Source organism: Lissotriton vulgaris, chromosome 2_1 (genome assembly GCF_964263255.1).
Source record: "Lissotriton vulgaris chromosome 2_1, aLisVul1.2, whole genome shotgun sequence".
Taxonomy (NCBI): domain Eukaryota; kingdom Metazoa; phylum Chordata; class Amphibia; order Caudata; family Salamandridae; genus Lissotriton; species Lissotriton vulgaris.
In genome coordinates, this window is record NC_141687.1 from 433390469 (window position 1) to 433462557 (window position 72089).

Genomic DNA, 72089 nt, shown 5'->3' on the forward strand with positions numbered 1-72089 from the left:
TATAAAACATCTTTTATAATGTCCCTGCTTATAGTTACAAGGCACCCTGCCCCTGGGGCACCGAAGGGAGACCTTAGTGGTGATGTATTTGTAAAAATAGGGTAGATTAGTACTTTGAAAGCACCTTTACATCTAAAGTCGAATTTGCAAATAAATTCAAGATAAAGGCAGCCTGAAAGGCAGTGCTACCTTTAAAATCACAAAGAAAAACCAAAGGGGATGATGGACGGAGCGTTGACAATACAAACACTCACACCCAGTCAACTGACCTGGGTTTAATCCAACACCGTTCTTTAGCTCACTCCGCCACCCCAGTTCAGACATGGCCATATGCAAATCAGTCTGACCCTGTGCCTCATGGGAACAGTCCAGCCCGAACCTCAAAGCCATGTCTTCCCTGGACCGGAATCAAGCTTCCCAGGACCGGTTTCTGGCATTACAGCCGTCTTCAGCCGGGCTTGCTTGAATCCAGTGGCAAAGTGAGCAAGAGACTCACGTCTGAGCATACCCTGCCAACTTAGGGCGAACAAAGAAATCCCATGCTCTCCACACTCTGGAGTCAAGCTATCCTGGCTGAAGATGGCTGAGAGCCAGAAACCGGTCCTAGTATGCTTGATTCCTGTCCAGGAAAGACATGGTTCGGCAGTTCGGGCTGGACTATTCCCAAGAGGCACAGGGTCAAGGCTGATTTGCATATGGCCATGTCTGAACTGGGGTGGTGTGGAGTGCAAAAAAATGATGGATTTAGGCCCAGATCTCTGTACTGGGGTGAATGTAAGACATTGTTCTGCATTCTGTCCATCAACTATTGTTTTGCATTTGTCACCTCGAGTGGGATGGGTATGCTCAGACATGAGTCCCATGCTCTCCACACCACTGGAGTCAAGCTATCCTGGCTGAAGACGGCTGATAGCCAGACACCGGTCCTAGAGTGCTTGATTCCGGTCCAGGAGAGACATGGCTTGGCAGTACCGGCTGGACTGTTTCCATGAGGCACAGGGTCAATGCTGATTTGCATATGGCCATGTCTGAACTGTGGTGGTGTGGAGTGCAAAAAAACGATGGATTTAGGCCCAGATCTCTGTACTGGGGTGAATGTAAAACATTGTTCTGCATTCTGTCCATCAACTATTGTTTTGCATTTCTCACCTCGAGTGGGATGGGTATGCTCAGACGTGAGTCCCATGCTCTCCACACCACTGGAGTCAAGCTATCCTGGCTGAAGACGGCTGATAGCCAGACACCGGTCCTAGGATGCTTGATTCCGGTCCAGGAAAGACATGGCTTGGCTGTTCGGGCTGGACTGTTCCCATGAGGCACAGGGTCAAGGTTGATTTGCATATGGCCATGTCTGAACTGGGGTGGTGTGGAGTGCAAAAAAACGATGGATTTAGGCCCAGATCTCTGTACTTGGGTGAACGTAAGACATTGTTCTGCATTCTGTCCATCAACTGTTGTTTTGCATGTGTCACCCCGAGTGGGATGGGTATGCTCAGACGTGAGTCCCATGCTCTCCACACCACTGGAGTCAAGCTATCCTGGCTGAAGACGGCTGATAGCCAGAAACCAGTCCTAGGATGCTTGATTCCGGTCCAGGAAAGACATGGCTTGGCAGTACCGGCTGGACTGTTCCCATGAGGCACAGGGTCAATGCTGATTTGCATATAGCCATGTCTGAACTGGGGTGGTGTGGAGTGCAAAAAAACGATGGATTTAGGCCCAGATCCCTGTACTGGGGTGAATGTAAGACATTGTTCTGCATTCTGTCCATCAACTGTTGTTTTGCATTTGTCACCCCGAGTGGGATGGGTATGCTCAGACGTGAGTTCCATGCTCTCCACACCACTGGAGTCAAAATATCCTGGCTGATAGCCAGAAACCGGTCCTAGATTGCTTGATTCCGGTCCAGGAAAGACATGGCTTGGCAGTTAGGGCTGGACTGTTCCCATGAGGCACAGGGTCAAGGCCTATTTTGCATATGGCTATGTCTGAACTGGGGTGGTATGGAGTGCAAAAAAATGATGGATTGAGGCCCAGATCTCTGTACTGGGGTGAATGTAAGACATTGTTCTGCATTCTGTCCATCAACTGTTGTTTTACCTTTAAAATCACAGCAGGCACCACAGTAGTGAACACTTAAGTGCATTAAGTCAAACTGGGCCTCTAAATTTACATGCCCATTTATATACTAGTGTCAGTACCAATTATAATTATACCTAATTTGCATATCCTTAAATTCAGAGCACTGGCCCTGGGCCTGGTAAGCACAGCACAGTGCGCAGTCAGAATCAGTTACCACCAGTACCAAGCAAAAAGGGGTGATAATTGCAAAACGGATGATTTACTCAGACGTTTCACACTCATTTGTTTCTATTGGTTAATCTGCTAACTTATTGTATGTATGTATTGGCATTTATATAGCGCACTACTTACCCGTAGGGTCCCAAGGCGCTTCGACCGCTGCGAAACCCTTCCTGGCTTCCCTGAGAGATGGTCCCTTAATGGGTATCTCCAGGGTGAGACCAGGCATCCCCGGCGGTCTGGTGGGGCCGTTAGTGAAGATGAGGCAAGCTAATGCCCAGAGTTGCCGAGTGTGATCGCTGATCAGAGTGGGCACCGAGGCGACAGAATTATCGAGTCCGCTGACCCTGGTCCAGAAACCTGCCACGCAGGGAATCGAACCCTGGTCCCAGGCCGTCCTCTGCTCTCAGGTCTGCCGCCTCTAACCAGTGAGCCACACTACTTCACTTATTAGATTTACTGCTTTTTTGTCCGGAAATTCAAAACGTGAGCACACATAGAAGGATGCAATGAAAATAAATACTAGCCCTTTGTCAAAGGTTTCTACTTTGCAATTTTTGATGTTTATGCCGTATACATCACTACTTACAACACAAAGTTTATTTAATTTTATTATTATTTGAAGGTGTAGCCTTTCCTCTTACTATGTGCTCTGCAAAATGCAGCACACACACAAAGAGGAAGTAACAAGGAGTAATAAAGATATTTATCCTAGTTAGACCACTTCTGGTGGGGTGAATCTTTTTTGGCGCATTCTCAGGTTTACATGGTTTTGTAAATCTGGGAATGCTTAAAAAATTGGGTTCACGTGGGAACACTCATACAACACCAATAGAATGCCTACTCAGGGAAGAGTAATGCCACACATTGATTTGCTGTCCATAACACATGAATTTTGAAGGCCAAAAAATCAGACTTAAGATTTGAAACATTAACAGGTTTTGCATCACAAGATGAAATAATACAATTATATAATGAAATGCATTCAAATATATGTATATCTTCTATGCACTAACTTCTATAGAGAAGAATCAATCAATATCAATTTCCGAATTTTGTAAACTGAATTTGAGATGGCAGAGACAGAGTAACTGTGAAACCAATATATTTCATTTATGTTTTATTTTCTTTCTGATAAAAAAGTGTTTACAGCAAAATGATATGAATTATTTTTAGAAAAATCCCATTCTTCTAAAGGAGCCAATCTTAGGGCTCATGGCACCCCAGTCGTTGAATCGCTTGTACTCCCCAGTCCTCAGGTAATATTGACGTCCTCTATAGTTGGGCTCCTCATAGAAGATCCAATGACCATCCTGCACATTACAGGAGTGGATGTCATTGAAGCGGAACCTGTCAAATACATTTGGGCAGTCATCTGTGAAGTCCATCATCTGGCCTCCAAAGTCACCTCTCTCATATAGTCTGATCCTGAAGGTGCCCCGGTACTATGAGAGAAAAAAATAGATATAAAGGAAAATGTAGACATTTGTTCTATTTATTCAATTGAAAGACAAATACATGTTTAGGAAAATGTACTTTCATCGCTATAAATTCACAGTTGTGTTTTTCTTCACAAACAAATACGCACTGCCAAAGACTATCAAAAGTGCCAACAAATGAAAGCATTTTCTATTTGATGAAATATCATTACTTATAATGTGTATATGTAGTGAAAGAATATAGGCAAAGCTACAGATATTATTCAACTCTTCCATTATGGTGCAATTGCAGATATGGGTATAGTAAATGAGCATGCAACTACATGTTTGCATTGAATGTCTAAGTATAACTCTATGTTTCCTTACTTATCATTAAAAAGTGATGAAAGTATATTAATATATTAGTAACCCCCTCCCTATGACCCCATGGTGTCACCATGGGTTGCATAGGAACCCCCTTATTGCCGGAATACTCTACCAGCAAACAACAAAAAAACAATTCTAACCTCGCCATTCTCGTCCCTACCACAAATGTAGCCTACTCATATAACAGACTTTTTGGAATGAACAAACCAGAATAGTTCAGTAAATCCAGTATAAACCAAGCAAGATATACAGTGCCACTCATACTGCCAAACAATTATTCAACAGAGAATTTAAAGATATGTTGGGGATATACAACAAAAATAACACATACTTTCTTTAGGCTAGCTGAAAATGTTGCTTCTGTGTCAAATTAATTGATTTGCAATGACAACTGTCTAATTAGATTAAAGCAACCGAGGCAAAACCCTGAGGATCAAAATTGATCTGTCAACATATAAAAGTACATCCAAAGTACCCTAAGTTGAAACCTTGGCTTAATGTATTAATGTATTCGACCTCCCTAAACAGCAGCAAGCCCAAAGGCAAGTAAGGGATAAGCTAACAGATACTCTAAATCTGCTTCAGTCTGCAGTCACTCTACTTCATCCTCCTTAGGACTCTATGGTCTCTTAACATTCTTCGTGAACCCGGGCTTTCGGGCAGTAGCTCTTGTTGTTGCTGTGAAGAGGGAGACAGAGTTGTTGAGCATGTGGTACTTGATTGTTCTAGGCAAGGAAGCTACTAGAATAAGGTGTGTTAGGTTCTAAAGGCAATTGTTTTTCCCGGTTCTTATCCCAGATCTACCAAACACTAGAACAAAATTAGATTCCGAGAGTCATTACCATCAATCACGCTTCAGATGACGCTTGTTGAACATCCACCGATCCTCCATTCATCTATTGGTGGAGGAATGCAGTATGCCAAATAGACTGGAGGCCAAACTAACCAACAACAACCTATTACTGGTGCCCAATAAACAAATGTGTGCACCACTAGTTAATTTAATTAAACACAGACAAAAAAGCAAGAGAAGAAGAAAAGAAGATCACATCTAGGAGATATAGTCAGAAGCCCTCTTGATAGAGGGAGATAACTATTGCCGAAGTCAGCAACCATCAAAACTGTTTCACTTTCTTCACTAGTAACACACACTACAACCTTTAGCAACTTCTTTTTACTTGTTTTCAACTTTTGCAATGTCTGTACCTCCATGACTGTCTCTATTTTCTTTAGTATCTCCTTCCATCTTGTAAGTGATCGAATGCAATGCCATATAATCGTAATCCGAAAATGATTGACCAAATGCATAGTCTCATACCTATCCCAAAACCATATCCATCCCAAATCAATTCACCACACCCATGCACCCATATCTCTAATACAATAATATTGTTCAACGACATCTTCAAGCCTTTGCTCCTAAATTCACCACACCCATGCACCCATATCTCTAATACAATAATATTGTTCAACGACATCTTCAAGCCTTTGCTCCTACTTTTCTCTGGTGTGAAGTGTTATGTGATAAATGATTTAGTTATGTAAGAATCACCAAATATAACTTTATCACGTTTTGGTTTCTCATTTGTGTATTTGACATTTAGGTTAGATAACAATTAGATGTTAACAACTTTGTGATTAGCAATTCTGTATTAAGCTTTGATTGTGTTTATTGCTTTCTCCTTAGATTGGATAGCTATAGAAACTTGTTTTGTTGGTCACTGAATATGTCTACTATCACTACATTGTTGACACTAACTGAAGATTTGAAACAATACAATTTGACCTTCAAAGTTCACAAGTGTTCAATGAACATGGAAGTGCTTCTTAACTTGAACCAAGCCCACTGGTTGTTATGAATTGGACTTTATGGGCCTCATTTATGAGGTTTTGACACAGGGCAGCATCACAAGGAAACTTGTCGCGCTGCACTGCTCTGCATCAAAAGAAAAGGGAGGAAATGCACTGTATCTTTGAGATACGGCGCATTCCTCTCCTTTTCCCCTGTGCTGTTGCACATGGGCTGCCATGTGCCACATAAGGCCACCCTACAGGGCCTTGTAAATATGACCCCCTTTCACGCATTACTCTGTGTGAAAGGGGCATTTAATGGATGATGCTGTGGGATGGAATCTGCCGCATTCCCAGATTTATAAGGTTTTGTAAACTTGGGAATGCATCAGATCCACACACCTCCCCAGGGGAGAATGATGGGGAGGCGTGACAAGGAGAAATACTTTTATTTCTCCTTGTTTATCCTTTTTCTGCAACATACATAGAAAGAGGAAAACACCTCTTGTGATTGTTTTTGTGCAGGAATGTGTCCTTTCTTTTGACGCAGCGCAGCAAGATTCCTTGCCGTGCTGCTGTGCGCCAAAACCTTATTAATGAGGCCTATTGTATCTCACATTTCATGCAGAGTGATGCTTTACTGTTTTCTAGTTCTTGCAGCGTTCTTATAAAATATAAGTACAAGATGTAATCATCAGAATTTTGTGAAGGGTTAGCTAAAGACCCTTATCTCTTTGAAGTACTTCAGCGGATGCAACAGTAACTTGTTTTCTTATACAGTAATGAAACAAGTGGTCTGTGACTGCATTAGAGAAGAATACATTATAATTTATCATGTGTGTGTAGCTTAAATAAATCAAACACTGGTAAACAAAATACCAAAAATAAATGCAACAGCATACCCTGGGGTCTAAGATAGCATTGTTCCAAACGTACAGTCAATGTAAAATACAAAAGCGCCGAAGAATTGTTTAAGTTCAGTATATTTGATTTCATATACTTGAAACAGATCAAAATTAATTTGACATAAGGAAGGTACAAGGTCAAGTTCAAATGCCTGGGGTGGATGTGAGAGAATACTATTCTTTAGTATCATTAAAGTGATACCGCAAATATAAGGAGGTGCACATATATCACTTTAATGATACTAAAGAATTGTATTCTCTGTCATCCACCCTGAGCCTTTGAACTTGACCTCTGTTGTTTTTACAGCTATCACTGTATATATGTGCACCTCCTTATATTTGACGTTGCTTTAATTATATTAAAGAATTGTATTCTCTGCCATCCACCCCGGGCATTTGAACTTGACCTCTGGGCTTGTTCTGTGTCTTTTACAGCTTTCACTGTATGGTTGTGCACCTTCTTACAATTGCCAGTATTGCTTTACTGATTCTATAGAATTGTATTCTCTGGGATCCACCCTGGGCCTTTGAAATTGACCTCTGGGTTCCCTTGAGCTCTGAGCTCCTCACTCCGTTTTTCTCTCAAGGTAAAATTTTGAATTCAGTGCCAAAAGAACATGCGTTATTTTGGCAGCTTTTAACCTTTATTAATTTTCGTTTATCCCCTTAACCTGCAGGTCTTGACAGATAAATTCAATTGTCTTATGACCATGTCATAACTAATGTACGGTTTTAAATACCGGTGAGGACTTCACTAGGCGGGCCCTCATGAGTGGATTTCAGCTCACTACTATTGGATGAGTGCAATATTAGAGTAACCACATACCTTGCACCACATTGCAGATATATATGCATACTAATTTTAGATTTGGTTTTCCACAGAAAACCCTGACAGAGCCATTAAGTACTCAAACTCCAGTGTTGTACCTGAGATGCTTGTGTGGAACCAGGGTTAGGTCAGTACTATATCGTGACTTAATTCTTTCTCGAGTCCGTTAGTAGGTGCCAATTAACACAGAGTTGATCTTTCACCTCTAGGTTGCCCCCGCCCCCCTTCCTCCTGAAGAGGACTCACAGAGGAGGTTTAAGTCACCCTCTATGCACAAGCCGAGTCAAAACGTTGACGCACCCCACCCACTAATGGCCTGTATCACATCCCATCCCCTTCCCTTGATGTTGCATTTATGCATTTACAAAAAGTATATACAAAATGTTATACATGATTTGTTTGGTACAGGCCTTTCTGTACGGGTCTCTTTACCAGTCGACTGCCAAAGCTGTAAAAATGTATAAACTCTGAATATTTGTGACTATTCACTTTTCCCTACCCATCACGAGCACACCCATTCTTTTCTCTTCCTTTGAGCAACCTTTGTACCTTCCATTTGTCAAATGAATTTTGATTTGTTTCAAGTATATGAAAATTAAATATACTGAACTTAAACAATTCTTTAGCTCCTTTGTCTTTTACATTGACTGTGCGTTTGGAAAAATGCTATATTCGACAGCAGGGTATGTTGTTGCATTTATTTTTGGTATTTTTTACCAGTGTTTGACTTATTTAAGCAACACACACATGATAAATTATAATGTATTCTTCTCTAAGGCAGTCACGGACCACTTGTTTCATTACTGCATTGTACCCAGGTCTTGTGACTTTTATTGGGTTACCCTATTAATTTGTAATTGTTTTCTTATACAGCACTTTTGAGATTTGGGCCATCAAGAATTACGGATACGGCCAGAATCTCGGTATGGAATCCTGAAATTTTAATTTAAACTCTTCAAAATTGGAAATAACTGTGAGGAACTAGAATTATGGGCCGGACGTCTACAGTGTATTTCCGATTCTGGGAAGTTTTAACATCCATTTATCACCTGCTTTGAGCAGGTAGTAGATAACTGTAGGAGTCCTGTGGGTCCTAGCGGGGGTGGTCAGGAGGGGAAGGGAGGGAATAGATAGATGTTACCCGCTAGGGTGAGCTTTACATGCTCCCCTGTGCCTTCGTTGGGTGTAGGATGGGACTGGGCAGACGTGTCTCGTCTGCAATGCTTCATTTTAGCTTATCGATTTTACATTCTGGATTTTTCAGCTGATATAATTGTGCAAAGTGGAATTCCAGCAGCTCCACACAACCCAAAGGAGCCCTAGTCTTTATTTCAGCAGCGATGACATGCAAGTTTAATAGGCTTAAATCATATTCACAAACGTAACACTTTCAAATAAATTACAATTTGTTACAAAAAACTATTTGTGGAATAAAAAAAATGGGACCTACTTCTGGGATTCTACGGCAGGACCTGATAGAGTCATTGTAACCCATCCATTGCTGATAATTGGGGTACTCCCCCCTTCTCAGGTAATACTGGTGCCCCTTGTAGTTGGGGTTCTCGTACAGCATCCAGTTTCCATTTTCCACCCGAAGAGAGTTGCAGCGGCTAATAAAGGAGTGCAAGTCAGCACAATCGGAGCTGCAGTTATAGGAATGACCGTCATAGTTTCGCTCCTCATAGAATGTAATCTGTAATAAGAACAGGTTTTAAAATTAGTCTTCTATACCGTACTGTAATATGATGTGTCAAGTGATTAGTCAGTCTCAGAATACAAACTTTTGTGGAAAAGTAGTTTTCATAAATGTGAGCAACCAGGACTTTTTGCAGTTTTCCCCCACTTTTTGCCCCCATGTACGACTACTAGATGACTCTGATTGTACTCTGGGCTCCGCTAACCAGACCCATGGCCTGGGCTCTGTTTAAAAGTACATGCTAATTACATGTATTACAATTAGTACTGACAACCTGCCTGTAGGCCCCTAATATATGGTAGGACATGTAGGTTTAGAGGCCCAGCAGATTTAATGCGCTTAAGTGCGCACTGCTGTGTTGCCTGCTGTCTATTTATTAGCAAGCCTGATTTGCAAGCTGCTTTTAAAATTAAATTATAAATTCAACTTTGGCATTCAATGTTGTTCCAAATTCTCACACTAGCTAACAGTGACATATAGGTCAACCCTAGGTGACGCCAAGGGTAGGGTGCCATGTGAAAAAAGCAGGGGCATTGTCAAGATGTTTTATTTGACCTGGTGAGGGAAAAACTGCCAATTCCATGTTTTCGAATTGCAGCACATTGGCTCTATAGGCTAACATAGGAATACTTTAGTAAAGTATAACTATGTATAGGAGTGAGCTAATATATACTTCAAAGTATTAAAATGATAGTAAGAATAAATCCAACAACTTGCCAATGATATATTTATCAAAACTGTCACAGAATTCTTTTTACAGAACTTTCTTTTCTGATGAACCAAAATCCAACCTTCCAACAGGCCCTCCTGACTTTGGCAGGCTGAACCAAACTGCTCTGGTGAGGTGTGAAGTGGCCTATATAGAGACAAAGGACATCTAGTGGGAGGAGATATGCAGCTGCAGAGCAAATGGCAGGATGGGAGTGGAGTAGCCAAACCAGTCTTCAGATAGGAAATTACAGTTGAGCAGGATACAGGCTCACCCCCACATCCTGCACCCCCAGCCAGACAGAAGCAGAGGGATGGAAGGGGAGTGTTAGGGAAAATGTAGCACACTAGTGGGTTGGCTTAGCCAGTTGTTAACCTCCAGGAGAGAGTTTTTCCATTTTGGATTTTAAAGGAATAGTGTTTTCTGGGACAAGAATATGCCACACTTTGGAGGAAAGTGTCATACCTGAGGGTGGCACCCTGCTTGTCACCCAAGAACACTAGATAAATATGGAAGAGTTGCCCAGCAACTCAGATCCCTGCCTTGAAACTACCAGAAGAAGAAGATCTGCACTGCTGGACCCTTGGACTGCACAAGATAGGACTGCAGTCATAAGTAGGGCACCTGTTGCACACTTTGGTCTTCAGCCCAAAAAGGATTTTGCCTTGCTCTGAAAGCTAAAAGTGTGGATTTCCTAAAAGCAACAGGTTAAAAGAGCTTCACCCGCATCATCGCAACCAAGAAGGTCCCAAATGGACAGCGTTCAGGGGACTTTTAAGGATTTGGCCAGGTGCATTGTGGGTCTTGTGGTCCCATATTCCCAAGGAGAAACTCAGAGATTATGGAACCTCAGAGTGGCGTTTTGGCTCCTCAAAGACCCAAAAGAAACACCTGGAGAAGAAGGACTGCCCTGCTGTAACCTTGGACGGCACACAAGAGGATTGAACTCATAAGGACCGCACCTGCTGCACTCACATGGCTTCACACCAAAAGGACTTTTCTTCTCTTAAAGGATAAGGAGTCGACTCCCTGATCAGCAACAGGTAGAAAAGTGCTGGAAGGGGTAATTGCAACATCCACAATGAGGAAAGCTCCAGCTGACTAGCTTCACCTGGATTTTAATTGGATTGACCATGTGCATTGTGGAAGTTGTAGTACCAGACCCCAAGAAGCAAACCAGACCTTCTGAACCATTTGCTGATTCTGTAGACCATTTACCTGCATCAATAAACACTTCTGGAAGTAAGTGGAAAAGTGTAACATCGTGGGTGTCCTGAAATCTTGACTATGTCTAGCCCAGCTTGATCTTTTTTAACCCTTTGAGCGCTATTTGCTTCTTAGCCCTATTTTTACTTTCAATCTTTAGAAATTCATATCGCCAGTTCCCTACATTGGACTTTTGTCAGTTTGGTGACATTTTAATCCTAAACATGTCTCCTATGTTTATAAATTGTTGTTGGGTTTTTAGTGTGTGTTGTGTCTTACTTATTTAATGTATTGGTGTTTTAAATGTGGAATACACTTGTCTCCTAAGTTAAGCCTGCCTTCTCGCCGCCAGCTACCGAGAGTTGAGCAAGAGGATAATTTACTGAGACCTTGACTGGACTTTATATTGTGATTGTGCCCTTGTTACAAGTAGTAGTTACCTACCTACGCCTACTAATAAACCACCTTCCAACAGAAAAGTTACTAATCAATAACCTATCTGCTGACATCATTCTGTACAGGTGTCACAAAGCAAATTACATCTAAGTGGAGTCTATTTATGTGAACCCTAACCTGTGTTTAATTATTATTTGTTAATTTATGTGTACTACAAAAAAAGCCACAAGCATACTCAAGCACTTAACTTACTAGAATAAAGCGAGAGGGGCAGTACTTATAAATTAAGACATGCTAACTTCTACAGGTGTAACACAGACCCCTGCATCCCCTCCAGCGCTGTGGGGACCCCAAGGTCCTCATGAGGCTACCATGCAGCCCATGGCTAATTAATATCTTTCAGATATGGGAGACTCAGGGTCCCTCATCACATTTTGAGAGGGAGGGGGAGATCATTTGCATTATGCCATTGCAGACTTGTATGCTGATGTTACAATCCCACATGGTGCCCCTGGAGCAAACCACACCAAACAGACATACAAAAATAATCCCCATAATACCTCCTGCATCTTTGTGCAACAGTGTGAAGGGGGATCTCCGAAATTCCTTAATGCCAGTGGGTGCTGAGGCTAAGTTGTGGTCGTTGGAATCATGTCACACTGTGTGCACATGCAGCCCCTGGCGAAAAGGGTCCTGTGAGGTTTACTTTTCCTTTTTTTTTTTTTTGAGATATTTGATGTCATACATAAGAGAGGCATATACAAATTCATTACATCCTTATTCCAATTAAACATTAAGAAGAAATTCATGATACAGATTAATAACAATTCAGTAATAAATAAATATATGTTGTCTAAAACTGTGCTATTAAATATTCCGACCGTAGTTCAATAAACAGTGCAAATCAAGATACATATTATTAAAAAAGGGCCATGCTCAGCCATTCAGACTTCTCCACCTAGCAAGTGGTGCCCAGATATTTCGTCCTAATTCCCTATATTTTTTTACCTTTTAGCTCATAAAGGCAAGATTCGATATTATGCATACCTAGCAGCCTTGCTATACACATTTGAAAGGAGGGGGGGAGGAATATTTCCACCCTGCTGAAATAAGAATACGTAGTACAGCAGTAGATATAAAAACCAAAGCTTCAGTAGTACTTCCTAACTGCAGTTTCTGATCTACCCCTAATAACATTAGTGAAGGGGATAGTCAGTCAGTCAGTCAGTCAAAATATCTTTATTCGGCTCTTTAAAAGCCATACAAAGAAGCAACCAATAAAATACATTACATACAAGATTTACCAAAAAATGCACATGATACAAAAGTCAGATACTGTTTTAAGAATTATTAAAAAGACAATTTAAGAGAAAAAATGTAATTAACATTAAAAATTATTCTTGGCTAGGGGCTTTCGCCCTGGAGGCAGCTGTCAGGAATTTGGCAACGCAATAGGTAATATGAGGGTTAGGTAGTAGTTGTAAGTAGAGCAAAGCCGGTCTCACCTGTGTGAAGCCGGCCTCCTTAAGAATTGGTAACAGGAATTTTTTCCTAGGCTCTAAATACAGACTACAAAACATAACAAAATGCATTGTGTCCTGTGGTGAAAACTGGTCACAACTACAGGGCGGGGCTAAATCTAATTTCTGCCAACTGGTAAAAGAACCTAAATAGTAGTGCAGCAGGTTAAATCTGAATTTAGTTAAAAGAAACCTATGGAAAGGATGTGTAACATAACTAAGGTAAGGTGCAAGTGAAGGTGAAGTAAGCAGCAGGCAATGATCCCTCACTGCCGGCTTTGCTAGTTCGCGCTCTTCACGGTGCATTTCTTTCCTTCCCATAAAAGACTTTCTAACTAGATCAATGTCTTGGATCCTGATGGACTCCGGGGAGGTAAAGAGCTCCGGGCGGCCTAGATCAGAGAAAACATTTGCTAGATAGGCCAGCCAAGGAATTTTGTTGGATTTATCTAAGGCCAAGACATCGGTCAAGATCTTGTGATTTAATGGAAGTTCATCGTTCAGCCATATTTTTAGCCAGAGAATCAAAGGGGCCAGGCTTAATTTATCTGAAAGAAATTCAAGACCAACTTCTTTATGTACGGAGTACGTTGGGGTGGACTGAGGTACGGAGAGCAGGGCTCTGATGAATCCGTTCTCCGCTCTCTGTATAGGCTCCACATTTGCGTACCCCCACAGTGCTGAGCCATATAATGCGATGGCCACAGATTTACTATTATAGATTTTTAGGATGGCTTCCATAGGCCTTGCTCCTAGCCTACCAGCAAAGCTCAATATTGCTGAGGCTGATCGTGTGACCGCCAATCTCTTGGCTCTAACCTGTGGGCCCCATGTCCCTTTCTGGTCGAACAAAATACCTAAATAGGGAAATGTGGGTACCCTACTAACCAAATCCCCCCTACAGGTGAATGTTTTAGTTCTCTTCCTGCGGCACTCTGTGCCCACCACCATGGTGTGTGACTTGGCGACGTTTATTCTAAGGTCTAGATGGTCCATAAACGTGCCAAAAGCATTCAATAGGCGCTGGAGGCCAACTCCCGTGCGGGCGATTAGCACGGCGTCATCGGCGTATAGGAGTGCCGGTATCTTGGTTACTCCTACACACGGGACGTCGGCATCCTGCCCCTCAAGGTGCGCACCCAGGCCATTGATATAGATGGTGAACAGTAAGGGGGCCAAAATGCAGCCCTGCCGCACCCCCCTTAGAGATCTAAAGAGAGCAGTGCACCTGCCCTCGTTGGTCACGCGTATGCTAGAGAAGAGTTCCTGATGCAGGGAGGACATAAAGGTAACTAATGCTTCATCTATGCCAATCTCCAACAGAATGGACCACAATTTAGTCCTATTGACTAAGTCGAAAGCGGAGGAGAGGTCCATGAATGCAAGATACAAGGACCCCTCCTTAGCTACAGTATATTTGGAGATGAGCAGATGTAGATTAATGCATTGTTCAATAGTGCCTTTTTTTTCCCTAAATCCATATTGGATTTCAGATAGCCCACCACAACCCTCAACATTCTCCCTTAACCTAGATAAAAGAACTCTCCCTAAGATTTTTACCGAGGAATCTAAGAGGGATATGGGCCTATAGCAGCCTGGGTCATCCCGCTGGCCTTTTTTAAAAATAGGAACAATGGTGGAAATATTCCATGATGCAGGTGCAGGATTATCATTCACTGCGTTAAACACATTTGTCAGGACTTCGGCCCACAATTTTGGGGAGTACATGAAGAAATCAGCAGGCACACCGTCCGGACCAGGAGCCTTGTGCTTGGTGGTGGACATAATGGCTTTCTCCACCTCTACTTGGTTAAAGATAATGGGGCAGGTGGCTGGTCTTATCAACGGGGCGTCTGTGGTAGCGTCAACAGAATCCCCATAGACATTTTTAAAATGGCATAACCATTTATCATCAGGAATTACGCAGTCCATGATATCATTATCATTATCTGAGAAAAAGGGCTGTTTAATAATCTCCCAGAATTTTTTGCTGTTCTTCAGGACTGCTGCCGAAAGGAGGTCTTCCCAGGCTTCTCGTTTAATGGTGTCCTTTCGTTTTTTTACTGCTAATTTATAAATTTTCCTGAGTTTTGAGATCTCATCGTTTACCCTAGGAACTCTTTTGAGGGCTGCCAGTAATGATCTATGGGCTTTTGAGCAAGCTGAATCAAACCAGCGCTTGTTTCCTGGGGTTACGTTTTTAGTTTTTGCCAAAAGGTCCTGTGACACCTGCTCACATATGGCCTCAAACGCCTCTACGGTTTCTTTGCCCTGTGCGCTAAGATTTTTACAGACCTCAACCTGCCCCTTAATCCTTGGGAAGTTCTCTGCGTAAAATTTATCTGGGACCACCTTAGCCCATTTCAAGCGTCTTCCTTGGCCAGTTGTCTTTAATGGGTGGGTGGTTACTTTCAGCAGGGAAGGTCCTATGTTGCCTCCCCAAGCCACTTCTAGCTCAACAGGGTTATGGTCACTTGAATGAAATTGTGTGGTGCGATATGTATTAACCCGTATAAGAATGCTTAGGGATACAAATATATAATCAATAATAGTGCCATATGAAATACCAGTGAAAGTTGGCTGTCTAGTGTCACCATCAGGTTCATAAAGGTCGAAACTGACAAGAAAGTCCTCCAATTCCTCCCCCTCAGGGGAGTGTTCGAAGTGGGGTCCCTCAGGCCCATCATCCCCATCAGGATTGTTTTCCCTGCAATTTAGGTTACACGGATGGATGTTAAAATCACCTAATAAAATATAATCCATATCGAGCGTATTATTTTGACTGACCTTATTTAAAATCTTATCCAAATTAATAATATTGCGGCCTCTGTGGTCACTGTTCCCTGAATTATAGAAATTTACAAAAATCGTCCTTTTGGTGTTTTTAGTCACTCTTTCGACCACCAGGATGTTAGGGGAGTCAGTGTCGATCTGCCTAAAACTACCTATTAAGTCTAAAGAAAACAGAAATAGGAGGCCTCCCTTGGCCCTCCCCATGCGGCTATGAACAGCGGCTTTGGTGAAACTAATGAACCCATCCCACCATAGGTTGTCGGAAGTATCCCACGTTTCCTGGAGGGCAATAATATGGTGGCCTAGGACAAAGCTTGACCAGGATTTATCCTCACGTTTACCATTTAACCCCGCAACATTCCAGCTCATTATCCTGCAGGAGTCCCAGGAAGTCTCAGTTAATGGGGCCGGAGCTGATGCCACGTCCAGTTGTTGAACCGTGGTATCTGTTCCCTGGTTCGTGGCCTCTGTAAGTCAATCACAGTCATTTAGACCGGACAGGACCCCATATCTGTTCCCCATTCCCGCTCCCCAGTCAAATGGATTGGGTACCTGGCCCCAACTATTTGCTGCTAGATTCCACGGTGGCTGCGGGGTGTTTGGTCGCATTGGAAAGTGTTCGTTCCCTTGCCTGAAGTGAAGGGGATAGAACAATCCTACATTCTAGCAGCCCCTCCAAGAAATTTCCAATTTACCTTAATATCAAAGATAGATGGTCACACCGATGGAACATATGAATTAAGTCAGCTGGGCCCTTGTCGCATCTAGGGCACTTATCGTTCTCCACCAGACCCCAGGCATGCAGCTTCGCCGGAGTATGATACAAATTAAACAGCGCTTTGTAGTGCTGAGCCCATAGGTTAGAGGATCGAAAAAGTCTCTTGTCTAGTGCTTGATCTAAATCCGCATCTGGATCGCCTAGCTTCACCGCAATTGCAGATTCAGTTTTTTCCAAATCGTCCTGGATGCCCACCATTAAATGGTTATAGACTAGTTTGATTTTATTGCCCCCATTCCATAAATAATCCATTAGGGGGATACGATTCATTATTGTGATCCTCGGCCTAAATGCCATCACTGTTTGAACCAATTGTCTATAAAGAAACCAATGATTAGAAGGGATCCCAAACTTTTGCTGAATCGCTTCAAACCAAAGTACCTCCCCTCCTGCCATAATGTCCCCTAAGGTCCTTATTCCATGTTCTTTCCAAAACAGGCAGTTCCTATCCGTACCCAAAAAGGGGAACACACTAGAGTTCCAGAGGAGATGGTGGGCATTGATCTTAGGGATTTCCAGCATTTTTGGATAGCTTTTCATGTCCCCCAAACCCCGTCCAGAATCTTATACCGGGCCTTCTTATAGTATCTTCGGTCTACCTCACTCACTAGTAAACCAATAGCCTTCTTCCCTAGTAAAAGCTCAAAATTGGATGGAGGATCCTGCCTATCTCCCCGAACCTCTTGCGGGCTTGGGACCGATTGAAACAGTATTGACATATCAGCCAAGAGGCAGGACAGATGGTATAAACAAAGATTTGGTAGGGCCATGCCCCCCCTTTCGAACGGGAGCAACATAAGCTTCATGGAGCGCCTGGTCTTCCCATATTGCCGGATAAACTTGTTAAAGATTGATTCCAAATTTTTTATTAGTTTTTCATCCAGCAAAAATGGGATAGCTCGAAACCGGTATAAGACCTTGGGGAATATTGACATTTTAAGGACATTAACCCTCCCTACCAAAGAGAGATGTAATACATCCAGCCTTTTTAATTCTGTTTCAATCGATCCCATGAGGGGGCAGTAGTTATCGATAATGATCTTGTCGACTGAGGCATTCATTCTTACCCCCAAATAAACTGCCGAATTTTTTTATCTGCTGTCTGATTTAGGGATATTCTGAGTGCAAATAATCTGCGTTTTCCCTTTATTTAGAAGATACCCAGACCTACTTTCAAAATCCTTCGCCAGCTCTACAAGTACCTCCATCGCCTGCTGTGGATCGGTGGTAAAGACCGCTAGATCGTCAGCATATGCTAGCAGTTTATTTGTAAACCCATTCAGCAGCACAGGATTAATCTGTGAGCATCCCAGGATTTTTTAGATCAGGGGGTCTATATATAGTGAAAAGAGGATCGGGGAGCAGGGGCATCCCTGGCGAGTTCCTCTCTTGATCACAATTTTATCCGAACTATCTCCCATTACTGACACCCTTGCCACCGGATCTTTATACATTGCTCTAAGAGCTTTGATGGTCGTAGGGCCAAAACCCCTACCTTCAAGGATCCCCCACAAGTACTCCCAGACCACGCGGCCGAATGCTTTCTCCGCGTCGAGGAGGACCATGGCCATCTCTCCCCCCCTGGCTGCATGGATATCAAACAGAGTTATGGCTCGTCGAGTATGGTCGGTCGTGCCTCGACCCGGCACGAACCCATGCTGCCAGGGAGAGACGAGACCGCCAATGATCCTCCCCAGCCTTTTGGCCCAGATTTTCGAGTATAGCTTGGTATCCGCATTAAAAAGCGAGATGGGGCGGTAGGAGCCTGGGTTCTCCTTAGGTTTGCCCTTCTTGTGAAAGATGATGATATTAGCTGCTTTGCATCACCACTGCTTCTTGTACTGTGAAGGAATCCTGGAAATAGTTCCAGGGCTCTTAGAAAATCCAGGAAGCACCTGGGCCTTGGAGAGGTCAAGTCAGAGTGCTGCTGTAAGCTCTAGGTTAGCAGGCACCACTACCATCATCGCCATGGACATACTTCCATCTGATTGTTGGTAACCTTGCTTCTACCTTATTGTGTATACACTGGTTTAACAGGAAGAATTACTTCAGGTCTACCAGTGTAGCCTGACTGCTTCAGTTTAAACTGGAAGTCCAACCTGTCAAAATAACCCTTTTGGACAGGGAAAAAAACTCTCTTTTAAGAATTAATGTTACACTAGGTAAGCCTTGTAGTCCATAATCAACGGTGCAGATTATTTAAAAAAGTGGGTCATAAAGAATGTATTGTTACTGTGTCTCTTCAGTGACAAGCTCCCAAAAGCAATTTTTTCTGTGGAAGGTTCTGGCTATCCTGTAAGAAAAACTAGACTACAGATTAAAATATTAATTTTGTTATTTTGGACTGACTAGAACATTTATTCATCCACTATTTTTAATATTTATTAAAAGCCCAATTTAATGGCAAGGTTTGATCTTTAATAAATATTTATAAATATTAGATTTAAGAAGGTTATGTTTTCTCGACCTGTCGCACCTGTAGGTTGATTTAAATGAGCTCTTCAGCAGCTGCCCAGCTATTGCTTGCCCTTAATAATGTGTGAAAACTGTTGCAGAGCAGAGACAATGACCTGGGTATAGGGGGGGGGGGACTTTCCTCTGACAGGAACACCAGTTAGAGTGGATCCAGGAACTTCATTAACTAGCATAGGGGCCTATCATTTCACAAATAAATGTAAGGTGAGATCTGGAAAAGGTAATCCGTTGTTCTTCCTACCAGTCTGGTGCTAAACCCAGTGGGAGGGGAGCTACCCCAGAGCTGTTTTTTTCAGTGACCACAGAGGAATAGATTGCTCATTTCCTTGGCCACACCTCTATGTGGGTACACAGGCTCTGCACAAGGAGGAGGGGCTACTCCATTTTTAGACCTGGTGTTAGCCAAGACCTTTTGATTTTACAAATATTATATGTAAATATCCTTACTTAAACAGGCTTTCAGACACTTCTCTTCATCCGTTGGTCTGTTGTCCTGTCACTCACATTTTGCTTTCACCCACTACAGCATACAGCATGGGTCAATGGGCCAGCCTACTTCAGCAACTGGTTAACTTCACTTCGAGTAAATACATTTTGTTCTCTCACAATGAACACATCCACACATAAGGTAATTTTCTTCATTGCCAGTTTCTTTTTTTGTTTTTACTTTAATTTAGTGCGGCCTTTGTTTTTAGAGCCAGAGATGAAAACAGGCCACATTCTATCATTATCAGTTCCTGTCTCCTGCTAATGTTGTTGTAATTTCCTTTTGGAAAGTCCTTTGTTTATGGCATTTCTCGGAATAACAGATTGTGTCAATTTGAAACTGTTCAGTGTTATCCTTTTCTTACTATGCATGCAGCACACAAGCCAAAAGCTTCAATATTATATATGTGAATTCATAAGCTTACAATATTTGATAACACATTTACTCTGGACTGAATTTCACCAAAGATTCTTTAATAAACTTTGCCCATGAATAATATTATGCTTTATTGTGTTTAATTAGCAGCAGTTAAATTTTTCCTCTTTACTTCCTTTTTTATTTGTTCGTTTATTTCCTTGTTTTTTATTTTTTCTCTCTTACATTCTTTTTTCTTTCTTTCTCTCCATCGTTCTTTTTCCCTTTATCCTTCCTTCCTTCTTTCATTTTATCCTTTGTTCTCGCTTTACTTTTTTCATTCCTTCTTTATTTCTTACTTTTTTCTCACACTTAGCTTCTCCCTGCTTATTTGTTTGTTTCTTTTTTTGTTCGTTTATTTGTTTGTTTGTTTGTTTCTTTCTTTCTTACTTTCTTTCCTTCTGTCATCAGTCATGCTGTGTGCCTTGTGCACCCCCAATTGTTGCTGACTGGTACTGGTGGTAACTGACTGACTGTCCCTGGGATCTAACTAACCAGGCCCAGGGCCAGTGCTATGTTAAAAACAGAGTGAAAACTCACACATTTATTAGGGTACACTATGTGTATGATAATCCTATAATTGGCATTACCTACCCGATAATAGGGTAGGGGATCAAAACTATCTTTCAGTTCCTAGTATATAATAAGGCATGGCATTTTAGAGGCCAGCAGCCTTGATTGCACTTGCATGCGTGCACTGCTGAGAGCCTGAGGTCATTTTAAAAGCAGCACTGTGGTGCAGCACTGCTTTTAAATGAAAATTCTCTTAAATGTAAATTGTGCCCAAACTCAACTTTGGTGGTAGGGGCACTTAAACAGTGATAAACTACAATATGTTGGCCTTTTAAGTACCCCCTGGGTCTACCTTAGGTGTCTCAGGGTGGGTGACCATGTAATTATAAGGAGGACCCTTATAAAAGATGGTTTATATGCCCTGGGGATAGAGACATTGCACATTTCACTTTCCCCATTGTTATAAAGGGGGCCCCAAAATTGACTTTCTGGTGGTAGGAACACTGTGGAGTAAGGATCTACACTATTTGTGCATATTCAGGACCCTTATGGTCTCCGCAAGGTGTCCTATGGGTAGTGGGCCATGTAACTATAAGCAAGGGCCTTATTATAATGTTCTATTTGCCTTGATGATGAAGGCATTGCATATTCCAATTTCTCCATTGTCGATGCCTAACCATCTAGGATAACATGGCAATAGTTTATGAATACAAAAATGTTGATAGGAATAACATAAATATCATTCAAGGACTTAAAAGAATGGTATTGATAAATACAACAGTATGACATTGTTGAATTTATGCTAAAGTTTGCAAAAAATAAGTTATACGACTTTATTTTCTGTAAGATGAAATTCAGCCTTCTTGTGGATTGGCCAGAGTTAACAGGATTAGCCAGGCTGCTATAATGAAGTGATAAGTGGCTCATCCAGGGAGAGGCTATCTTTTCGAGAGAGTTCAGCTACACAGGAATTCCAGAGCAGGCGGGAGGGGTGACAAAGCATGAAGCTTCAAAGGAGGACAGGCAGGAATTGACAGGTCCATCTACCCCCATCCCCTATCACCAAGTCAGATAGCAGGCCTAAGGCAGTAATCTTTAGATGTTAGGGGGAGGATAGCTATGGACATTAGTCTTACCTTTGGTTGGTTTAACTAGTTCTTACTCCTCTGCTGAGATTAAGCCATACTGGATTTTGGAGGAATAGAGCTTTCCGGAAGAAGAATATGCCACAATTTGGAGTGAGTGGTCATGATCTGGGGTGTTGCCGTGTACCTCATGGAACAGGAATGCTGTCCTGCTAGACCAAAAAGAACACTGAATAAATATGTGAGAGAAGCAAAGCCTCTCAGTTCTGCTGCTTGAAACTAAGAGAAAAATCAGTTTTGCCAAGCTGGAAATTTCATTTGGACCATCATGTTCTGCATTCTGATTGGCTGTGCCTGCTGCATTATCTGGAACTACAGCCCTGTGGATTTCCCTTGCTTCAAAAGGACTAAAGAGTAGCTAAAGCTTAACAGAGCTCACATGGAACATCATCACCAAGATCCCCCTACCTAGAGTGCATCCAATGGATTTGTAAGGGTTTTATCCAGATGCATTGTGGGAATTGCGGTCCCAAACTTTCAAGGACCATCTTGGAGCTTCCAGACCCCCCCTTAGATTGTCTTTTGGACACTTTGGACCCTCAAACGGAACTTTAAGAAAAAGCTCTAAAACTTTGGAGAAGATTGGAGCCACTTTGGAAAAAAGCTCCATAGGGGGACTGATTCAACTGTGAGAGCCAAGCTGGCCACCTTCAACTGCAAGATGGCCGAACCTGCTGGTTCATCCAGCTAAAAACTTCTGGAGGTCCGACTTCCACAGTATGACCGAGAGCTCCCTGAATGGCAAGCCAGCGAACCCTCACCGAATCAGAACTGGTGAAGCGCATTGAAGGACCTCAGAAGAAAAAGCTCTAGAAAATGATCTAAGTTCAAAGGTAACATTTTGAAAGAGGCCTACTGCGAGTGGTACACGAGCAGGGCTCCATCGCTTTTGGCCTGAAAATGTTACTTTGTCCTGGTTAAGCACGACCAGATGTTCCAGAGTGGCACTATAGGTTTCTAAGTACTATAAAATGATAATTCTTTCAAAATTCATATCTCTGGTTCCATACATTGGATTGTTGTTGTTTTGTTGTCATTTTAAAGATATAAAGCTTTCCTATTCTTACAAGTTGGTGTTAGATTGTTATTGTGTGTTGTGTCTTAATTATTTACTAAATTGATGTTTTTGAATGCTTTACATACCTGTCTCCTAAGTTAAGCCTGCCTGCTCATAGCCAGGCTACCCAGGGTTGGCATGGGAATAATTTACTGAGACCTATTCTGAGCCCTAGACTGTGATAGTGGCCTGTTTGCCAGTTGATGATACATAATTACCACTACTAATAACCCACTTTCCAACACTTACTTGTTTTCTTTGTTTCTTTCCTTTTTCCTATTTTCTTTGCAAATGTTTTCACTCATTCCTTTTTTCCTTCTTGCATGTCTTCTTTCCTGCTTTCCTTCCTTCATTGCCAAACTAACTACTGGCTGACAGTGGAAGACCTATTGGTTTTGCCAATTCTTGTTGATGTTGGTAGTAAGATGCACTGTGGCAATGTTTACAGTAGGGCAAACAAGAAATTCTGCAATTTTTACCCATTGTTTAGGGAAGAGTAAAGAGTCACCTCCACCCACTAGCTGGCGCCAACCATAAATGTATTACTTCATGGCACCACCCTCAGAACACTCTCTGGACCTGTGGAAGAAATGTAGAAGAGCTACACCTGATGTTTGAGAACCATGAAAAGAGAAATATGAATATATATATATATATATAGATATATATATATATAGACAAACCTCCAGAGGTTTGACCACGGCGGAGACGAAGTAGCCTCGGCTGTCATCATACTATGGTTCAACCACATTTAAATCGGTCGGGAAGACCATGATCTTAGTGAAGAGGTGACTCCATGGCCATTGAGATGGAGTTCCTTCTCTGCAAATAAATCAGGCCCTTAGTCCCATTGTGAAATTGCCTCTAGGTCACAGTCTTCCATGACCTAAGACTATTATTGGCGCTTTGTGCTTTTTACTGCTATTTATCCTTAATCTTCTAAAGTTCATACCTCTGGTTCCTCTTTTTGGATTTGTGCCGTTTTGTGTTGTTACTTTATGTTTCTAAATTGGAGTGGAATTTTTACTGTGTTGTGCTTTTGACTTTTAACTCTTTTTGTATTCTTAAGTGATGCACACAATCTCTTTAAGTTAAGTCTGACTGCTCTGTGCCATAGCTACAAGGGGGTGCACTCAGTTTAAATTCCTGAAATGTTTGACTGGACCTAACAGGTTACTGACTTTATTACTGGTGGTGGACCTCCATCCACCCGAATTAACTATCCCCTTTCTTACATCAGCTGATTTGAGAAGAAAGTAAATAGATGAGCGAGTGCTTCGTGAATTTAGAAATAGGAGTAGTGCCAACGTTACTTAAAGAAAGCTTTAAGGAAAGGCAGACTTCCCCAGATGTTCATATTATTTGAATGTAACCTTTACATTGCACTGCTGATATCTGTTCTCTCTTTGAATCCGAAATGTGTACCTTCATTCATGGGACTGAGTATTTCTTATTGTCATAGCCATTGGAAGTTACTGCTTAAGACACTGAACTCCAAACTCTGCTCTGGTAGGAAAGCTCTGAAAATAAGTTTAGTTTTTCAATGTTCTTATTTACAACCCCTTTGCGCCACCCGTACATCACTTTCTTTCATATTAAATGTGGCTCACCGGCAGCGCAACAGGCTTGCAAATAAGCCTCACAGTTTTTAATCCGGTGCCTGCACAGAAGTTGAAGTTCAAGGTAAGAGTTTTATATAGCACTCGATCACCATGCGGTTTCTTGGCGCTGGGGATGGACAGCTCCAAGGGAGACAGGAGGGGCTGCTTAGTATGAAAAGGCGTGAGAGAAGAGGAAAGCTTTTAGGGCTTTACGAAATCCAAGTAGATAGGGATAGACCTGATAGAAAAAGGAAGCGCATTCCAGAAAGGGGGGGCAAGGGTAGAGAACCTCATGCCCCCAAGTTTTTTCCTCCTGAAGCGAGGGACACTTAAGAGAAGCTGAGAGGAAAAACGCAGATCTCTGTTGGGGACATAGGCTTTAATTTTGGAGTTGATAAAAGCTGGCGCAGTGCCAGCCAAGGCCAGAAAAATCATGCAACCCATCTTTAATAGGGATCGTTCGGAGATGCGCAGCCAATGAAGAGTTTTTAACAGAGGGGTAACATGATGGGACTTGGGAAGTCTGTAAATCAGGCGGGCCGCCTGGTTTTGAATTAGTTTTAGGCGCCCAAGTTTGTAACCAGGGACACTCACATACAGGCCATTGCCATAATCAAGAAGAGACAAGATCATGGCAAGGAGAATAAGTTTGAGAGCTGTAAAAGAAAAGAAACAGGAGATTTTGCGTATGGTTCGGAGTGTCAAAAAGCATGATGAAACCACAGTGCTAATCTGGGGGCGCATTGTGAGGTCCTTGCTGACTTTGATCCCCAGAGTTTTTACAGAAGCAGAGGGTGAAGGGGAGGGACCAAGGGAAGGGGGCCAGAAAGCAGAGGTCCAGGGACTGGAAGCGCCGCCCGTAAGTACCAGCTCGGTCTTATCGGGGTTTAGCTTTAGATGGTTGCCATTCATCCAGTCGCTGATAAAAGTCATGATAGTTTGAAAATTAAGGATCGAGTCCGAAAGAGGGGAAAGGTTAAAGATAAGCTGGAGGTCATCAGCATAATTAAATACCGTGACCTCCATTTTTTGCAAAGCAGATATAAGAGGATAGATGTAGAGGTTGAAAAGAAGAGGGGAGAGAGAGGAGCCCTGGGGGACCCCACAAGGGACAGAGCGGGTGGGAACGGAGAAGCCCGCCAGCTGTACGGCCTGGGTGCGATTCCCCAAGAATGAAGTGAGCCAGGCCAGAGCGGATCCCCGAATGCCGGCACCCCCGACATGGTCAAGAAGGATGGAATGATCGACCGTGTCGAAGGCGGCGGACAGATCGCGGAGAACCAGAGCCTGAGGGGAGTTGATATCAGCACTCCTTCTGAACTCATCCAGGACGGACAGGACAACAGACTCCGTAGAATGTGATGGGTGAAAGCCTACTTGGCGGGGAGCTAGGAAGTGGTTCTCCTCGATAAAGGCACTGAGGCAGGTGGTAACGTGGCTCTCCAAAATCTTTCCCAGGAAAGGGAGTAAAGAAATGGGGCGAAAGTTGGAGAGAGAAGTAGAATCAGAGCCTGGATTTTTCAAAATAGGAATTACTTTAGCTGATTTGAACAGGTCAGGGACAATTCCCTGGATGAGAGAGTTATTGAGGAGAGTTAAAGGGGGCTCAGGACAAGCGGAAAAAATCTCTCTCAAAATGTGGGCGGGGCAGCTGTCGAAGGGGGACCCTGATTTGACCCTTTTAAGCAGGATGGAAAAAGCTTCCTTGGAAATCATGGTAAATTGGTCTAGAAAAAAAGAATTAAGCAGGGGTTGGGGACATAAGAAAGAAGGGGAAGGTGGGGGAATGTTGAGCTTGATGGATGCAATTTTCTCAATGAAGTATTCATTAAGGGAATTGCAAAGAAGTTGTGAGGGGACTGGCTTGGGGGTAACTCTATCAGAAGTGGCTAACTCGTGGGCAATAGTAACAATTTCCTTGGGTTTGTTTGCCGCAAGGAGGATCTTGGAAGAAAAATGTTCAGATTTTGCACAGGTATAGAACCATCTTCTGCAGAGGCCTCTTAAGGTTTGATGGAGTCAGTGAGCTGGAGGTGATGTTCCAGCATCCCCAGCTGCCATGGTATGTTATGTTTCTATCATTTGCAAAGCCAAAAGTGACTCACTCACACGCTAGGCAGACAGAAGAAGAGAAAGTAGCAACTTAGCAGAAGTTTTCAGCTTTTTTTGGAAGCCTAAAAAATCAGAACATTAGCGAATATGGTGTGGAAGACTGTTCCAGTAGTTGGGGCCAGAGAGGAAAAGGAGAGACCCTGTGCCTAATACAGTGAGGTCTTAAGAAGGCTTTGTCCAGTGGGATGATATTAAGAGAGCCTAGCCCAGTTGTAGGGCGGGCCATCCTTCATAAGAAATTTATGAATGAGACATAGATATTTGAACAGTGAACGTTTCCTCGCTAGAAACCAGTGCACAACTCTCAGAGTAGGAGCAGAAGTGGTACCAGCAGGAATTCTACAGACTAGGCAGGCCATGGTGTTTTGAACCACCAGAAGTTTGGAGAGAAGAGTCTCATTGACTCCAACAAGAAGAGCACTGCCATAATCCAGTTGGCTGGTGCTAACAGCCTGGCCCAGATTTCTCCTAAAGCACATAGGGCGCCATGAGAATACCTTTTTAGTAGTCATAATGTGTTGAAGCAGGTTCCACAGACAAAGGTGACTTGTTCTTTTATGGATGAACTATTGTCCACCAGGATGCCCAGGATTTTTACAACTCTCTTACGGCACAGAGCAGTCCCTAACTCTGTAGGCAATCAGTCATCTGACAAACGTGTCTCTGTGGCCTCATTACACATGCAGTCTATGAACTAACTTTACTCCTTCCCAAAGAGATTATCAATTGGGTGTCTTCAGCATATGATATAATATCAAAGCTGCATGCATGAACAGTCTCGGCAAGCGGGACAAAAAAATATTAAAAAAGGTAGGGATCAGGGAAGACCCCTATGGTAATTCTTTATCTATGGTCATAGATCTAGAATTAAAAGGATGGAGCGTGACCACTTGAGTTCTGTCAGCCAGGAAATCTTTAACCTAATCCAGATCCTTCACCCAAAGGTCAATCACATACTGTCTTTGGGTAAGAATAGATTGTGAGACCTTATTGAAGGTCGCTGACAGATCAAGTTAGACAAGCATGGCTGGAATACCTTCCTTCAACAGTAATCAGGTGAAATCCATTACTGATATTAGGACAGGATCTATCCTTCCCCAACATATCCTGCACCTGATCTTGGAAAATGGCCTCAAAGTGATTCAACTGAGTTATTACACGGAGCTACCTATAGCTTTAGGAAAGCTCTTATAGATCCTAAAGATCTTGTCCTCAAAATGTTTGGCAAGTGCATCACATAATTCTTGAGTATTGCTAGCTTGCAGACTGCCAGTTTGGTAAGTTTGTTAAAAACTTTAAATACATATTTAGTGGAGTTGCCTGCCTGATCTTTCCATCTAATAATGTTGGATTTACGAGCTTCCCTAATCTTCCTATGATTAGTATGAAGGGCATGTTTGTAGGGCCCTCTATCAGGGGAGAATTTTGTTCTGCGCCATCTCCAGCCTTTCACTGGTGGGTGTATCAATTTTTAACTCAGCTGAATACCTTGGAGCTTGCAATTTGGAAGATCTATTCTTAGCACCTTTAATAGGGGCCACTACATCCAAAACTGTGATAAGGGAATTGTGATAGCTAGAAACTGCATTTTCACATTATAAGAATTGTGCATGATCATGGGAAAGGAAGCGGAATGTAAGTTGAGGGATTAACTTGTCTCCAGGGTCGAACTGCATCCCTCCCAGCCTTTGTAGTATTTCTGGCCTTTCGGTTTCTAGGAGCTGAGAGCTAGTGAAAGGAAGATCCAGGTTGTGGCCTACAAAATGAGTTGGTCCAACAAACCTCTGTTGCAGCCATAGCAGGTCCAAGTAACAAAGGAGTCAGCAGACATAAGGGTTCAATAAATTTTTGCCACGAGAAATAAAGTCACCCAGTACCATGAAATTATCCTTTGCCAGCGGGTAGGGTGCAAGGTAATCAACTAGCTCAACTAGCATGTGACTGAAATCTCTCCTGGGGCCTGGTGGGTGATAAACCAAAGCTCCTCTTCAAATATCTCCTAAGGGAGGCTCTAGCTTGAATATACGCATCTCAACCCAATCGACAAGAAGCCTGTCAATGAGAGAAATCTTTAGTTTGTCAGAAAAGGCGATCGCTACACCCCCTCCCACTTTATGTTTTCTATCCAGCCTGATCAACTTATATTGGCAGGAAAAGCACTGCCGGATAAAGCCTGAGGATAGAGCCATATATCTGTAATGAATCAGATGTCTGGGTTAAGGGTTAAGGGAGGACATAAGATTCCATAAATTTAGAGTTTGCTTGTTGATGAATCTGGAGTTGCAGCATAACCCTCTGATTGTTGTAGGCTGAGCCCCTGTGGGGTTAAGTGAAATAGCCTTCACCAGTTCCTGCTTGTTTCCTGAACACTTATTTTCCTCCAAGGCATGTTAGTACAACTTTGAATTTTAACTTTTGCAATTAGCTGTAGTTTTAATTTGCTGTATTTGTTGCAATGATTTAAACTAACCAAGATTGACTTGACTTGATAAACGTTTTGCCAATATTCTCCCATTGGACTAAAATCTACTTAAATTTTATTTTCCAATTAGTTAGGTCCAGTGGTAGGTAGTCTGCATGATCCGGGCTTTGCAATCCACTCCTCTATGATTCAATTTTTATATTTTTAAGTGCACTAATGCCCTGAGGAGTCTTGGCGCTGCTTTCTGACTTGGGGAGGATAGGTTCACTTTAATGATTAAAAGAGCCACGTTTTGAGAGACTTCCAGAAGGAAAGTAAATCTGGGCAGTTATTCAATTTCATAGGGAGGGAATTCCACAACTTTGCCATGCCTGTAAAGAAGCTTCTACCACCCCAGGATGCACGTTTCATCCTGGGCAGCACTAGAAGCAGATCTAAGTGCGCTAGATGGAATTTACCAGATAAATAAGTTGGACCAATATTATGCTGTGCTTTGTAAGCGATGCACAGAGATTTAAAATAAACTCTTTTTTTAAAGGCCAGCCAGTGCAGCTTAACCAGGGAACTGATCACAGATCGAATAACAAAAGCCTAGTTGATGCATGCAGAGGACTGTGTATTGATCTCAAGAACAGGTCTGGGCCTGCAGACCCTCCTCAACAGATTTAATGAATTTATAAATGAGTTGGGCCTGCAGACCAATACCGCTATGTCACAGGTCATGGTGGTGGGGAAAGCCAATCGCAAAAGGAGACCCTGTTTAATTAAAAATGAAAAACTAGGGGGGAGTGGCTTAGCGCCCGGCGCGGACGGAAGCTCTGATGTGAGCGCTCCGTGCCGAACGGGAGATTCGTCCGTCTCTTCCACATGTAGTCGCACTCCGGGAGAAGATTCCTAAACCCGAGCATGAAGGACGTGTGCTAGCACTGTTTTCAGGGCGCATTTTGGCATTTTCCCCTCATTTTCATCGAGTTGCAGTGCGGCCGCAGCTCCCTGATGGCCGCGTCCGCCGTTTTGTTTACACTTCGCGCGTCTGACGCGCTGCTTGTTCCCGAGCCTGCTGACTTTATGGGATGTCCTGCGCCTCCACACTTGCTCATGGTGAGCTAATTGTGTTCTCCTTCTGCTCTGACTGCCCTTAATTTGCCTGTTCTTGCTCTCACAAGCTTAATTTATGAATAATGCAATTTTGGCGGCCATTTTGTATTTAGTGAGCTTTCTCCTCACACAGCTCACCTACGGAAGGAATCTGTGTTTCCCCACTGTCAGGCAGGAATCTGTGTTTCCCCACTGTCAGGCCTAACTTACCTCTTCTGCACTTCCTTGATTTGGGGATTACTTCGCTTCTTCAGTTTTTTACGCCAATTGCGCATTTGCTTGAATGGGCATTCACCTCAGTCATTTTTCACCTACCTGAATGCTGTGCTTCTCCTACTGGACTTCACGTTCTTTAAAATATGTCACCTTTTTACCTTTCGCCATTATGTTTAACCTGCGCTTTCTTTTCTTACATGATGGCTTTTTGACTTAGGCATATGGACTTTCCTTTGTGACTTTCTGTGGCTCATGGTCGCTACTATTTGCATTTGAAGCACGCAATACCCAGGCTGCTGGGTTTTCCTCTGCTTTCTATTCAGTGGTGGCTCCTATCATATGGAAAAAGGGACAATTGGTCTTGTTTCTAAAACTCCACGGCGTATTTTCATCAAAAACTCGAAAGTCTTCTCTGCATTGGCGCGCTTGGAAGCTTCCCAGGCAATTGCTATTCAAATGTCGCAGTCCAGTGCAGAGCGCCCTGTTCAACCTTCAGAGAAAATCACAACAAAACGTCTTAAAAAGGATCCTCCATCACCGACGGGCTCCACCTCAGCTGTATCTATGGAGCTACTGTTGGAGGAGATACTCGCACTCCGACCTTTCATGGAGGAAACTATTCCAAGCTGCAGATCCTAACTGATAATTGGTCACAGATGGATACAAAAGTGACGACTGTGGAACGCACCATTTCTTCCCTCCAGGAATCATCCTCCAAGGTGACGCACATGCAGTCGCAGATTTCCTCTCTCCAGAAGCAGGTTGAGGAGCTTGAAAATCGTAATCGACGCAACAACCTTTGAATCTACGGCTTGGCGGAGAATTTTGAGGGGAATGACCCTGTTGCTTTCTTCAAATCTTTTCTGCCTAAACTTCTACATTTACCTGAAGGTACCGCGCTCAACATTCAGTGAGCGCACAGGCTTGGCCGTATATCTTCCTCTGCTTCTGCTTCTCCAAAACCAAGAGGTGTCATTTTGTATTTCCTGGAATACACCGATCTTCTTAAGGTCCTCTCAGCAGCCCGTGCTTCCCCTCGCCTCACGTGGACAGGATCTACCCTCTTCTTCGTGCAGGATTACGCCAAAGCTACAGCCAGTCAGTCGTCGCAAAGCTTTCCTGGAAATGCGACCGGAGCTTCGCTCTTTTGGTGCTAGATATGGCCTTTTCCATCCTTGTCTTTTCAGAGTCACCTATAATAACAAAACGACGACCTACGAAGATCCTGTTCATCTCCGGAGCTTTCTAAATTCATGTCAAACGCCGGATATGGACCTCTCCAGCTCCTCTTCAGCTTTTCCTCCATGACTCTCACAACTTGTTGTGGTGCATTAATCTGTCAGCACATCCAGTGCCGACTTTATCTTTGCTCGTGTTTGTTCTGTTGATATACCCCTTCCTTATGTAATCCTTCTTGCTTCTATCTGCTCCCACATGGTTCCATATTTTGTTCATATGTTTTTACGTACTTGTTTCACGTTTCATTCTTATTATGGCATTTCCTGTTGTCTTCTTTTCCTCGTGTTATTTCTATTATTCCCTCTTCTCCCCCACAGGTTTTACAGTTCACTGTATGTCTCCCCTTCGGTCTGACGGTTCGATTACATCGGTTGTCCTGCCTCCTCCAGTTGGCGCTCCCCCATCAGTTTTTTCTCCTCGTCTCTTCTCCCTTTTGACCATCCCTCCCCAGTTCCGTCCTCCGTAAGTATGTTTTCCTTCCTCCCCTCGCTGTTTGATACTTCCTTCATATCTTGACTCCTCTGTTCAAAGGTGTCTTTTTTCTCTTGTTATCATCAATTTCCTTGTTTTTGCCTTTATCATATCTATTTTTTATCATTTGTATTCTTCTACTTTATTTCCTTACTCAACTGGCTTTCATCATCACTTTTTTCTTCTATATTTGGATTCTCTATTTATGCTCTTTCCTTTTCTACTTCTCTTTCCTTCTCCTACCTGTTCTTCTAATTGCTACTTTTTACTCGTTCTTGGCCTGGCTTTTCTTTCTCCTAATTCCTTTTTATTTATTCTTTTTTGCATTTCCACTACTCCTTCTGCTGATTTTCTTGCACTCTCCCCTTATTTGCTCTAGATCTCATATTTTATTCCTTCTTTTTGTTTCTCTAACATTTTCCTATCTTTTTTGCTTCTTTTCTTTTCTGAACTCTTATTCTGCTTTTCTCTCTATTGATATTTTCTCTTTATCTTTTCTAATATGTCGTTAAAAATGGTTACTTGGAATGTTAAGGGCATAAATTCTCCCATCAAACGGCAGAGAATTTTATCGCATCTGGCTCGTTTAAATGTTGATGTTGCTTTTCTGCAAGAAACCCATTTGTCTGCTGAAGAATCTGTTAAACTGAAAAGAGGTTGGGTGGGTGATGTTTATTATTCTCAGGGGGATGGTAAACGCAATGGTGTAGCTATTTTATGTCACAAAAAATTATCACACTCATTGCTTGCTCAGGAATCAGATGATATTGGTCGCTGGGCATATGTTAAACTGTCTATTAAGAATGTTCCAATTTCACTTGTGAATATTTATGCCCCTACTGCTGGTGATCCTACTTTCTGGCATACTTTTTCTCATCATATCACCAGATTTATTGACGATAATTTTATCCTAGCGGGAGATTGCAATCAGCCTCTTGACCCCTTTTTGGACAGACACTCTAAGGCCCACTTTATTCCTAACAGATCCCATAAACTTTTCTCCCAGGCTATTTCTCAACACAAGCTCACTGATGCCTGGCGGCTATGCAATCCAGAGACGCGGGAATTTACTTTTTATTCTCCCTGTCATCATTCCCAATCCCGAATTGATTACATTTTTGTTACCCACAACATTGCCCAAACTGTGACTCATGCAGAGATTGGTCCGATTCTACTTTCGGATCATGCCCTCACTTCAGTTCAGCTTGACATTATTCCTAAATCAGCTGGACCCAAACGATGGCGCTTTAATAATGCTCTTCTTTTGGACCCCAAGTTCACTACTTCTTTCACTGCATTTTCAGACGAATTTTTCTTGCTTAATGACACTCCATCCATTCCCAAGCACACCATCTGGGATGCTTTTAAGGCTGCGGCAAGAGATTTTATAATTGGCTTTGTGGCAAAGAAGAAGAGAACTGCCCGTAGATTCACAACTGATCTCCTCCTTGATATTAAGAAACTGGAGCATTCTTATTTCACTTCCCGTTCGCAAGACAGTTTAACAGCCCTGGTCAATGCTAAAATGAAATTTAACAAGAAGTCTACGGAAGACGCATCTTTATATTTCCTGAAATCGAGTGCAAAGTTTTATGGAGGCAAAAATAAGGCTGGGAAAATTTTAGCTAATTACTTGAAAGTAAAGCATAACAAATTAAATATTGAATCAATTTATGACACACACTCTGTTCTCAAACATAAAGATGCAGATATTCTTACTGAATTTTCTGCCTTTTACAAAACTTTATATACCTCCGAAACCCAGCCCTTCTCTCAGTCCTTAGATCGTTTTTTCTCCACCATACAGTAGCCATCTCACTTTCCCCTTGATCTCTCTCACTTGGAGATTAGTATCTCTCAACAGGAGCTACTCACAGCACTTCAGAGTCTCCAAAAGGATAAGGCCCCTGGACAGGATGGATTTACTGTTGAATTTTTCTTGCACTTTTCGAAACTCCTCATTCCAAAATTGCACTCCCTTATTGATACTTTCCTTACTTTGGGTGCCTCCTCCGGTTCCTTTTCTGACGCACACATCTGTCTGATACCCAAGGAGGGGAGCCATATTCAACACTGTAAAAATTATAGACCAATTTCTTTGGTTAACATTGATTATAAAATATTTGCAAAGTCTCTTGCGGCGCGGCTTGACCTTCTTCTCCCGAATCTTTTGGGTGAGGAACAGTCAGGCTTCGTCAAGGGTCGTTTCATCACTGACAACACCAGACTATTATTTAATGTTTTAACTCAGTCCCGTCACTCACCGCATTCTCTCGCAGCCATCGCCCTGGACGCTGAGAAGGCGTTTCATATGGTTGAATGGACTTATCTATTCCACACACTTCAATGGTTTGGCTTTGGTCCTAAATTTATCTCCTTGATTTCCTTACTTTATTCTAACCCGCGTGCAGCAGTCTGTGCCAATGGTCAAGTCTCCTCCTTTTTTGATTTGAAAAAGGGTGTCCGGCAGGGTTGCCCCTTATCTTCTTTTCTATTTAATTTAGCTTTAGAACCCTTCCTATCCAAACTTCGTCAGAATCCTAATATTCAGGGCTTTCAAATTTCAGATTCCCAGGTTAAATTGGCTGCTTATGCGGACGACATTCTTCTTTTTATTTCCAATCCCACTGATTCGATCCCCGCTTTCCTTGCCGAAGTGCATGATTATTCTCAAATATCGGGTTATAAACTTAACATTGATAAATGTGAGATCCTACCCCTAACGAAATTCACATTTAAACCTGACTTTGCCGCCTCACACTTTACATGGAAATCCTCCCATATTAAATACCTTGGCCTACATATTACTTCTTCTATTTCAGATACTGTCTCCCTCTGTTTGGCTAAATGCACTCAAAAATTGGTGGATTTAACCTCCAAGTGGCACCCCCTTTATTTATCCTGGTGGGGACGTCTTGATACTATTAAAATGATGTTATCTCCTATAATCCTCTATACCATTTCTAATATCCCAGTGTCCATTCCCTCTAATTTTTTAAAAAAGATTAACTCTATTTTGACATCCTTTCTTTGGAATGAGAAAAAATCCAGAATGTCCCTTGCTCGACTGATTCGTCCTAAGGCGGAGTTAATTTCCCAGATTTTCCTGCTTACCATAAGGCGTTTCTGTTACGACAAGCTTCCTTCTGGTTGCAAGATCCCAGCAATACCTGCCCTCTTTGGACTAAATTTGAACGCCTTCTTCTTTCTCCCTTTTCTTTCGCTGAATATCTCTCTTTCTCACGCAAACCCTCCTCCATATCTACCCTCATTCACAAATTCACTACTAAGCTGCTCCTTTCTTCCTCTCACCCTCCCCCCTCAGCGCTTGCTGACTTTCTCTCTTCTACTATTTGGCATAACACCATACTCCTTATCCCCAATAAACCCTTCTTTTGGAAGACGTGGCATCACAAAGGGTTGATATGAATCTCTCAACTCTTCTCTCAATCCTCTTTCTTACCTTTTGCTACTCTCCGTTCCCTTTATGGTTTACCTGCCCCCTTTTCCCGTAACTACCACCTACTTAGAGAGGCTGTTATGATAGTCTACACCCCACTGTCTCAGATACCCTCCTCTCCCATTACTCCTAATCCCACCATCTTGTTTCATTCTTTTTTATGTACTACTCCTAAGGCTTCTTCCATTTATAAATATCTTCACACCACTGATTCTCTTAGGCCTAAATCCAAAGTAGAGGAATGCTGGGAACCTGATCTCTCCACCTCCTGGCCAATCTCGTTATGGGATAAGATATGGAACAAAATCCGCAAATCATCGAGGGCAGCCACTTTGACACAGTCCTTGTTCTTTATTTATAACAGACTTCTTTATAGAGCCTCTGACCTTCATAAACGCTTTCCGAATACCTCTCATACTTGCTGGTCTTGCTCATCCCCGCAGGCAACATTGTTTCACATGTTATTCTCATGTACATCTGTTCATGATTTTTGGTTACGGGTTTGGGCTCAAATTAATGTAATTTATCACACATGTATTCCTTTTTCTAATGTTAACATTTTCTTAGGAAGCCTTTCCCCCTGTTGGGACAACGTTGAACTGAAACCTCAAGTTATTGATTTGCTGTTGGCCGCTGCATTCCAGCAGATAACGGTAAACTGGAAAGATTTTTCCAATATTTCCTTTAAGGGATGGTGGTTTAACGTTTGCCACAATCACAGACTCGACACTGCCTTTGTTTTCCCGGCTAACATGGCTACAAAACGTATGGACTTATGGCTCCCTATCACGCTTTACTTGGATACTTGCGCTGCTCGTAGTTCTGATCTATTACCTTCACAGCAAGAAGTCCCTAAACCTCCTTAAATGCTCAATGCATTCCATTTTTCTTTTCTTCATTGTATTAATTTTAAATTTCTTTCAGGTACTCTCATGCTTTTATGGTTAATGTTTACTATTCCTTTTCTTTTTTCTTTTTCAATCTTATTGTCCAGATTTCCCTTTTGCTATTACTTGCAATTTTATGCTTGCTTTATTTATCACAGTTTTTAATGCTTTATACTTTTACTGTATCCTGTGTTGACACCTTGTTTTTTCCTTTTTAATATCAAATAAAATTTTCTTTGAACTTAAAAAAAAAATGAAAAACTAGCTCATTTGTCAACTTTCTGTTACCTAGGAATTGCATTTCACCAGAAAGGTTTATGGGCCCACCTCTTAGAGGTCAAGAAGAGGACTTTTGATGGAACACTCGATGCCCTACTCAGGTTTTCTAGGAAACTCGACAGTAGACCGACCGAGTCCCTTATTATTACCTATACCGCCTGATACTCTTTTGTGATTTTGTAGGGAGCTGCGGTGTGGGATTTCTGCAATTCCTCCACCCTATATAGAATGGAAAATGTATTTCTCAGAAGATTATTGTTGCCACCCCCAGCTTGCCTTCTAATATTTACCACCAGGACCTGGGGTTAATCCCTCCGGCGGACTGCATACAAAGTGCCCCTATTATTTTATGGCGCACGATCTGGTTAAATGAAGAACCATCCCTCAATCGGGAAATAATCCAAGATTGTTTAAACTGCGACCACACCTATAAAATACCATGGCTCAGCTGTGTGAAAACCCAGCTGACTTGCATGAGGAGGCAGGATTTCTTCGCAAACCCTTAGCTTATTACCTCTGTTACAAAATCCCAACTAAAAAGAGATTCTTAAAATATTGTAAGAGACAATAGATAGCATAAGTTGCGCAGCAAAAAGCAGGTAGCTGATTATCTACCCTTGATTATCACTGAAGGAACTGAGCCACATCTTTTGTACCCTATTAGTCATTTTAAATGTCTTCATTTTACTAGATTAAGATTCAGCTTGGCTCACCTATTGGTCTTGTATCCTAGTCAAACATATTCCGAGGCCCTTTTGGATCCATGCCCCTGTGTTTGTATTTCGAGACAGAACATGCTGCACTTTCTTTTATTCTGCAAGCTATACAATATTCAACACAGGGAATACATTGTACTACTCTTGAGGGTTCTGAATAATAAAAAATGTAGGACAGCGCTGTTTTATCTCCGACTACTCCAATCAGAATACATTTGCAAAATGATATATAGATTTATTCCTACTGCAATTCGCTTAAGGAGGTTAATTGGAAAATAGTGTGTCTCTTTTATTTAAGATTTTGCTTTATTGCGTACCCTCTGAGATTGTTTTTAAAACGATCACCTGCAACCGATGGCGGATTTATCTGAGCCATACAGATGCTAAATTTTAGTGCTGTTTTTTTAGGATGCTGGATACTTATACCACAATTTGGTATCATTTGTGTTTGATGAGGCAGAGAAACACTGTAACTTGATTAACATCGGGTGGCATGGAGTTTGAAAAGGGTAGGGCACAACAAGGAGCTCTATGGCACCCTCCATGGCAGGCTAAACAGATCAGATGTGAATTTTCCCAAGGCAACTTGTTGCACTCTTTTTGAAAGAAAGGATTTTAACAAACACAGAGACCAACCTCTGATGCCTACATCAGCGAGCTGGTCAACAATAATATCATGGTTGACTATATTGAAGGCCGCGGAACAATCCAGTAGTATCACTGCGGCTCTGCCTCCTCAATCCAGGATAGACCCTAACTCCTCTGAAGCAGCTATCAAGTCCATTTCAGTGCTGCATGCACCGCTAATCCCATAGTGGGTAGAATCCAACAGATTGTGGGTATCCAAGAAAGACATAACTTCTGCATTTAGAGCTTTTTCAGATTGCTTGATGGGAAAGGTAGTCTAGACAATAGGCCAATAATTACTAGGTTACAGATTTGAACCAGGAAATGTGGGCAAACACCAACTTGGATTGAGGTTGCTACTGGCAGAGATGACTGGTGTTATTTCAATCTCAAGTTGTTCTTTTTTTGGCAGCCTTTCTTTTCAGAGTTATGAGGGATTTTCTGGCTCCTCTTGCATTCTGAAATCTGTGTGTCACTTGGAGCAACTGATCTCAGTTTCAGAGGATATCATATCTCTGATGCAGTGCTGTCTGCTGACTTGGAACAAAGATTATCTTTGCTGTCCAATGCCCCAGTGATTCGCACAACAGGCAAATCAACTATCAGCCTAAGAGTAGACACAGAGGAGAAACTGTATAAAGAAGCTGGATTCTGATTAGGTTCCATGATGTTATATCATGCAGGGTAATAGGCAGAAACGATAAACCAGGTAGTCCTTCACTGACATGAATATAAATGTGGAGTACAGGAACTATCCATATAACATTCTGTACATACATTAGGACAAGGAATTACTAAGACGACGCACAACAGTGCAGGAAGTGTAGTTGCTGCTGTGGGATTCCTGAAAGGGAAAGGGCAGAGCTGAACCTTATTTACGATGTGCAGTTTTGCTCTCTTCTAGCACTGGCCCACTTGCAGCTGTCTAGTGGCTATGCATGCACCCCTTGGGCCATTTTGCAAGGGTGCCAGGTTGTGGTCAAAATTGTTTTCATGGAGCGACACCTTCCTCCAAGAAAACTATCCTATGAGGCTATTTCCTCTCTGTATGTGTGCAGGAGAATGCAGCACACATCCAAAGATGAAAATCCAAGGAGAGATAGAAATATATTTCTTGTTAAGTCAGCCTCAGGTAGATGCACCATTTTGCTGCAAAGCCATGTTTACTAGTCGGGATTTGTGTCAAAATCAATGGATGCGTGGAGACACCCATGGTCCACCCATATAACATTACCATATGGAAGGTAAAACAAGATAGCGCTATGGCCCAACACAAAATCTTGATAAACCAGGGCTTATATATATATATATATATATATATATATATATATATATATATATATATATATATATATATATATATATATATATATATATATATATATATATATATATATATATATATATATATATATATATATATATATATATATATATATATATATATATATATATATATATATATATATATATATATATATATCTGTATGTATATTGTGGTGCAACCTATGATCTGAGAACTTAGCTTAACAAATATAATTAAACTATATAAAACATATTAAAAGTGAGTTCTAGAATTGATGCCTTCTGCTACATGCATCACACTGCTACACAGTGATCTGAAAGGCAATGCACAATAGGCAGAGAGCCCGCCAGTGTTGCACTGATAGGGAAAGAGTGAATTATCTCCTGTAGGCGGTGGATTGGCAGTGCATCCAGTTGCTTACTAGACATCTTGAAAAGTAAGCATTTAGTGCTGCAGCTGTAGGGCAGTAACTAAGCAAGGGTAAAGGCTGAGGTTTGAAGAGGAAATATTTACATCACTGATAGGTAGAGGGCATAACTCTGAGGAGTGGAGGAAGAATAACAATGTATTTTATTTTATTCAAAAATTTGTTTCGGACTCATCTCTCATCTTCATCAAAGTGAATATACAAAAATATAAGAAGAACATGGAGAGCTGATACACAGTGTAGTCCTTAAGCTTGGTGGGAGAGGTTAGTCTTCTGGCCTTTGCAGTACTTTTTGAAGCACCTTCAATTAAAGATGTAAATGTATGGAGTTTGCTGCCTGAAAAAAGACCAGACCCAGACCTTTCATATCTCAATGGGCAAACCGAGAGTCGATTATGTATTAAAGGGAAGAGAGTAGCCTACAAGAATCTGATCAGGATATTGAATCTTACCTCCAAGTTCAATGGCCCTACCACATGGAATTTCCCCATCAGCAAGTTTAGTATTAATGTCGGGTCTGGGGCCTGCCTAAAAAGGACTGTCTGAAAAAAGATAGGTAAACACCCATTAGAGCTGCATTATGTGAATATTTATGGACCTCCACAGAAAATATTGGAAATGTATTCTGGTTAAAAGTGTAAATGAATTTCCAGGATCGGAATGTGGAAGGGGCACCACCATATTTAATGGGGATCTAAAAAAGGTGTTTTCTTCATAGGGATAAATATTTTCCTTGTGAAAAAACAAAGGCAAGTTAAACGTGCAAACGTATCAGATGTACTACTGTAATGGAAATGTGCCTCCAAAGGTTAAGTGCTCAAGTAACTTTGCAACTGTAGTATATTTCCCTTCATACATCTAGGCTTTGTTTGCACATCTTATTACAGGTGGAAATTTGGATCAAACGTTGCATAATCCTACTGAAGCAAATTTGGCAATGTTTACAAACCTTTTTGCTCGTAGCAAACAGGCCAATTTGAGCGCAAAAGGGATTTTCGCGATATAGGGGCATATGTATGAACGAGCCCTTTTGCGATTCCTTAATAGCGATTTTTAGCGAAATGCTATTAAGGAATAGCAAAATGCTATGTATGTAGGAATTGCAATAATAATTGTCATTCCTTAATATTCCTTAATTGCGAATTGCAAATCGCGATTCGCAATTAAGTAATACCTTCCCATTAATTCCTATGGGCTAGGAGACCCATAGGAATGAATAGGATGACATTCTCAATTTGCAATTCGCAATTAGAGAATTTCAAATTGAGAATGAAATTTCAAGGGTGTCAAAAGGTCACCCTGTTGCACCCCTGAAATAGGTATGTGTACACATGTTGCGCACATACATGCCCCAAAGGCTTGTATGTGCGCCACATGGCACTTTGAAAAATGCAAAAAAGTGCATTTTTCAAAGAAATCGCAAATTACCACCAACTTGAAGTTAGTGGTAATTTGCGATTTCTTAAAGCCAAGTTGCACTTTTTCTGTGCTTCATACATTGCATTTAAGGAATCGCAATTTGCGATTACTTAAATGCAATTGCAAAATAGAGAATTGTAAATTTAGAGATTCTCTAAAGTGCTATGTCTTTTTGGGATGATACATCCCAAAAGGCATTAGGTACTTATGCCCCATAAGGAGCCTAATTGGAAATTCAGTAACCTATTATCGAATCTCTAATTATGGCTGTGATTCAGTATTAGGAAGTGGAGTGTTTAGGGCATCCCTTCCTAATCTCGAATCGTAGTGGTATGTGTGAATATTTTCGATAGAAATGCGGGTGCAAACCATTTGCAATATACCCATTCACAAATAGGAATGGGTCCCCAAGGAACCCCTTTCCCTTTGTGAATGTATGTAAAAGCATTTTTTCAGAGCAGGCAGTAGTCCCACAGACCACTGCCTAGTCCTAAAAATTACAATAAAATGTTTCTTCAAAAATTGTTTTTTTAAAGATTGCTTTATTTAAAAGCAATCACATGTTGGTCTGCTGACCCCAGCAGGCCATCATCCCTGTGATTTTAGCCCTTGCCAATGAGTCACAAACCGAGATCTACCTCAATAATATTCTTGAGATAGGTCTATTAGAGACTCACTGGGAATCATAAATGATACTCAAAACTGTTTCGTACATTTGAAATAGTGATTACCTAATTGCGATTCACAGGAAATCGCAATTAGAAACTCACTATTTCAAATGTTCGTACATGTGGCCCTTTGAAACCATGGTCATCGAGAATCTGTCTAACATAGTTTATATGTTTAAAGCAACCAAGACTTTTGTGGCACGTGGGATATCTCAATTATAAATCAGATTACACTAAACGATAATCTTACCTTTACCATGTTGGCTGATGTCAGTCAGATAAATCAGTGCCCTAGTGCTCACAGATAACGTCCCTTTTATACAACCTCTGCCCTAGCGCTGCAATTCAACAAAAAAAGGACATGCTGCTTTACAAGAAGAACACTGTATAGCTGTCTTTGCTTTATTGTTTGGTGACGTGGAGAACATTCCTCCTTTTGTTAATTGCTCTTTTTGTTTTTGTTTAGTACAGGGTAAGCTTTGCTCCTGTTCAATCCAAGTGGACAATGCATGTTTCTGGAAGCATGTTAACGATTACACAAGGGCAGTTATGTAACTTATTGATACCATCTGGAAATGCTTCGAAAACATAACTGTTTAATCAATATTTGATATTTTCGACATTGTTATTGTAATCATCCAAACTAAAACAAATTGAATTGAGTTTATAAGGGGATATTTTACAATGTAATCTACAAAAAAACCTTCACAAATAGCGGTTACAGAATATCAAGGTAAGTATATATACAGAGAAATAGTTATTTTACAATAGATATTTTAGATGGTTAAAAACTTAAAGAGGTTGCAAGCCCTGCCGCTTGATTGTATATAGATCTGAATTAATGTTGATCAGCAGTATTATTTGCCAGGTGCCTTAGGTTACAATTTGAGAAACACTGGCACATGCTCAGTAAATGTAGTGAACATGCACCTTACTGCGCATGCAGGCCATTTAAGCACTGGATTATTGCTCAATATCAGTGTTGTTCAAATGACCGAAGCTGAATGATAAAGCTGAATGATAAAAATAAATTGCAAGCAGGACATATATATAGTTTTTGTAGGATAGTTCCATTTTTGTATCACCAAAGGCTGCAATTTTGCTACTCCAAACCTTTTCCCCTTTTAGTGTTCCTCTCTTTGAAAAGTTTCCAGGCTGCAACTCATAAACTTGCTTTATAAGTGGATAAAAACACGTAGACTGTAGTTATGCGGGGGTCCACGTCCTGTTCGTATGAATTAATTACCACCCAAGCACGTTGTATGTTTGAAAGTTCATCTTGTACTGCATGTTGAAAAGAAGCTTTGCCGATTTTATTAATTTTTATCAAAGACATTATGAAGATCGGCGTTTCCTATAAATTAGTCAACAGAAGAATGTCCAGTGTATTATTTAAGAAACTTTGCCATTAATTGTTGTAGTCTGGTCTATAAATGGCAGCTCAAATGAGATCGCTTAAAGTACCTTTTGGGCATCCTGCAGTTTCTTGCAGACTTTAATGAAGGTGCCCTGCCGAGTACGTTTTGTGTTAGACCGAATTCTAAACAAATTAGGAGGTATTTTTTCAGAGAGGAAATAGATGGCTATGTGGGAGCATTACCCCAACAATCTCCTGAACCCCAATTTTAGTAAAGCCCAATTATACCATAGACATTTCAGCTCATTGACTCTTCTTGTTGACCTAGAGGTAAGAGACTACCATACCACATCAATAACACAGACTTAGCAGAGTAAAATCATGATTAGAAACTGACCACTCAAGAAATGAGTTCTAGGTCGAAATTAAGGCCCTTATAACGATTACGGACCGCAATCGTATCAGGCAGGTCACCATTTCAAAATGAGTCCCACCTGCCCATATAGGATATGACTAGTAAAATGCTTTTTAGGTCTCGTCCTAGAGACGCGCGAAGCGCATTCTTGGCAGAGAACTATTGTAATCGTTTCAGCCGGCAAACGAGACAAGAGCTGGGCATGCGCCCAGCATTCTGAATGGGAGAGGAGCGTCAAGAGCTGGCCACGCGCGGATTTGGTCACGCGCACGCTCACGGCGCCAGCTTCCCTGCCGCGCGCCGACGACTGCTCTCTTTCTGGCCGGCTTCGTAGAAGGCAGCATGCTTGTTCTTTCCTCCCACCCTTTCACTACCAGGCCCCCCCCCACGCCGGTGACGAGGTGAGATCTGCGTGCCAGATTCTGCGACTCTGAATGATTGTGTGGGGGCTAAGGTCGCCAGGTTGTTTCCGTGCCCGTATCCTTGATTGTCATTGACTTTTTTCTCTTGCCACATAACCATTAGAATATGGTGCATAATTTACAGATTTGACCAGAACATGCCTTTTTGTTTCAAACTCTTTCGAATACAATACTTAAAATGCGGTCTTTCATTTTTCTGAACACTGGAAGGCCATTTGCAAAGGTTGACTTGTCACCTTTCAGTAGCTGAAAGTGACGGATGGTAAGCCAACATTTTCTGGTTATAGGATAGTTTAATGGGTCTAAAATAAAAGACTAATTACACATGTTGTTGGTGATAGATCCAAACGTGTTTTTACTTTCGCTGCAAAAAGTATTTAGTTGGACTGGCAGTAAAAGCACACAGGTTGTTGTCAGTTTGGCTGACGGGCTGAAGGTTCTGTTGTTCCCTGATCTGATCGGTGAATAAGGAGAACTGTGATTCTCACAATACTTTGCCACTCCAACTGATCTTTTTGATTTTTTCTAAGGCTTAGACTTTATTTTGGCAGTTTCCATAAATTAGACTGGACTATTGTCGAATAGGAAGATTGGTAAATATGCACGCCTTTAACTAGATTCTGAGAAAGTCTTTTATAGTGTGAGCTAGCCGTTTGTGGCATAGTAACTGTCCGGTGATGTTCATAACTCGAAACAGACCGCATGAAGCAGGATTTTAGTTAAGGGTCTTACACATTGCCGTTATGCCTATGTTGAGGTACTAGACAAGCCTTTCCAGTGGTACCGTCTTTCATTAGTACTTTCTGTATCATCTATGGGTATATTTTCAGTACAGTGCGGACTGGATGGGGAGCTGGTTCATCGCCATGCCCTGTGCTAAATTGTCATGATTTTGGCTGTCCTTTGCAACCTCCGAGTACAAGACACTGCATTGGTCACATCCTGCACTCAACTCTATTGTACCTGGGCTTTCACTGCATTTGTTCATTACTGTGCAAGACCAAGTCTATGTTTCCCCAAACTTACTGCGCACAGTATCTGTCCTGTGTGCAGCAGCAGCTGTGTTTGGGTGCATAGCGCATGCCAGTGCATTATATCCATTTTGTGCCACCAAAACCTAGCTTCAGTCATGCCTTGCATCTTGTTTTCATTCCCTAATACTCGGTGCATGTTTTTCTGCCGTTGTTAGTAGCCACTGCGTGCCGGGCAATCGCATTGCAAAGACCCTATACCTTTTTTACCTCAATTCCCCAATCTGCTGACAGTTCACAAAACCAGCATCCAGTTCCCTCGTTTGGTTGTAGGTTTTGCATTATAACAATTGCATCCCCCTCAGTCGTGGGTTTTGTGGCAAATTTCAATGCTGTTTTATTAAATATAAAGATAATGTTGCGTGATTAAAGTACCATACCTTTTATTTTATTTTTTCAAAAGGTATGTGTGCGCAGTAATAAAGTAGTATTTAGTATCAAGCTTGGAATTCTTGACAGGATTTTATTTTGAATGACCTGGGCTATATTCACACTCCAAATGTACACCTCCGTGCATCTCTTAAGGCAGGACTGCCCCTTTTTTTCTTCCTCAAAATATAGCGGGTCTAGTTCTGCCTGCAAGATGTATTGTTGCCAAGTCTTTAACACATAAATGGAGTGGACTGCCTATATCTCTCCCAAGTGTTAGATTCCAATACATGAACAGCTATTCTAAATCTGTAAAATACAGCCATCACATCATCAATTGATAAGCTCATATATGGTTTGAATAGAAAATCAACCGCGTATTTTTAATTGTAGTAGGCTTTTTAAATGTTCTGTTAGGATTAGAATGAGAGCTTGATCTTGATGGGTGCCTGATTGCTTTTGTATTTTGTATTTTTACATTTCCCACATTGGTCTTGCCCTTAAGTCTTTTCTGTCTCGCAATATAGCTCCTCTGCTGCTGTGCTGATTTCCAAATGCCCAGTTTCTCTCTTGATGCTGCTCCATTGCACTCCTCCTGGGTTCACAGGTACGAATCGCAGAGCACACCCCAGCATTGTTCACTTTGCTGCCTCTACCCTCCACGTGCATCCAGTAATCTCCTAATGCCCCATGTTCTCAGTCTTGCTCTGCTCTTCCACAATTACTACCATTACCACAATTATCACTACCAACATCCCCACACTGAATTAACAACTACTATTACAGCCACCATTAAACCATGAATAAAATCACTTTTACCAACACCACCATTTCTACTTACACAACTACCGTCTGTACATAATTATGTGTCCAGGCAGTGCAAGGTACTGCATAGTCATGTCACCAGGTGTGAGAAAGTGAGTATCTGTTGTAGTACCCCCCCCCCCACTTTTTGCCTAATACCTGTTGCACTTTTCCTTGAAGCAAAGTCTTTACATTGAGAAACTTCGCTGCATTTATCCAGCCAGGTTGCCCCCAGTGAAAAGAAGGAAGCACTGTAACAGCTGAGAGCCTGTGCGTGAGGTGCATCATCAGAGCTGTGTGAATAATAACAGCTGTGAGCCCCGTGCCAGAGGTCCATCATCAGAGCTGTGTGAATAATAACTGCTGTGAGCCCGTGCCTAAGGTGCATCATCAGAGCTGTGTGAATAATAACTGTATCATCCCGTGCCTAAGGTGCATCATCAGATCTGGGTGAATAATAACTCTGTCAGCCCCGTGCGTGAGGTGCATCATCAGAGCTGTGTGAATAATAACAGCTGTGAGCCCGTGCCTAAGGTGCATCAGAGCTGTGTAAATAATAACTGTGTCAGCCCTGTGCGTGAGGTGCATCATCATAGCTGTGTGAATAATAACAGCTGTGAGCCCGTGCCTAAGGTGCATCATCAGAGCTGTGTGAATGATAACTGCGTCAGCCCCGTGCGTGAGGTGCCTCATCAGAGCTGTGTGAATAATAACAGCTGTGAGCCCGTGCCTGACGTGCATCATCAGAGCTGTGTAAATAACTGCATCAGCCCCATGCGTGAGGTGCATTATCAGAGCTGTGTGAATAACAACTGTGAGCCCGTGCGTGACGTGCATCATCAGAGCTGTGTGAATAATAACAGCTGTGAGCCCGTGCCTAAGGTGCATCATCAGAACTGTGTGAATAATAAATGCATCAGCCCAGTGCGTGAGGTGCATCATCCACATTGCTCAGGTCACCCAAATGCCTGCACTCTCTACCACACTGCTTTCAAGAACAGCATACTCTTGCACACACTCACTGCTCACCAATTCAAAGTTTGCTAAATATTTTATGCAACGCATTGTTATACACAATGCCAAAAACTCAAACTGTAATGCTGCGAGACCTATTGCATTGTTAATGCTTGTTTCTACTGTGGCTTGTGCTGTTGCCCAGGAACAGGGCAGCAGCACAAGCCGCAGTAGATAAGGGCACTTTTTGCACATCCATGCACTGTGTGCCAGGCACCACCCTGGCACACAGTGCATGGATCTGTAGGGGTGCATTTCAGTGGCCCAGGTTGATGGGTCACTGCTTGGGGCCCCCAAAGTCGATTTCCATCTGCTTTTTTCATGGCGGTGGTACAGCCATGAAAAAGCATTTGGAAGGAAAGGGACATCTTACTCCTTATAGCAGTGCCTGCGCAGGCCCTACCTCTATTGTAGGGATAGGAGTCCGACCGTCACCCCGACAGGATCTTGGATCCTGTAGAAGGTGAAGGTCTTTCCCCCAATCTCTCTGCTCTAAATGACAGTACTATCATCCGGCGGTCAGAACGATGGCCTGGATGTCAGGCAGACCACCACTAACGGCTTGCCAATGGTGGTCCACCTGCCATCGTAAAGAGGCCCTAAGTTATAAAAGTTTAATATCAAATACTTAATAAAATCAATACAGGAAACATGCATAATTTGACATGAAGATACAAAATACAGAATCACAAATCGCCGCAAACACCCTAATTAGTCCATAGTTGTTTCCCTAAATTCTTAGGGGCCCATTAGGATGTAGGGTGGATCGCCACTGCCTGCATAGTGGTGGCGATCCACCCAACTTCCTTCCCCACCCGCCACCCATTTACCCCCCACCTTATTAGTATGGCGGGGGTACCGTGGCTGATGGGCAGACCGTCCGCCGCTTTTCCACCCGGTCAACTAGTTGACCGGGCGGAAAAGGGTTCAATATGGTGGTGGTGTCCGCTAGACACCGCCATCCATATTAGCATGGGGGAGGAGACATGCCTTTTCGTGGCAGCGTTGCCGCCACAGAAAGGCATGCAGAATTTTCTTAGGGGGGCTCGTTGTGGGCCCCCAGGGTATTGGGGGGAGGGTGCACATAGGGGTTCCTATGGTACCCCCCTGCATTGTCATGGACATGGTGGCAGGCACTCGCTTTGCCTGTCACCTTGTGCATGACAATGCACGCAGTGCATTCCCAGCATTGTGGCAGGCGGTGCTGTGAGCACAGCCCGTAACAATGCTGGGAATGGAGGATGCCACCACCACGGCATTCTAATTGCCGGTGCGGGACCGCCGCACCACTGGCAGCTGGTCCCAGCACAGTATCCTAATGGCCCGCTAAGTGTCAAACTCGTACAGTGTAGTGACAGGCTTCTAGGTGAGGAAAAGTGTCAAAATGATTCGGGAGGTAAATGGAAGCCACCCCGACCTATCTTTCAAGACCAAGGGTTTTTGTACACAATGTATGCATATGAATTAGTAAAACTGCAAATTTAGCATGGCAGGTTCCTGTTAGCATTGGCAAATCATATACATTTCTGTAAGTCTATAAGGTTCTTAGCGCTAACCCACTTCCTAAGTTAAGAGAAATCTTCCACTTACGTCCTCATCAACTACACTCCTTAGATATACAACATAATATGAAACATTTTCTTAACAGTAGCTCATAGAAGTATGTTCTTCCGAATGCCTGGAACAAAACTAGGAGCGGAAATCCTTCAAAATAATACATCAGGTATATGATGGAAAGTTTCATTCACAAATGTTTGCTTTTTAACACTACAATCTATGTGTGTCGTAGCACTTTGTGTTATGTGGGGAGAGAAGGCTCACAACAAATAGACGATTGGGAGGAGGGATGAGCAGGAGCAAGATGAGTAGCAGATCAGAAACTACATTCATTTTAAAATAATGGTGTCTCGCACAAAAATGTGGCATAAATACATTGCATTATTATTCACACTTCAAATGAGATAATCATATCATTTTAGGTGCAAAATCATTAGTTCATTGGTTACAATCATATGCATCACAAAAATTACCACTTCACACCTCAGAAGAGGCTTCCACAAACTCCGGTCTCTGATTATTAATAAGCACTTAAACTTCATTAAAAAAACTTTATTATTCAGCCATTAGTTTGTTGAAACCTTCATTTTCTTAGATAGTTGTGCATTGTCCTCCAATTAAAAAAGGAACTGTAGACAGAACTCAGCAAGCTATAGTATCTTACATGAATTTATTTTTTCAGCTGGAGTTCAGTGCAGCTTGTGCAACCAGGGACAATGGCACTTGGCGTGGTCCAGGCACAGTCAGGCACAGATGGGCTTGCCTTTGGCAAGCAAGTAAAGTGGCCGCTGGGAGGCGGGAAATGCAGGGAGTGGGACACTCTCACTTGGGGGGGGGGGCGGGCCGTGAGGGATCGCAGGGCAAGAGCAGCTCAGACAAAAGGAGACAGAAAAAGAATCAAAATGGCAAAAAATGGCAGAATCAAAGCAGAAAAAGAAAGACAGAGGGCAGCCCAGCAGCAGAGAAGTGACGCTCTACCATTAGACCACCAGGGATGAGGCGCAGGCGGGTCCTTTGGGTGGAGGAGGGCCTCAAACCACTGACTGGAGGATATGATGGTCCGCAGCAGGGAGCTCAGGGGCAGCAGCTATCAGGCGGTGCTGTGCAGGGCAAGGAGCAGCCCACTGTTAAGGTCAGTGGATTGCACCTTCATTGTGCAGCATCCACCATTAAGTAGTGTGCGGGGAACTGGACAGCTGGGAGATTAAAAACAAGGGGAGCGCGTAAGTATTACTGGAGGCATGGATGGGGCAGCGAGGGATCGCCGCGGCAGGGGCAAGAGTGGCAACAAGAAGAAAAGAAAAGGGCAAAATGGATAATATTACTATACGATTCTTAAATCACAAGTAAACAACTATTCCAATGATCAGGTGTTCTTTTATCAGGCAAACAAACAATTAGTACATTCACAAAACACAACAATGCATGATATTACAAATACTTATCAATTTACTTAATTTCTTTTCCATGACAATATTCGCATACATGGCTGCAATACTAAATAGTCCCTAGCAGTACATAAAAGGCTTAGTCCAATAAAGATACACACAGGAGGGAACAAAAGAACCCTCAAACATCAGTAGTGTGTGGCCCAAATATATGCACGCTATTATGATTATTCAGACTCCTCTGATCCAAAGAGTCGACGCTTATCCATTCAGTTCTCTTAACCACAAAGAGGCTTTCCCTCCCGGCTCACAGATACCTGATCGGATGGACGGGTAGGATTGCAATGATACTTGTTTCATACATACTCCCTTTCAAGTTTGAGGGCCGGCTGAATAATTCTCAGCGGACGACTTGAGTCCTCTTCCAGAGGCAGACCATTTGGCACCTCTCAGCGTTAGAGAACTATTGTGCACAGACAGACACCGGCGCTCTCAATGTTATGGTGACTTGGTAGCCGGCATCAGCCCAATGAACAGCAGGGCTCAGTCGTGTGGTGGTACATGTTCTTTTTCTTCTTTCCCTGTCCTGAAGATGATCGAATGGATGGGCTGAAAAGTGTCAAATTTTTGGATCCGAGGAGTCTGAATAATCATAACAGCATGCATATAATTTGGTTACACACTACTGATGCTTGAGGGTTGTGTGGTTCCGTCCTGTATGAATCTGTATTGAACTACCCCCTTTATAGACTGATATGGACATAACACCTGATACTTGGAATTGGTGTGTCCTTGTGAATCAAGAATCATATAGTAATATTGGTTTGTTTGTTAGAACAAGTTTCTTGTTTTGGGAGATCTAGGGAAAGGAATCTCCGATCCGTGTCACCACATAACAAACTGGGCATTATACAGGATAGGTGCAATCGTGCTGTAAACCCCATTTCCCATCCTCCTGCATTTGAGTAATATTGGTTTGGTAGTGACATCCAGTGATAGAGATGAATTAATGTTTATTTATTTTAAAAGTCATCTCTATATTTTTCTTATACATTACTAAAGTTTATATGTACTATAACTCATTGCCAGGCTGAGTTTGGAGTAATAGGCAAACCCCTTGATTCTGGAGCCCCGTGTTTTGGTGAGCATCCCCCCCCAAACTAGAAGAGAAAAGCCTTGGGGTCACTTTGGACAAAGATCTTACCATGACCTTCGAGGCAAAGCAATTTGCAGCTACTTGCTTTGACTTCCTTAGAGCACTGACACAGATGCTCAAGTGGCTCCCTATTGAAACACATTGATTAATGGTCCAGGGCCACATACAATCTCGTTTAGACGATGCAAGTCTTTCTATTTAGGCAGCCCTCTATCACCAAGAATCTGCAAGTTATACAAAATGGTGCAGCTTGAGTACTGCTGGGTATACCCAAAATGCAGTCAGCACGCCAGGCTCTTTCCAATTTTCATTGGCTGCCAATAAAGAAAATAATTCAATTTAAAGCATTATGTGTTGCTCACAGATTAAAACACATGTCCAAACATTCTTTTGCCTCTCATTACCCCTATCAGTGCTACTACAGAATTGAGATCAAACAACCTATCTCTCCTTGCTGTCCCCAGAATCAAGAGAGTGGAGGTAGTTCATTGCGTTCCAAAACTGTGGATCTCTCTGCTGATTCCCCTTAGTATAAACGATTCGACCAAAATTACGAACCAATTGGCCGAGTACGCTACTCAGAGGAAATATTCTCTATTCATCCTGACAGGGGACCTAAATCTCATTGGCTCGGCAGAAGGGGAGGAGGTACTGGCTTTAACCAGAATTTATAACATACCTCCACAAAGTATCCCACTAGACAAGAAAAAAAATGCCACAATAGTCGCTTTGTTGATGACTTAGAACATCAAAACCTTTGTGCGCTGAACGGTAGATTTCCGGCAGACTCTCCTCTAGTTAATTCTTTTTATTCCACAACAACAAGCTCCATACTTGATTACACCTTTGCAAGCCTTGCGCTGTGCCCATACATTCTTGGGTTCAGAATGGGCTATATGGGCAACAGCGATCATCGTCCCCAGGAATTTCATATAACAGCAACTATGCCGAGCTTAATCAGGCCAGATACATCTATGGGGCTGATCCATTTCTTGAACCAAAGAAGGATCAAATGCACAATAGCCAATACTAACCTCCAGGCTGAAGCTGCAATACAACTTTTCAATATGCAAGCATCGACCACAGATGGCCTTATCACTTACTGGGGTCATTTCATAGCCACACTGCTGAAAAAGCTTGCAGTTACTCCCCCCTCAAAAGATAACCTTCGGAAAGAGGGCAGTAATAACAACTTAAATAAAGAGCAGAGAGTACAGTTAAAAAAACTCAAAAGATCGGAAAATTCGACTCTGCGCAAGTTGAGAAGATCCCCTGGGAACATTAGCGCATGAGTATCTTTGAAAAAATCAAAAGGCAGCGCTCAAACGGTTAAAATGGAATATTAAGAGAGATGGCAAGAACGAAATCTGGGCTAAACTCTTATACATTATAAATAGTAATAACAGTGCCCATTTTTGGAAAACAGTTAACGGGATCATGCGTCCACGACACAAAGGTATAGGGTCTCATATTTCTAAAAAACAACTCTCTCCAGCCACTTCAATGACCATTCAGAAAATGCAGGAGTCCAAATGGTCACCAGCTGGATTCCAGAGAGATAACGGGAAATAAGCACTTCAGAGAAATGGGAGCAGGCCTATCCAGACACAAAGATCAATCCTTTGGAGGCAGCGAGGTGCCAACAGTGAGACTCAATAAAAAAACAGATAGCCAAAGGTAGGAAAGAAGGTGCCCCGGGACCAAATGGCATTCCACCTGCTCTCTATAAAGCAAAGAGCAAAGAGTGGGCAGGCATCCTTCAACCTTTATTCCTGGAAATCAGGCTGTTAAACAGAATCCCAGAATCCTGGAGGGGCTCTACAATAGTCGAAATCTACAAAAAAGGAGACAAGGCTGACCCAAACAACTACCGCCTAGTAGCTCTTTTTGACAACAAAGCTAAATATTTTGCATGCATCATATTAGAGGAGCTTACACCTTGGGCTGAGTCAAACCAAATAATACAGCTGAACCATACCTGTTTCCATAAAAGGACTGGAACATCAACAAATATTCTTTCCATCTCATTAATAATTGAAGCAGCAAAATCATCTAAGATTCCCCAACATTAGTGTTACATTGACTTCAGTGCTGCTTTTGACAATATAGAGCGAGGCAGACTGTGGGGGAAACTGGCGCAATGGTGCATACCACAGACTACTCTAAACATGCTGATGCTCTTACACATGGATACCTGGGTGCAGGTGAAACTAGGAGGCGGTACTCACCTGTCCTCAAAAGTGCCCACTACACAAAGATTGAAACAGGGATGTGTGCTTGCGGCAACCTTGTTCTATCGTTTTATGGCATACCTCCCAAAAGTGCTTGATGCCTGCAACTCCCACTCACCCAGGGTAGGCAGGAAAACCTTGACCAATCTTATGTATGCAGATGGCGTAGTGCTGATCAGCCACACTTACATGGGCCTTCATCGATTATTGACTGAAATGCAGAAATATGCCACAGAACATGGGCCTTCACCGATTATTGACTGAAATGCAGAAATATGCCACAGAAAATAACCAAAAAATAAATCTTAGCAAGACACGGACAATGTCAATAAACAACAAAAAGAACCAACAGAAGATTGGTACCTCAGTGGTAAAAAAATTGACCCAGCATGTGAGTACACATATCTGGCAGTCACATTCGACAAAGAAGGGTCATTTGCGCGTCAGAAACAGGAAAAAAGAAGGAGAGGCTAATTGACCGCCATGACGATGAAAAACCTGGCAAATCAACTGACGGGCCAGACTCTGACCCTGTTATTGAAGGTAATTCAGGTCAAACTGCTCCCCTCAATCACCTATTGTAGTGAGGCAATGCAGGGTAGAGATGCTAAAGACCTGGATAGTCTATTGAACCATGTTCTCCCTCCCGCTTCACACATCACCGGCTCAAATAAGACTGGAGTTTGGCCAGCAGAAAACAAGTTTTAGCCAGGTACGGGGCATACATCCCAACATTCTGAACAGTTTCATCACAGCAACATTCTACAGATGGGAAAATAGCATTGCATTTACAAGAGCAGGATACAACAGGGTTCCAATCATGAATTACCCAGTGTTCCAGTGGGCCCCCTATATTTTGTACTCTTTTTCCAGCCGTCTTTCCCTTATATTTAAAAAAAGATAATTTAAGATGAAAGCAAGATAAATACCAGACTCACAAACACTGATATTAAGCAGGTTCTGTATCTAACTGGTTTGTGGTAATACATATACGGTCAATAAAAATAGCCTTTAATAACGCTTTACAACAGTCGTTAAACTCATTGTCTGAGTTGTTGTTACCTTTACCTTCCAAGAAGAGTTGTGTAGAGTTTATGCTCTGTGCGCTCTATGCCTGTCCTTAGTTATGCCTGCCACGTTATCTGCCACGAGGCCCTGCAGGCACAACTCCAATCTATATCTAGGTACGAGAGCTGCGCGCTGCAGTCTCTGACTCTACAGAAGAAGGATGACTTTGGTGGTCCTCCGCAGATGTTTCCCATCATCCCCTTACATAGAATAGGAATGCAGCTGACTACGGCTGCCCAATCCCATTAACCGCATCGCTGCAGCGGCGATTTTTGCGCTGTGCGGCTTTTTTTTAAAAACCGTGTTACATGACGAGCTCAGCTCGTCATCAGCACACGCCACCCGTGGCTGATGACGAGCTGAGCTCGTCATCAGCATCGAAGGGGTTAATAATTCACACAACATGATCTATTTCTTGGTTTCCTACTTCGGGTAAGTAGACTGTGAACCTATCCTTTCGTAACAATATAATGATCTTCTGAGATATACAGCACTTCATGGTGTGGCTCTCTTTCATTCTTCCTCCTTTTACAATTTTTTCTATAGATGATATCTCACACTGTGGATTGTTGTATGTTGTCTCATCCTTAATTTTATTAAGTACGGACGTATATCCATAATACACCAAATGACTGTCACCCCTCCCTTTCCCCTCACAGTGGTGAGTTACATTTTCATTGCATTATATTTATATGCCACCTGTCCTCCAGCGCTTTCACATCAACCCTAACATGTTTTTTTAACTCTTCTTTCCCAACTAGTGCCCGGCTGGGCTCCATATGAGTGCCCCCTCTCAAATTAATCTGTCTTGAGCCACTGTCATTTGGTGTGCACCTTTCCACTCTGACTGTTTATTCATATTTATTCAGGTACAGCATCCAGTCGTTTGACCACTCATTTTGAATTTTTCTTTGTTTTGCCCCACTTAGTTATCCATTGATTATTTTTTTCAGGTGTCCCTTCTTGATAGGTCCTGAAGAGAGCCCCTGTTGTAGGTGGGGTCGAAACACGATTGACAAGCATCTAAAACGGACCATCCTCCAGCCCCTACTATTGTGACAGAAGGCTGGATATAACTATTGTATAATTTTATGGGGGGTTTTTGTACAAATTCGAAACCTATTTTATTTCACAAATGATCACCTTTAACATGTAGGTTCCATTCTCACTTCGGACACCATGCACCTTGTTTTGATTAACTTGATTACGTTTTTTTTACATAAAATAGCAAACAAACTTGATTCTCTTGTTGTGTGTAATTTGAATTCTCTCTTCGACATACTTTTACTCATAAAAACTGCCATTGAGCCTAACTATTATCATATATCAAACACATTGTCCACTGGAACCCATGCTCCTCGTTATATTATTTAAAAAGCAGTCACAGACATGCTGGTGAGTGCCAGGCATTACCAATGGGTTACAAATTGCGACCTGCCTCATGAATATTAATGAGACAGATCCCTTGTGACCCATTTGGGAATCGCAAACAGTTTTTCAGAAACTGTTGTGCATTAGAGTAATTAGCAAATCGCTAAAATTCGCAAATTGCAGGTCGCAATCTCTAATGGTCGTACATATGGCCTCAAGAGTGTCGAACCAATTTCTGTTTCTTAAGGAGACATGACAGATGTTTAGTATGTACATTTTTATTGTGAAGAGTATGTTTATTTACGTTTTATATGTTGATGGGTTATTTAACCTGATCAAGCTAAATTAATTAAGAAAACATTAGATGTGTTTCTTGAATAGAAATCATATCAGTTAAATTAATCTCCACTACAAGCATTTTCCTTTTAGTCTTTTCATTCATCCTCCTGATATTTAACACCATGCGCGCTAGCGGAATTCCGCTCGCACGCTGGGTTTTGCGGAAACGCACTTTACGCGACGAGCTGGGCTCGTCATCAGCGTGCGAGGAGGCTACGCCATGACGAGCCCAGCTCGTCATCAGCGTCGAAGGGGTTAAAGACAATGTGCCAGATGTACGACAATTGTGATTTACGACACGCAAATTGCGAAAAATAGTGAGTCGGAATTTGCGAGTCGCAAAGCACAATGTACAACAGTGTCTCAGACACTGTTTGCGATTCCCAATGGGGTCGCAAATTGCTTGCCTCATGAATATTAATTAGGCACTCACAATTTGTTGCCCCATTGTGAATGTCTGGCCCTCCCAGGTATGGTGGCCTGCTGGGCTCAGCAGACCTCCATGTCTGGGACTGGTTTCAAAAAAAGCATTTTTTTTTTAAAGGCATTCCGTTTTCCTTGAAGGAAAATGGGATGCATTCAAACAAAGAAACATGAAACGTTTTTGTTTGATTTTTTAAGGGCAGTTAGTGGTTTCTGGGAGCACTGCCTACCCTTAAAAAATATTTCACCCTGCATTCACAAAAGGGAAGGGGTCCGTTTGTGAGTCCTTCACCACCCTTCTGAGAAGGGTGGTAAACTGCAACTGTTTTGCGACCTCAATTGTGGTCGCAAAACATGCATACATAGGGCTTAGACCGCAATTAGGAAGAGACGCCCTCGGAACGCCCCTTCCTAATAGCGAGTCGCTAATCCTATTTAGTGAGTCGCAAATAAACTGCGACTCGCTAAATAGGGTTAGCACATGACCCTTTTGTATATTGCATGCTCAAACGGGTCGCAAACCCGTTTGCGCATGAAAAATAGGGTTGTCAATCTGCCCAATTTTTTTTACTTCCCCATAGTTTGTGTACTTACTTAACAGTCTAACCATTGCTTTAATCAGAATCGATTTACTGGCTTTAAAAAGCTCAATCTTTTCCCTTCCAATTGGAACTTTAACCTCTAAAGTGTGGCCATCAGACAATAGCTGACAACTGCACTGCCTCCCCAGTGCACGTGTTGGCCCACTGGGTAGGGTTTTAAAGGCCCATCTGATACCCTGCACCAGAGGGAGTCCTTTATTTTTATTTTACATCAGGATGCTTGGAAAGAGCCTCCCAAGCAGCCTAATTTTTCTTTTTTTACTGCAGTGACGATCGGCATGCTGGGCAAGCTGACGTAATTGCAATAAAGTAAAAGTTGTACTTTTTGTGAATCAGTGCTTGGGGACTTATCTCAGACCCGAGCCGAGCCCTGATTCTAACATGAGTTGTATTGTTGAAAAGGGGAGAATCTCCTCTTTCTAATGTTACAGCTGCCCAATCGATCCCTGTTTGGGGATTTCCAAAGCAGAGTGATCCCCAAGCAGGGATCCACCCTCTGGACACCAGGAATAGAGAGAGCGGACTCTTGGGGAAGGGCTTGTACTCCCCATGGCAATTTGTATATTTTAGACTTTCTATGGATGGGGGCTTTTACCCCAGATCTGCCCCCCAAGGTAACAGAAAGCCCACTGGACAAAGGTGTTTTCTTAGGTATACAAAAATATAGGCGCGTGGGCTGCTGAGCTAGGCATGGCCATGACCCCCATCCCATGTAAATGGGGAACGTTTTTCTGCCCCCCTGGGGGACATATAGGGGTAATTAACCCCGATCTACCCAATTGGGAAGGGAGAAAGCTCACTAGATTCCAGGGAAATTAAAGAAATATAATATAGGGGTGGAGCTGCCTAACATGGACATGTCTATGCCCCCTCCTCAAATAAATAGGGCAACAGTCTTTCAGCCCTCCCCTGGGGTGCAGTCGGGGGCAATAGCTCCAATTGTCCTTCCAGGGAGGAAAGAAAGCCCAGTAGAAGCCTGAGAAAGTATTTCTTTAAATGAATATAGGAGTGGGTGATGCCCACCAGTGGCAAGGCTACACCCCCAATCCAACTAAATATTTCTGCCCCTCTGGAGGTAGATGGGCAAAAAGCGCACTAGATGCCAGGGAATGTTTTTGTTTAAATATAAAGGTGGGGGCTGCCCTTCCAAGTAAATGGGGCAACAATCTGTCTGCCCTTTGGGAGACAGAAAGGCCACAATAAAACAGGAATTATACGTTTCATAGAATAATGGGGTTGGTTTTGCCCTTCCTAACATCAGGCCCTACTCTTACCCCTAAAACCTCAACAGTCTTTCTGCTCTTCTGTAGATTTAATCAATCCATCCAAAATGACAAGTAAGCAGACTTTATTTTTTCTTTTGGGTGTTGTTCTGCATATGGGTCAGGAGAGTTCGGCTAACTCCCAATATCGGACCACTTACAATGGCAAATTGCTGCACATTTTGGGCTTGGGTAGGCTGCCACGTGAAAAAACCTACCATTCAGGGGAATCCAGGTGGTGTGGTTGGCGTGCATTCAATACAATTTTCTTTCCCACAAACCTCAAACTCTGACTAAAAACACACATTACCCTCATATTTCTGTGAGGAAAACTTCTGGAATTTGAAGGGGTGCCACAAGTTTCCTACCAGACAGAATTCCCCTAAATCTCCAGATAAAAATGGTACCTCACTTGTATGGGTGGACCAAGAGACCTTGACACAAATGGCCCTAAAGTGCTATGTGGAGATATCAGCAATAGGGGTAGATGTGAGATTTGGGGATCTGCCCAGCCTCCACCCATGAAAAACTAACAACCACAGATTCACAGGGGATTTCAGGGCGGTGTGCCATGTGTGAATCCCACAAGCTTTTCTTACCCACAATAGTCTGCAATCCTTATTCTTTGCCCGAAATCCCTATTTTTCCTTACATTTCTGTGATAAAAACTTCCAGCATCTACAGGAATCCACAAACATCCTACCACCCATTATTGCTCCACTTGTGCCAACAAAAACACTGCACCACTTGTGTAGTTGAGCCTAGAGCCGGCGACAGGAACAGGTCAACTGAGGTCAATGAGAGTCCACACAAAAGGGCTCTCATTGACCTTTGTTTCATCTTGACCCGTGGAGTAGAAAAATGTGATGAGTACATGTTACGTTTTTGGCCATTTCCTTTCGCAGGCACTAGACCTCCCACACAAGTGAAGTACCATTTTTATCGGGAGATGTAGGGGAATTCTGAAGGGAAATACGTTTTTGTCTCCCCAAAGTTTACCGAAAATACCATCGCATAAATGTGAGGAAAATTAATTTTTAGTAAAGGTTTGAGGTTTTTAAGGGATTCTGGGTATAACAACCTGGTGAGAGCCACACAAGTTACCCCACCCTGGATTCCCCTAGGTGTCCAGTTTTTGAAAATGTATAGGTTTTCTAGGTTTCCCTAGGTGTCACTTGAGTTAGGGCCCAAAATCCACAGTTACCCCCTTTGCAAACAAATGGGTCAGGTTTGAGTGGAAAAATGTATCCGTGTTGCGTTTTTGGTTGTTTCCTGCTGTGGGGTCTAGGTCTACCCACAAAAGTGAGGTACCATTTTTATCAGAAGCCTTGTGAGAGCATAGAATAGCAGAATACTTGTCATTACCAATTGGATTTTGCTGTATGTGTACATTTCAAATATAAGCCAGTGTGTAAGAAAGAAGACATTTTGAAAAATGCCCTCTAAATCATATGCTTGTACAGGTACCCACAAAATCAGAGATGTACAAATAATCAAAGCTCTTAAATTACATATCTTGTGCCCATTCCAGAAATTCATATGTTACATTGATACCTGTTTTTTCACTCAATATATTTCACCATATGAATTGGTCTATACTCAGTGTGCAATGAAAAATAATTATACGGTATACCCTAGTTGTTGACTCTTTGTTGGAAGATGGTTATTAGTAGGAGTAAGTAAATATAATGTAAATGTAAATGTCTTGTAAAGCGCACTGCTGCCGTGAGGCGTCGTGGCGCTGTAGACCGCTGGGGAACCCGTCCTGGCTATCCCTGTGAGATGGTCCCTACTGGGTATCTCCAAGGTGAAACCAGGCATCTCCGGCGAATGTGGGGGGCCGTTGTAGAGATGAGGCAAGCTAATGCCCAGAGTTGCCGAGTGTGATTCCTGGTTAGAGGAGACACTGAGGTGAGAATTATCGAGTCTGTTGACCCTGGTCCACGACCCTGCTGCGTCGGGAATTAAACCCTGGTCCCGGACCGTTCTCTGCTTCCGAGTCTGCCGCCTCTAATCAGTGAGCCACACCCTTCCACCCATCACTAAGTAGCCCATCACTAGCAATAAGGCCACCAACCCAGTCTAGGGTCCAGTATAGGTCTCAATAAATTATTCCCATGCTCAATCTTTGTAGCTTGGCTGTGAGCAGGCAGGTTTAACTTAGGAGACAGTATGTAAAGCATTTAAAAACCCTAATTCATTAAATAATTAAGACACAACATACACAAAAAATACCACAACAATTTATACAATTAGGAAATATTTGTATCTTTAAAATAAAACCCAATCGACCAACATCCACTGTAGGGAACAGGAGATACGGAAACCTATAGTGCCACTCTGGGACATCTGGTCACCCTTGACCGGGACAAAGTAAAACTTTGAGACTGACTGCGATGGAGCCTACGTAAACACGCTATGTGGGGGTCCGGGTCAAAATTTCACCTTTCAACTTTTCTGGAGCTGTTTCTGTCAGGGTCCCTTGATGCACATCACCAGTCCAGATTCGGTGAGGGTTCGTCGTCTTAACTTTCAGGGAGCCACAAGTCGAACTCTGGAAGTCGGACCTCCGGAGCTCTTCGGCTGGATGATCTTGAAATCCTGGCTGGGTAGCAGTTGAAGGTGGCCGACTTGAGTCTCGCAGTTGAGTCAGTCACCTTATAGAGCTTTCTTCCAAAGTTGATCCAAACTTCTCCAAACTTTTGTAACTTCTTCCTGGAGTTCCTCTTGGGGGTACAAAGGGTGAAAACTCAGTCGAAGGGTCTGGAAGCTCCAAGATGGTCCTTGAAGTTTGAGACCACAATTCCCACAATACACCTGGACAACACCCTTGAAGGTCCACTGGACACACTCCAGGAAGTGGAACTTGGTGGTGATGATGCGGGTGCACTCTGTTAACATGGGGCTTGATGGGAGTGCACTCTGTAATCCTTCAGAAGCATGGTATATCCACAGGGCTGTAGTTCCAGATAGTGAGGCAGGCGTAGTCAGTCAGAATGCAGGGCCTGATGGTGCAAATCAAATTTCTAGTATGGCAATCCTTCCTTTTCTCTTAGTTTCAAGCTGCAGATCTGAGAGGCTCCTCACCTCTCACAAATGTGTTCAGTGTTCTCTGGGGGTAAGCAAGAGAGCACCCCTGTCAAATAAGGGGCAAGGCAACACCCCAAAGCATGACCACTACCCCCAAAGTGTGGAATCATTTTGTCCTGGAGGCTGCTAGGCAGACCTGCCTATCCTGTTTCACCTTTGAAGCCTTATGCGTTATGCCCCCTCCCCCTTCTCTGGCATTCCTTTGTAGCAGAGCTCTCTCCAGCAGACATCCTCTCCCCATCAAAGCAGCCTGGATAATCCTGTTATCTCTGACCAATCAGGGAAGACTGTAGGAAGGCTAAATGTTAGCTTACAGACAAGAAAGTCTTCTTTTCTGTACAATTTAGGATAGATTCAACAATTATATATTGTTGGTTTTCAATTCCCAGTCATATCTATGAGTTCCTAAAATATTGCAATGTAATCCTGTGAGGCTAGGCATCCACAATGGGGAAACTGAGATTTCTCCATCACCAGGACATATAAAACATATTTTATAAGGGCCCTGCTTAGAGGTACATGAACCCCTACCCCTGGGATAACGAGGGAAGACCTTGCAGGTCTTGAATATGGAAAAATACTGTAGATACTCACTCCACAGTTCTCATAGCACCAAAGTTGTTTTTGGGAGGCACTTTACTACAATGAGGGAAGTGAAATGTGCAAGCTTTCTGTCCCTAGGGCATAGAAAATATCTTTAAGAAGCCTGTTTATAACTTCATGAATCCCCACTCCCGGGACATATTAATTAACTATAATGTAGATTACCTCTTTTTGAGTGCCCCTGCCACCAAAGTCGAGTTTGCAGTTAATTTACTTTTAAAAACAGTGCCGCAATGCAGGGCTGCTCTTAACATGACCTCAGGTGCTCAGCAGTGCACACCTGCAAGTTCAGAAAAGGCTGCTGGCCTCTACAATGTCCTATTATCTACTAGGGATTTATAGTTTAGGTCATGTCAAATATAGGCGTACCCTAATGCATGCATGTGTTTTCACTGTGTTTTCAACGTAGCACTGGCCCGGGGCAAAAATCAGAGTCATTTACCACCAGTAGCAATCAGCACAAAGGTGTCTAGCAAACATAATGTTGTATTGCTTTTGTAAATCAGCCATTGTGACAAAACATTACAGATTAAAACATTGTCACAAATGGTTGTTTTATCGTTTTCACTTTCAATATTTCTTGTTTTCAACAGTTAGTTTCTTTGGAAAACCTTTGAGAGATTTATGCATATGAGCCCTTGATAAATGTACAAGTTTGTCTACTTTTCACAAATATATAACTTTCCTAGATAACCACCATAAACAGGAAGTAGATTGAAAGCATAAAAAATAGACACAATTGACTTTCTCTTTCAAAATTCCAAAACTGTGGTAATAAAAATAGGTTATTTGATTCATCTCTGCATGTTCCATGAAGCAGGGAGGATGGTAGCTTTAGCACAGCAAACCATTTCTTGATGCCATTCTTAGGAAACAAAACTAGACATTTTTATCCAGAGCACTATTTTCTTTTCTTCTCCTCTTAAAACTCACAATTTAGCTAAATGTTGACTCTTTTCTCAGTCACCTCCAATGGAATCCACAAGCCCTGGATACCTTTATAATCTCCAGGATCTTGGAAAAAATGGATGCATATTTGGTGTGGATAACTTATGTGAACAAAATGTTGTAGAGCCCTAACCACAAACTATCCCAAATAGCCAGTAAAAAGCTCAGTACACTGAGGTTAGAGGTTAAGTTTACGGGTTTAAAGGCAGCAAATAAAAGGCTCAGCATTCTGAGGTTAAGGGGTTATGGTCAAGGGGTTAAAGACATATGCTGCTTTTGGCTAGAAATGTAGTAACATATTTAGGCATCTCTAAAATAAACAACATAACATAACATGATAACCTAAACAAAGCAATATAACAACACAATGAAAACATAGCAGGGCAAACAACAATGTGGTCAGAAAAGTGTGCAATATTCCAACCACAGTACAACACAGCATTATGTCATTTCGGGCATATCTAAAATCAACAACACACCATTACATAACAACAAACACAAAGCAATATAACAATAAAACATAGCAGGGTGAAGAAAAATATAGTAAAAAAAGAATGCAAAACTACAACCACAGTGCAACACAGCAATTTTACATTACCACAATGCAGTACAAAAACGTTGCACCACAAACAACAACAGAACACATCACCAACACAAGAAAATGTCACATGACAAATGTGCACAAACATTCTGGTCACACAGTACAACGTTCAGAAACCTGCTTTCATAATGCAGTGATAAAATATGAGCCCTAAAAGGAGAGGCGGGCGAGTAACTTTGTAGCTCACAGATAGCCCAAATAGCCCTATTCCTCTATAGGCTGTTTCTACATCATTTAGCACAGCCCATCCCCCTCAATACTGCACTTATCTTCGGAAAGCATTTCCCATACAAACGAGGCTCTAACATAGCCCATGAAGGGTGGTGGCTTCAGCATTGCCCCCCCCCCCCCCCCCCCTGTGTGTGCTATGATTACAGGCATCATACCTATCTCAGTTCTGGGAGCTGGCTCTGTGCTCTCCTGCATTCCTTCATCAAAAACCAAAGGGAAAATGTCAGAAACCGAGGAGGGTGCCAGACAGGATGTGCAAGTCCAAAACTGACTACAGGGCATCTCGTTCATGACCTCAGCATTTACAGCCAGATGGCCGGCATCAGTAAAGCATTGAGACAGGGGCTGGAGCCTGCTTCCACTTCTACAGTTGGGCTGGTATTTGGTAATGCTCAAGAAGAAGCCCAAAATGCCCAAGGAGCATGAGACTGTGTCAGAGGATCGATTGTCCTGTGAAGATAAGGGGGCCTTGGATGAAGTCGATGCTGACATTTCTATAGTGCCTCATCCCCCAGGAGGAGGAGTGGAGCAAGGAGTACAAGATAAGGGGGATTCAGGCCCCAAAGCTGGGGGCTTCACACCACCAGCCATCAAGGTATATGCACCTGGAGAGGGGTTTGCCTGCAACAGTCAAGTAAACAATGGTCGATTTTTTGGGCCTGGAATGGGGAGGATTGTGTGATTCTGCTACCTGTTTTCCCAAAACTTCAACCTCAATTTCTGACATATTGTCTGCTGTGACCAGTCCTTTCATGGCAATATGAGGCCCCCATCCAACAATGACCATAGTCGATATATATAATATTTAGAGGGCAGATAAGGGTATAGTAAAAGCTGTTGAGAATGTCTGCCACATGGCCCAACTTACGACTCTCGACGTGATTCATTACAATTGATGCAGAAAAAGCCTTTGATAAACTTGATTGGAATTTATAAGTAAAGCCTTAATGTTAGAACTAGAGACAGACTTTAAAGACGTGTTTAAGGCTAGACTGATATTTGCCCATACCAGGGGCAAAAATTTGGGCGCGATCTTGAAACAATCTACGGAACCACCTTCCATTTCAAAAGGAACCAGACCCTGCAACAATTGCAATAACTGCCACAACGTTATTTCGGGGAGCACGATAACACATCCTATGAAAGGATATAACATCAAACTTAGAGTGACAGCAACGTGTGATTCTAATAATCTCATTTACCTCCTGAAATGTCCGTGTGGAAAGGTCTATGTTGGAAAGACTGAACGCAAACTAAAGACCCGTTTGAACGAACACAAATCCAACATTCGTACTAAGAACTTAAAATCATTAGTTGCAGCGCACTTCGTGGAAATCAATCACAATATATCCCAATTGAGGTTCATGGTTTTGGAAATCATTCAAAAATCAGAAGGAAGAGACAATAACAGGAAGCTGTTACAACGGGAAAATCATTGGATTTACAAATTGAATTCGATCACGCCCGCGGGCTTAAATGAACGTGTGGAATTTGAATGTTACCTATAGGATAATTATAATGGCAAAATTTTGCCCCATTGTTCTGACCTGAACCCTGCATGTGGACACGTGACCTTATTATTGTTAATTGAATTTTCTAATAATTCTTTTTCACCCCGTTTTTTAATGTTTTTCTGTTTTATGACTATTTTCAGAGCATTTTATTATTTTTGCAGCGTTTTTCCAAGGAGCCACTTCGTCTTTCATTCAGCTTCATGACCTTATACTTAGTCCACTTTCTAGCTTTATTCAAGATGGTCACATGACAAATACAAATCCCGGCGTCTATTTCCAAACGCCGTGGAAACCATCCGGTTAATCAAGCCGCCTTTGGCGTCCGGAACCGTTTGAGCTTACAAACGAAGTAAGTAGCGTTAAGACCCTTGCATCGCTTTAGGCGCTCAGTCACTTTAAAAGACTTGCATGTCATTGTAAAACCCGAGGCTTCGAATGGGTACGACCCAGACGCTTTAACCGTGTTTACTTTCACATAGACTTGCACGCCACTGTGAGAACTTCTGTTCTACTCACGTAGTTCCCGACTCCCATTGATGCGTTAACATTTTCCATGAGACCACAAGCCATTAGCAATATTGTATAACACATTGCACACTATTGGTGACTGTAAGGGAGTTGGGGACTTTCGTTCGTATAGGTTTGTTTGACACATTGTTTTAGACATGATTTATGCATACAACAAGGATTCCAACTAGATATCGTCTTTATTTTAGATGCTCCCCGATGAAGGGCGGTGGCCCGAAATGCATTGGAGCGGACTCTAATAATGTGCATTTATGAATTTTGAATGTTCTTAAAATCCGCCAGCAAATGGATATGAAACTAATATCATCATTGGAATAAAAAAAAAAAAAAAAATATTAAGAAGCACTAACGATTTTCTTGGTGAATTGATTTGGAATAATACACCACATAGAGTGCCTTAGGGATGTCATCAATGGCTCATTGATTACACGTAATTTGCATTGTCAATACTCGCCCGGAGTGATGGGCGACACCTAAGAGCACCAAAAAACTTTTTACTTTTTCTAGAAGAATTACCAACGGCTGTGCACGGCTCTTTATACTTTCAGACTTATCAATTTTAAAATACGCCTACCCCATGGACCTAACCTAGGTCTAGTATGAGGGAAGAAGTAGGTGTTGTCTTTAGCATAGGTTTAGTTTTGCCAAGATTTTCATCTGTAGGTTCTAATCAGCTCCATACCTTAGAATGAGAGAGGTTGGTATCTCTTTCTCGGGAATCAATTTCCCAACGCCCGGCAAGGGGAGTCAGAAACACTGGAGCTGGATTCTCGGCAGGAAGATGAGAGCTTCTGGTCAGTGCATCAGCTGGAGAGCTGGCTTCCTTTGGCACTTACTGTAGCGAGCTGTATCTTGCAAGTAGGTAGTCGAACTGCACCGAACCACACCGTGCTTTGCCATAGCAAGTGAAGGTATATTTATACCTTGAAGGTGTTTAGGAATGCCAGTATTGATGTAAAATTCGGGCATATGAACATCATGAATGAACCCCTAAGGAATAGATGTTCATGCATAATAAATGAGTTCTTGGAGAAATCAATATCCAAGCAAGGGGAGGTCCCTAACAGCTTAAGAGTCTGGTTTTCCAAGAAATCGTTGTGACATAGATGAATGGATGGAAGTAGCCATGCCTGTATTTGGGTAGCATGCACTGTGCCTAAATAAGGACTTGATTTCTATGCCTATATAATGGCAATGCAAATTGTACCTATATAAGGGCAAGAATCTGAAATTCATTCGGAATCTAAAATCGAAAACAACACCCTCTCCACTTTCTTATGTACGACGTTACTAAATTCTAAACATGTTTAACATATCTAAAACATATCAATGCACAAAGTGTGAAAACTCACCCAAAATACATAGAAATGCAATAAAAATGGTTGTACATATAATGGATGCATAGGTGCTGTACTTATTAAATCAATGTTTCATTCTAAGCACATATTCGACATTTGAATGCTAACTGAATGAATCATGAAAATATACATTTATGAAATGGCTCGTAAATACAGAAGGAAATAGGCCGATACCATCTCATGTCAGGTTTACATAAAATAGTTTGTTTTGTGGACAAGAGTCATATTTTGTCTCTGGAAGTATTCAAAGAATTCTTGTTCTCTATGAATAGTTCTACTTTAAGCAGATTACTTGTGCCCAAAAATTAAAAATACAAATTTGGAGAAAAAAAATTAATCGTACGAAAAAGTTCCAAAGTTAGTCTCTTATTTTGTAAAAATGAACGTCAAATTCAAAGTCTCTCAGGACACAATGTCAAACTCAAATGTCAGTGCTAGTGCTTGGAAAAAACATGAAATCTTCTCCCATAAAAAAATTGTCTATCATTGTAGGTGATAGTTGGATTACCTCATCCAGAAGACTAACAGCACATAGATGTGAAGCATCGCCGTTAGCATTGTTTGCCTTAGCAACGTTCGAATCTGATGTTAACTGTGCGCCTGTAGTTTCCTCCCGTACCTCAGCATCAGCATTTCGCATCTGTGAGATCTCAATAAATGCCGTCATCAGAAATGGGAGAACACTGTACATGGGCCGTTACCGGGTCCAGCAAAATATCAACATCCGTTGGCATAACTGATGGGAGTGTCAGACAGATGTCTAGCATGCATTCTTCTCCGCATAGCAGGCAGCGTAGAACAGGTAATATGCAATCTTGCCAGATTGGTCTGAATGAGAGAAACCATATGGTATTTAATTCTCATGGACAAGTTAATCCCAAAATGTGGATGTTGCGCTCACAACACTTCATCTCCAATAGAGCTCTTTCTATGGTTCTTGGAGTGGTGCTGGTGACTTGGCTTGCCATATCATAGCTGAAGGAGCAAAAATAGTGTCCCTGCAACGAGTCCCAAAAAGGAGGGGCAATCCGCCAAAAACAGAGTGCACAAAGTTTGGAAATATTCCGAGGACTGCTTGAAAAGGCGCTAACAGTCTGAAAAATTCGGTCTTTAAGATACGACTTAACATTTCTGAGAAATGTATAGGGCAGTTTGTAGTTAGATGGGCATGTATCTCAGTAGAAGTCCTTACGACTTGTAGATCATAAGTTTCTTTGGCCGAGGTAAGTGGCACAGTCTTTTTGCAAAAGAACGGCTTTAATTCTGCTTAAAGTATCAATTCGTATAGAAGAGATGTTCAGTGAAGGCCTTAAAGGCGACTCCCTGTCTGTCTTGGTTTTTGGAAACAATAATTGCATACAGCACGTGACCCTGGATGACTCAGTTACTAGATATGGTATGCCTGGCAACATGTCACAGCAGCTGTGATCGTTCAACATGAGGTAACTTCCATTGGAAAGTTGTCCAAAAATTGGATCAATCCCTTCAGCTGGTGAACGTTGCAGGTGGCAGGATAAATTATTAGAGGAAGCATCGCAGGACCTCTGTAAGTTTATACCCTAACAAAGAAGAGAACCTCTTAGTGCTTTTTCATAGTCTTTACTGCTAAGAACACTTCACGCCCCCCCCACTCCAACATCTGTGTGTGTACGGTAATTCCTAGGATGTCTTGATGTATTCTTTACCCAACCTTTCATATGTGCCTGCAGGAATGTGTTTTAAGCAATACTAAAAATGGAAATTGTAACAGGCAGAGTGATTGTTCCATGTAATATCCGTTCAGTAGCTGGTTTCTCTGCTACTGTAAATGGCAATCTTTCCAGTTTTTCAATGCTCTGCACCGTATAGTCAGCTCCCCTTTGTGCCAGTTTTATCTCTTTATCAGTGAGTTTGAATTCTGAAAACAGTGACGTGGTATTGATTAAAGGCCAAGGCGCATAGCCTGAATGAAGGTTTTGCAACGTCCAGCCTAATAGCATCATAGAACGTAGTTGCGACTGACCATGTTGCAACCTGGCGATACAAAAGGTGATGATGGACGGAGCGTTTGAGCAAATCAAACACTCACCCCCAGTCAACTGATCTGGGTTTAATCCATCACCATTCTTTAGCTCACTCAGCCACCCCAGTTCAGACATGGCCATATGCAAATCAGTCTGACCCTGTGCCTCATGGGAACAGTCCAGCCCGAACTGCCAAGCCATGTCTTCCCTGTACCGGAAACAAGCATCCTGGGACCGGTTTCGGATTTATAATTCTCATCAGCCAGGCTATCTTGAATCCAGTGGCCAAGTGAGCAAGGGACTCACATCACAGCATACCCGGCCAACTTAGGGCGAACAAAGCGATAAAAAAGGGGATGATGGACGAAGCGTTTGAGCAAATCAAACACTCACCCCCAGTCAACTGATCTGGGTTTAATCCATCACCATTCTTTAGCTCACTCAGCCATCCCAGTTCAGACATGGCCATATGCAAATCAGTCTTACCCTGTGCCTCATGGGAACAGTCCAGCCTGAACTGCCAAGCCATGTCTTCCCTGTACCGGAAACAAGCATCCTGGGACCGGTTTTGGATTTATAATCCTCATCAGCCAGGCTATCTTGAATCCAGTGGCCAAGTGAGCAAGGGACTCACGTCACAGCATACCCGGCCAACTTAGGGCGAACAAAGCGATAAAAAAGGGGATGATGGAAAAAGCGTTTGAGCAAATCAAACACTCACCCGCAGTCAACTGATCTGGGTTTAATCCATCACCATTCTTTAGCTCACTCAGCCACCCCAGTTCAGACATGGCCATATGCATATCAGTCTGACCCTGTGCCTCATGAGACAGTCCAGCCCGAACTGCCAAGCCATGTCTTCCCTGGACCGGAAACAAGTATCCTGGGACCGGTTTCGGATTAATAATCCTCATCAGCCAAGCTATATTGAATCCAATGGCCAAATGAGCACGGGACTCACGTCTGAGCATACCCTGCCAACTTAGGGCGAACAAAGCGATACAAAAGGGGATGATGGACGGAGCGTTTGAGCAAATCAAACACTCACCCCCAGTCAACTGATTTGGGTTTAATCCATCACCATTCTTTAGCTCACTCAGCCACCCTGGTTCAGACATGGCCATATGCAAATCAGTCTGACCCTGTTCCTCATGGGAACAGTCCAGCCCGAACTGCCAAGCCATGTCTTCCCTGGACCGGAAACAAGCATGCAAGTGAATGTTTGCAAATGAATGCAAGTTTTTGTGTTAAATTTACTGTTTTAAAATCAGGTTTGATTAATTCATAGAGAGGTGTAACCCTTTCTGCATAATTTAGAATGTAAGTTCTTCCAAAATTCAGGAAACCTAGAATCGACTGTAAGTTTTTAAGCATTTTCAGAGGATGGAGCAGTGCACACTTTTCTAAAAAGTTGGCTGCCAGGCTTTTGCCTTCACTTCATAATTCATATCCTAGGAAAAGGACGTTGAGATGGGCAATTTTTAAAAAATTTTTTTAATTTGTACCCCTTGGAGGCGAATCCAAGTGAAATGAAATGAAATTTGATTTGTAGAGCGCATGGCTGCCCGAAAGCGTCCCAGCGCTTGCTTAGGGAACCCGTCCTGGTATTCCCCTGCGAGATAACCCATTACTGGGCATCCCCAAGGTGAAAGCCAGGCATCCCGCTGCGAGGGGCCGTTGTGGAGATTAAGCAAGCTATTGCCCAGAGTTACAGAGTGGGACTCCATGATTGGAATAGGCACCGAGGCGAGAATTGTCAGGTCTGGGGAAATTTGAGCCCAAGACCCGCCGGGGCGGGGAATTGAACCCTGGTCCGGGCCAGACCTCTGCATCAGGGTCTGCCGCTCCAACCACTTGAGCCACACTTCTCCACGATGATATAATGGTGTTCACCCTGTTCGAGTGCCTATCCAGGTCATCGTCTGTCAGATAGATGTCATCTACCTATGACAATGCCTAGTCATCTTAGATTTGTAGTAACTCTGTTACCCTTGTTGAAAATAACCCAGGGCTATTCTTGAAACCCTGAGGGAGACGACAGAAGTGACCCTGTATTTCCATTATAGAGAAAGCGGTCAAATACGTACTTTCTGGTGCAATGGTTTAACAAAAAAAACCATTTGAAATGTCTAATGTGGTTTTATATTTTTTATGTACAATGTTATTCATTATTGCTTTACTGTGTGCATTTTGCACTGCAAATGTTTTGCAACAAGAGTTTAAGTGTCTGTAATCCAATACTAGACAATATGTATTGTCTGGTTTGGAGACAGGAAACAAAGGATTGTTCATTGATGAGGCGCATGTTTCAATCACCCCTTGGTATTCAAGTTGATATAAGATCTCCCTGTCCTGTTTTTTAGCTCCTTGCTTAACTTGGCACTGCATTTGTGCAATTGGTTGATTGTTTAACTGGATTTTATGGGGAAGAGAATCCTGATCCCATCCTACATTATTTTTTTTGTATAATGCTGGAGCTTGGGCCACTGCCCATTTCCTGGCATAAGTATATTTTAAATGAATTGGAATATGGCCTGAGAAGGCTGGCATACTGATGTCCTTGCCATGTGGGCACTCCCTGACAAATTCTGGTGGCCAGTCTTGTTCCGCTAGAAGAATGTCATAACCCTTAGAAA

The 72089-nt window shown here is 42.4% G+C and overlaps 1 protein-coding gene across 1 annotated transcript; it reads right to left on the minus strand.

The window, feature by feature from the left end:
• Nucleotides 1-3406: 3406 nt before the first annotated feature.
• Nucleotides 3407-42055, minus strand: LOC147730541 (gamma-crystallin-1-like). The gene is made up of 3 exons (XM_086958582.1): nt 42019-42055; nt 9082-9324; nt 3407-3746 (listed from the first exon to the last, which is right to left on the minus strand). Exons 1-3 carry the CDS (start codon nt 42025-42027, stop codon nt 3474-3476), a joined length of 525 nt encoding a protein of 174 aa, XP_086814708.1. The 5' UTR covers nt 42028-42055; the 3' UTR covers nt 3407-3473.
• Between the last annotated feature and the right edge of the window lie 30034 nt (nt 42056-72089).

What these genes read in the sequence shown, in the direction of transcription:
- LOC147730541 (XM_086958582.1), bottom strand. An exon ending in CCTGCCGTAGAATCCCAGAA is followed by an intron (nt 3,747 to 9,081) that starts GTAGGTCCCATT and finishes TTTCTCTCATAG; the next exon opens with TACCGGGGCACCTTCAGGAT.